Consider the following 69,729-nt stretch of genomic DNA (forward strand, 5'->3'; position numbering starts at 1 on the left):
AGCAGTTTGCTGAAGCCTGGATCATGGGCTGCAAGGCCTGGCATATTATTGTCTATACAACACTTATGCTAAACCCTTAGTGAAACGGTACTCTTTATTTATGATAATAATGTAGGAAACTTTGGGTGCATTGCATTTGCACAAGACCCTGCTTGCAAAAGTGGATCAAACTCCTGTAACTGAAGACAGAGGTTCAGGAAAGAGAAGGAACAGAATGCAGATAACAGGGCAGGAAAACAGATGGAGGCTGTGACAGTATTGCTCTTGTAACTTGCTCCCTAAATCAGAGACGGGCTCCCTCCCAAAGACACCCAGCCTGTATTAGCAGCAGATAGTGGATACATGTGGTTGTGGGCAGCACTGGCGTCACTTCTGGCCTACCAAAGCCTGCCCCTGCTGAGTCTAAAATATAGTCTGCCATTGCTGCCTCTTTCAACCGTTCTTTCAATGGTTTGTGTACTGCTGCATCGTCTGCCATTGCTGCGTCTTTCACCAGTATGAAATTCATCGGGCTTTTTGTTACGGCACAGGAATGGGAGTTGGGAGTTCAAATCCTGGCTCTGGCACACATTCCTTCTGTGACTGTAGACAGGTGGTGGGATCTCCCTATGCCTTGGGACCCCATCTGTAAAATGGGGATAATAATCTTTCCTTTCTCCTATGCTGTCTCACTTGGCTATTTAGATAGTAAGCTCTTCAGGGCAGGCACTGTCTCCTCCTATTAGTTTGTACAGCACCTAGCATAATGGGGCCTTTACCTTGGCTGAGGCCAGGAGAGGCTGCTGGAATGCAAATAATGAAGAGTAACTTTTAAGAAAATGGAAACAAAAATATTACCAAACAAACAGCCATTCTCCTCCCTGACCTGCAGACATGTGTTTCATGCTTAGCTTGGCTTCAGCCATCTCAGCATGTTCACAGAAACATCCTTTTCATGTCTGTTGTGTGAATAGGTAAGATTCCCTTGTGTGGTGAGATCTGAGAAGGAAAATCTTTGAATAGCCTTAATGGCCACTTTCAGCAAAGCCAAACTGGTTATATGATTAGTTGTGCTCAGCAGGGGTAAGGATGGGGGTGGGGAAGAGGAAACTCTTGCACAGGCAGTTCTCGTCTATATTTTTTCCTTGATCATTTGAAGAAAAAAAAACAATCTTGCAAATGTTTCCACCCTTCTGCCCCGAATTGGATTGCAGAGATAGGGAGTGTCCAATACCAACACCAAGAGCTGACGCCACCCCTGTGACTGGGTCCTTGTTGTATCCTAAAACCGACAGGGCCTCTTTCCAGATCCAAATCAGATATGGCGCAACGATTTTGTAAGACCAGCTAATCCTATAAGATCTCCACCACTCACGATGGCAGCAGTCTCGCTCTATCAGCTGCAAGGCTGGTTTGCAAGAGTTTAGAAGACCCCAAACCTAATCCGGATCTGACTCATCTCTATTTCCCCTCACCCGCAACCTAGCAATAGACAAGGCGTTCTTCACCAGTTCCTCTCTCTGCAAATGAAGGGAGAGGCAACCTCTGACAGCAGAGATCCCAGTTGCTCTTCTCCACTGGTGCTCTCGGGGAGGGAGGGTCACAGATCCCACTGCAGTGAGGGCCCTGTGTGGGAATCACACCTTCAGGTACAGTGCCCTTCTCTGGTGTGTGGAGGAACCTAGAAGCAGCAGGGGGTGGATCTGACGTACAAAGCAGTGTTCTATTTTTTTCTAGGCAGGTTTAATGATAGGATCTTCAGAGGCTGGGCCCAATCATGGCTGAAAGCATCAATGCTTCTCTTTGGAAGCTTAGAGATGCGATCTAATGAGCCCGGGGCATGTGAAAGAATAAATGAGAGACAGTGAAAGGTCGGAACATGAAACACCATCCCAGGAAGTAAACTTTGCACAATATTTCTTTTCATGATCATTTCTTTTTCTGCTGTGAAAGGGGAACAGAAAGTCCCAGCCCTGGCTGGGGAACAGCCACTTGCTGAGTTTTCTTTGAGATTTTATGTTTAACATGCTGTGTGTGTTTGGAATGATTCCATAAAACTCAGAGCCCCAGCATTCTAATTCACAGTCATTCATATAATGTGATGACTGGTCCCATGCCAACGTCAAGCTGAAAATTCCTTTCAATGAGAAACATTGTACGCAAAAATCCTCCTCTCAGATCTGCACAGCGGCTATGAATGCTGATTTCCTGCTCTCCCTGCATGTGCAGAACTCCCAGTGGCATCAATGAGAGATCTGCATGGGCAGGAGGGAATAGCCCAGGTAAAAGCTGGCATGTGGCTGAGAAAGCTGTTTAGCAAAAGACAGCCTAGATAAGCAGATGTGAGTTTCTCCTGAGAGCCCATTCCGTTTGATTAAAGAATAGGGCCCTAAAATGTTGGTATAAAACTTATTTTCTGGCATTGTGCTAGGGGAATCACTTGAAGTGCAGGCAAACCTGCATATTTACATGGAAAATGTGCTTGTTTTTTCCATCCTCAAAATCCCACTCATTGCCATCCTGTATGTCGTCACCAGACCCCTAGCTCTTGCCAACAGACACCATGGGGGATCATAAAGGCTGCGATAATGTAGACCTTGTTGAAGGAGAAAATGGACAATGTTGATCCAAGGTTCTCTAGCAATGGTCCATGAACCAACCATCACAGACCCCCAGAACCCTCCCTGCAGTCCTGAATGAAGTGTTGTTGAGAACCTAGCAGTGTGAGCATGTGTGCGGAGCTGCCAGGTTAGGAAGGGCAGATGGTCCATAAGCTCCATGTATTACAAAGAATGCCACAGAATTAAGATTTTTGTTGTGGGTTTTTTGTTGTGGGTTTTTTGTTTGTTTGTTTGTTTGTTTGTTTGTTTGTTTGTTTGTTTTGGAGAGTTAGTCAGCGTGGCCTAGTGGCTAAGGCGGTGGACTGGGGTGCAGGATATTGCGAACCTTGGCTCTACCACAGATTGGCTGTTTGACCTTGGGGAGGTCATTCATTTCCTCATTTCCCCCTATCTATAAAACAGAAATAGTGATACTGACCTGCTTTGTAAAGTGCTGTGAGATCTATGCGTGAAAAACACTTCATCAAGACCTATGAGGGAAGACTGAAAAAATTGGGTTTGTTTAGTCTGGAGAAGAGAAGACCGAATGGGGACATGAGAACAGTTTTAAAGTACATAAAAGTTTGTTACAAGGAGGAGGGAGAAAAAATGTTCTCGTTAACCTCTGAGGATTGGACAAGAAGCAATGGGCTTAAACTGCAGCAAGGGAGGTTTAGGTTGGACATTAGGAAAAACTTCCAAAGGGCACATCTACACTGGCAAAGTTACAGCGCCGGCAGTTACAGCGCCGCTCAGCGAGAGCTGAAGGAAAACTGCTGTTGAGTGTTCACACTGTCAGCTGCCTGCGCAATAGCGTGTTCAACTTGCAGCGGTATTCGGAGCAGTGCACTCTGGGAAGCTATCCCACAGAGCACCTCTTTCTCTTCTGCCACTAAGAGTTGTGGGAAAGAGGAGGGGGTCGTGGGGCATCCTATCCCAATGACCCATGATGCATTGCTTCACATTCCAGAAATCCCTGTGCTTCCATCCGCATTTGGCACCATCTTTCAATGGCTTGTGTACTGCGTGCCCTGCCCTGCCTCTTTCGAGCTGCAGGAATGGATCCCAAACTGTTGACCAGTATGCTGCTCGCTCTGACTAACACATCACAAGTGGCAGTGGAGTTATTCCTTATACTACAAAGGCAAGAGGAGTGCGACATTGATCTCGCCACGCGTAGTAGCTGCGACATGAGATTGCTTCTGGGCTTAGGAAACAAGCACTGAGTGGTGGGATCACATCGTGATGCACCTCTGGGATGACGAGCAGCGGCTACAGAAATTTCAGATGAGGAAATCCACATTCATGGGACTATGTGATGTGCTTGCCCCAGCCCTGTGGTGCAAGGACACAAGAATGAAAGTTGCTCTGCTGTTGGAGAAGCGTGTGGTGATCGCACTGTGGAAGCTGGCTACTCCAGACTGCTACCAATCAGTCGCTAATCAGTTCGGAGTAGGAAAGTCTACAGTTGGACTCATGTTGACGGAAGTGTGCAGGGCCATTAATCGCATCCTGCTCCGAAAGACCGTGACTCTGGGCAACGTGTGTGACATTGTGGATGGCTTTGCACAAATGGGCTTCCCTAACTGCGGAGGGGTGATAGATGGCATGCACCTAGCCACCAAGTACATTAATTGCAAGGGGTATTTCTCAATGGTTCTCCAGGTGCTAGGGATCACTGTGGGCGTTTCACAGACATTAACTCAGGCTGGTCTGTAATGGTGCATGACACACTCATCTTTCGGAACACTGGCCTGTTCAAGAAGCTACAAGCAGGGACTTTCTTCCCAGACCAGAAGATCACTGTAGGGAAAGTCGAAATGCCCATTGTGATCCTGGGAGACCCTGCCTACCCCTTAATGCCGTGGCTTGTGAAGCCATACATAGGGCAACTTGACAGCAGCAAGGAGCGGTTCAACAACAGGCTGAGCAAGTGCAGAATGTCCGTTGCGTGTGCTTTTGGCCATTTAAAGGCCCTCTGGTGCTGCCTCTGTGGGAAGCTGGACCTGGACAATGACATTATTCCTATTCTTATAGCCATGTGCTATACGCTCCATAATATTTGTGAAGGGAAGGGTGAAAGCTTCACTCAGGGCTGGACCACAGAGACTCAGTACCTGGAGGCTGCATTTGAACAGCCAGAGACCAGGTCTATTAGAGGGGCACAGCACAGGGCCATAAGGATCAGGGATGCCTTGAGGCAGCAATTTGAAACTGAAATCCACTAATATTTGTTGCTATGCTCGGGATTGCAGTGCTTGTAATGCTAGGAGGTGATTGGTGTACATGATGCAATAAGGGGGGTTAACATAATTGTATGTTGCTTTATAGTGCTCTGTTTGCTTTCAATTAGTAGAATAAAGATTGCTTTCAAACAATCACAATTATTTTATTAAAAGACAGCAACCGGAGGAGAGAGTCAAACTAAAAAAAACCCAACAGCAGGGAGGGGGATAGAGGAAGGGAAGGTCCCAGGAGGAGGAGGGGTCCTGGGATGGCTAAAGATTTGTGTATGTCCAGGGATCATATCCAACCTTCTCCTTTGGAGTACAATGCAACAGGTGCTGTACTTCAGCAGGGCCAAACTGCAGAGGAATGAGTGTTGAGTGCAGTGGGTAGTGGGAGTCCACAGTGCTGGACAGTGAGGGGGAGGAGCGGAATGCTGCAGATATAGACTGGAGCCAGGAGGTTGATCAGAGTGTGTTGGCAGTGTCTGGGAGGCATATGGGAAAAAGTTTTGCGAGAGCGGCTGCAAGGGAGGGCGAGCGTGGCGCTGCTTGGTTTGAAGAGCTAGTATCGCCTGGAGTGTGTCTGCTTGGTGCTCCATAATCTTTAAGAGCCATTCCGTGGATTCATTCTGGCATGCCACGTTCTCCTTTCAGTCCCTCTTCTCACTGTCCCGCCACTCCTTCAATTCCTGTTTCTCGGCAGCTGAGTGCATCATAACATCACGCAGAAAGTCCTCCTTAGTTCTTCTTGGCCGCTTTCTAATTCTGCGCAGCCATTCAGCCGCCGATAACAAAGAGGGAGGCTGGGCTCCCAAGGTCGTCTCTGTGAAGTTTAAATGCAACATTTTACAGAAGCAGTATTGTTTGCAACACAGACAACGCTATTTCAGTGATTTAAAACACAGTCAGTACTCACACACCCGTCACTAGCTTGCTGACCCATGGCAAGCACACATGAGCCACAAGACCCCCAAAATAGTGAGCAGCCACAAGGGCAGGGTAAATCACTCTTCCCGGACCCTGCTGGCACACTGGGCATGTGGCTCTTGGGGAGAGCCGGCACTGTAGGGGAGGCCTGGTAATCATTCCTGTCCCCACCCTTTCCACAGGATGTGATCATTATGGAAGATATCCCATTGCTGAGGATGAGCAGGGAATCAAAGGAGGGTCTTCTCCAAGCCTGCAGCTTCTGCCCTGGCATAGGAATGCGGCTCGCCTGTGTGCAGCAATGGTTGTGTCCCCCACCCCACCCCCCTGGGATGGCACAGTGGCATGGGAAAGTTACCGTTAATGGGACAAGAAACAAAGCAGATCTGCCAAAGAACCTGCAGCAGTGGATTGCCCAGTATCTCCACGAGAGTTTCCTGGAGATCTCTGAGGAAGATTCCCATGAAGTGAGGGAGTCAATCAACAGCGTGTTCCACTGCTCAGACTAGGCATGTGGTGGGAGACAAGCCTGCTTTCTGCAACCTCTCCTGTTTGCACTTTGCCAACATCTGACAGCTGTGACTAGCTATCCTCCTCCAGGGAAGAAAAGAGCTCCTGGGGGCGTGCATCTGTGGCCTCTGAGTCATCCTCTGCCTCTGGGTCCCCCTCCCCCTCTACATCCTTGTCCAAGATTTCCTCCTCCTGGCTTGGTCCACTCTCGACTGGCACGCGAGCCACTGATATAGCCACAGTGGTCTTCGCAGTGGAAGTGGGGTCACCACCGACTATCGCGTCCAGCTCTTTGTAGAACCGGCAGCTCGTGGGCACAGCACCAGAGCGGTGGTTTGCCTCCCGCACCTTGTGGTAGGCATTCCACAGCTCCTTCACTTTGACCCTGCGCTGCCATGTGTCCTGGTCATGGCCCCTTTCTATCATGCATCTAGAAATCTGTCTGTAGGTATCATAATTCCGACAGCTGGAGTGCAAAGCTTCCTCTCTCCCCAAAAGCCGATGAGGTCCAGCAGCTCGGCATTGCTCCAAGAGGGGAATCTCCTGCTGCATGGAGCGGGCATGGCCACCTGGAAAGATGCACTGAGACCACTGCATGCATCACCGAGCAAACAGGAAGGGGACTTTCAAATTTTCAAAGGAATGTACGGGGTGGGGCTGACGGTTGGTCACCTGAGGGCAGGGCAGTAGAGTTCGAACCGATGGCCAGAGAGGTGAGAACAGGCATTGTGGGACACCTCCCAGAGGCCAATCACAGAGCTGTAATCACCACGGTGTCTACACTGGCACCGCAGCACTGTAGCCCCGGCACAGAAAACTCTACGCCTCTCGTCAGGGTGGGTTTTTAAAGCGCTACAACTGTGCAGTTTCTGCGCCCTAAGTGGCTTGGCCGTGTGTACACCTCAGGAGTTACAGCGCAGAAAGCTGCTTTACTGCGCAGAAACGTCCTAACTGTCAGAGCGGTTAAGCACTGGAATTAATTGCCCAGGGAGGTTGTAGAATCCCCATCATTGAAGATTTTTAAGAGCAGGTTAAACAAACACCTGTCAAGGATGGTCTAGGTAATACTTAGTCCTGCCATGAGTGCAGGGGACTGGACTAGATGACCTCTCGAGGTCCCTTCCAGTCCTATGATTCATAAGAGTTAGGAATTCATACTGTTATCATCAGTGTTCACGTAGCCTGGAGCAACAAAGTAGAAGAATCTGAGCTGAGCTTCAACACCCATGAAGAGACTGAGAGAACAAATTGCTAATCCGTAGGAGGGTAACAAAATTCTCCAGTAATGGTCCAAAAGCTGGAGAGATTGAAAATCATAATGGCAGAAAATAAATATCTACATCTCATGACTGTTGGTGGGAGGGGAAGAGCTGGCTCTGTTGCATTTAATTTACAAACTGATATCCTGGCAATTTGATCTAGAGAGCTGAGACAGAGCAGGCAGGAGAAAGGTGTCACAGAACAGTCTATCAGTCTGGTACAATCTGAAGCAGAACGACAGCAGTTTTCTTTGGCATGATCAATGGACAGCAAGGACTGCACACAGCTCTTCAGAAACAGGACATGTCCTACAAGGAAACTGAGGTTTTAGTTCTCCCGATTTGATGCACTAGCACACGGCTGCAATTGTTGGATTGCAAACGCTGCGGGGGATGATTAAAAAATACCATCTGCTTTCCCTGAGTTTTTTAGCATGAAGATATTTCAGTTCCTGCCAATGGCTGTCAAATCCACCTCATACAAAGCCTACATTTTGAGCTAAAACTACTTCCCAGTGTTCTGTTAAGGGAGTGTGGTCTAATAGTTATAGCTTAAAAACAGCATGGCATCCCCACCCTCTGGATCTGCAATGAGCTCTCCTCTGCCAGCCAGGAGAGTGGAGGCCAAGATCTATTAAAAAAACCATTAAAATACTAACAATACGTAGCCCTGATTATATCTAGTGCTTTAAAGATCTAAATGTTAGTTAGAATTCATTAAAAAGCCACATCCGCCCACTTCCAACAGAGGGTAGGCGAGAAGTTTGGATTCCCTTGTTTCTAAGATTAGCTTCTTCAAAAGTGTCTCTCTCTGGGTCGTGACAGCATAGCTATTCTTCACTGGAGCAAAAATCCAGCGCCCCACGCACTTCTGTCCTGGAAGAGTTACTGGGTCCCTCTCCAGTCCAGCTGTGGGAGTTTCCCCACAACTAATTATCCCTTTTGTGCTGAACAGAGTCAAGAAGGTCCCACTGGAGAGGCCACATATGGATTAAGGGGACACTGCCAATTTAACATCAGGGGCCAGATCCCTGCATTAAGGCAGCCTTACACTGCTTCCCACAAGTCAGCACAACGAGCACATTCCACGATCAAACCCCTCTCTAATGGAATGTGATGGTCTGAGGACACTGAGGCCAGGGGACTTAACTCCAAAGCTAAGCCATCACTTGCACTCTGGTCTCATTTCTGCTTTCATATATGTTTGAGGCCACCTCTGCTTTTACAATTCCTTTACCTTATGAACATATTAATTAGCCTCTTACAGTTTGTATGCCAACTTCCACCTTCTCTGTATGTATATATATATATATCTTCTTACTATATGTTCCATTCTATGCATCCGATGAAGTGAGCTGTAGCCCACGAAAACTCATGCTCTAATAAATTTGTTAGTCTCTAAGGTGCCACAAGTACTCCTGTTCTTTTTGCGGACACAGACTAACACGGCTGCTACTCTAAACATATCAGGGAGGGTCCTCAGTGCGTAGACTATGGGGAAATGGGCCATTCTGGGATCTGAATGTGGAGGAGGCTTGGAATCAACTTTAAGTCAAAGTTGTAGAAGCTCTCTGAAGCCTGCATCCCAAGCAAGGGGAGGAAATTCATAGGGAAGGGTTGCAGACCAAACTGGATGAACAAGCATCTCAGAGAGGTGATTAAGAGAAAGCAGAAAGCCTACAAGGAATGGAAGTTGGGAAGGATCAGCAAGGAAAGCTACCTTTTGGGGGTCAGGAAGTGTAGGAATAAAGTGAAAACTGCCAAAAGCCAAGCAGAGTTGGACCTGCAAAGGGAATTAAAACCAATAGTAAAAGGTTCTACAGCCATATAAATAAGAAGAAAACAAGGAAAGAAGAAGTGGGACCACTAAGCACTGAGGATGGGGTGGACATTAAAGATAATTAGGCATGGCCCAACACCTAAACAAATACTTTGCCTCAGTTTTTAATGAAGCTAATGAAGATCTGAGGGGTAGTGGCACGGTAGCTAATGGCAACAAGGATATGGGAGTAGAAATTACCACATATGAAATGGAAGTCAAACTCCAACAGTTTAATGGGACTAAATCGGGGGGCCTGGATAATCTCCATCCTAGAATATTAAAGGAACCAGCACATGAAATTGCAAGCCCAACAGCAAGGATTTTTAATGCATCTGTAAACTGGTGGATTGTACCTTATGACTGGAGAATTGCTAAGATAATTCCTATTTTTACGAAAAGGGGGAAAAGGTGATCCAGGAAACTACAAGCCTGTTAGTTTGACCTCAATTGTATGCCAGGTCTTGGAACAAATTTTGAAACAGAAAGTAGTTAAGGATATAGAGATGAATGGTAATTGGAATAAACTACAACAGGGTTTTACAAAAGGTAGATTGTGCAAGACCAATCTGATCTCCTTCTTTAAGAAGATAACTGATTTCTTAGACAAAAGAAATGCAGTAGTTCTAATCTACCTGGACTTCAGTAAGGCATTTGATACAGTTCTACATGGGAAATTATTAGTTAAATTGGAGAAGGTGGGGATTAATATAAGAATTGAAAGAATTGGTTAAAGGGACAACTACTATGGGCCATACTGAAAGTTGAACTGTCAGGCTGGAGGGAGGTTACTAGTGGAGTTCCTCAGGGATAGGTTTTGGGACCAGTCTTATTTAACATTTTTATTACTGACGTTGGCACAAAAAGTGAGTGTGTGCTAATAAAATTTGCGGATGACACAAAGTTGGGACGTATTGCCAATATGGAGGAGGACCAGAATATCATGCGAGAAGATCTGGATGACCTTGTAAACTGGAGTAATAGAAATGGGATGAAATGTAATAGTGCAAAAGCTAGGACTTATCAGTTGGAAGTGACAGAGAAGGAGAAAGACCTGGGTGTATTTGTTGATCACAGGATGACTATAAGCCGTCTGTAGTGGGTTGGACTCCCACTCGGGCCCAGAGGGATTTAAAACAGCCCTGAGAGAGGGCTGTTGTAGAAGGAAGGCAGTGGGGCTGATTGGGGAAGAAGCCTCAGATGGGGACCACGCCCCAATCAGGGTCCAGCTGGCTCTATAAAGGCTGTGAGCCAAAAGCCCAGGGAGATTCTCCCTCCACCTCTAGAGGGAGAAGGGCCTGGCTGTAAGGTGCTGAGCAGGACCTAGTTTGGAGCAGGGCCGGGGAAAGGCCAAGGGAGCCGGGGAGCTCTAGCCTAGGAAAGTCCCAGGCTGCGGGCCTGGTAAGGTCTATTAGGTATGGCGGGTTTCAGGGGCAGCCACAGGTAGGCAGAGGCAGCAGGTCCAAACCCAACCTTGCCGGTGATGAGTGACTCATACTGCAGTCTGCCCCAGGGCACGGGGGCTAGCTGGTGACTGGCAGGAGCCTATGACTGAGGTGAGGTAGGGTGTTCCCCTGGGAGGGGGAGACCCAGAAGTGGGGGTACTGACAGGAGGCAGCACCCAGTGAAAGGGGCACCGGGGTCCTGGGAGGGACATGGGAGCCAGCAGCAAGGCAAGACACTGGCCTGAAGAGGGCGCTCTGGAGGCTGGAACGCTAATTCCCAAGGATAACCAGCAGGAGGCACCACTGGTGAGTCTGCGCCCCGTGACACTGTCAGTGTGATGCAGCTGTGAAAAAGGCGAATGCACTCTTAGGATGTATCAGGAGAGGTATTTCCAGTAGAGACAGGGAAGGGTTAATACTATTATACAATGCACTGGTACAACCTCATCTGGAATACTGCATGCAATTCTTGTATCCCATGTTTAAGAAAGATGAATGCAAATTAGAACAGGTGCAGAGAAGGGCTACGAGGATGATCTGAGGAATGGAAAATCTACCTTATGAAAGGAGAATCAAAGAGCTTGGCTTGTTTAGCCTAATCAAAAGAAGGTTGAGGGGAGATATGATTGCTCTCTATAAATACATCGGAGGGATAAGTACAAGGGAGTGAGAGGATTATTTAAGTTAAGCACCAGTGTGGACTGTAATACAGCAAGGCCTGGGAGAGTGGTCCTATTGGGTGCTGAGAAGTGGGTGGGCATAAGCCAGCCTGGGGAGGAGCTACTGAGCCTGGAACTCAACTAGAACCGTGGGACAATGAAGAAGAAAAAACAGGACAGGTGTGGGGGTCAAAGGGCCAAAACTAGGGAACTGGAAGGGGACACTGAGCAGAGAACCCCGCACAGTGCCCACTGCTCCACAAAAGCATACAAGGAGCCAGCGGACGCCGCCCAGAGGAATTCTGCCTGGATGCACGAACAGACGAAAGAATGAAAACAGGTCCCACAGTCACAGGCCCCCCCCCTCAAGCCAACCTCCTCTCCCTCGTGTTATAAATGGCCATTTTGGTCATGGCTAGGAGGAGGTTGACAAGGTGGTCCCACAACTTCGTGGGGCCATGAATGGGGTGTGTATATATAAAAAGGTGAGGGGAAAAGTGCAGCCAGAACCTCAACAAGAGGTTCTGGAGGAGCCAGAAGAGCGGCTGCAACCTGGGACACTGCAAACAGACTTGCGCTAGGATCTCTCTCATACTGCAAAAAGGGCAGGCATCGGGAAGAGGGTTGAACAGAGCCAGGTACACGCCCATGCTCACGGCTCCATGGAGGAGCCGCCAACTAATCATAGAATATAAGGGTTGGAAGGGACCTCAGGAGCTAATCTAGTCCAACCCCCTGCTCAAAGCAGGACTAATCCCCAACTAAATCATCCCAGCCAGGGCTTTGTCAAGCCTGACCTTAAAAACTTCTAAGGAAGGAGATTCCACCACCTCCCTAGGTAACGCATTCCTGTGCTTCACCACCCTCCTAGTGAAAGTTTTTCTTAATATCGAACCTAAACCTCCCCCACTGGAACTTGAGACCATTACTCCTCTTCTGTCATCTGCTACCACTGAGAACAGTCTAGATCCATCCTCTTTGGAACCCCCTTTCAGGTAGTTGAAAGCAGCTATCAAATCCCCCCTCATTCTTCTTTTCTGCAGACTAAATAATCCCAGTTCCCTCAGCCTCTACTCATAAATCATGTGCTCCACCCCCCTAATCACTTTTGTTGCGCTCCCGCTGGATGCTTTTGAATTTTTCCACATCCTTCTTGTAGTGTGGGGTCCAAAACTGGACACAGTACTCTAGGTGAGGCCTCATCAATGCCAAATAGAGGGGAAAGATCATGCCTCTCGATCAGCTGGCAATGCTCCTACTTATACAGCCCAAAATGTCATTGGCCTTCTTGGCAACAAGGGCACACTGTTGAATCATATCCAGCTTCTCGTCCATTGTAACCCTAGGTCCTTTTCTGCAGAACTGCTGCCTAGCTGCTCAGTCCCTATTCTGTAGTAGTGCATGGGGTTCTTCTGTCCTAAGTGCAGAACTCTGCACTTTTCCTTGTTGAACCTCATCAGATTTCTTTTGGCCCAATCCTCTAATTTGTCTAGGTCCCTCTGTATCCTATCCCTACCTTCTGGTGTATTACCTGGTGGGCAGTGGAACCAAGGTGGAATGCAGGCTGGCGCACCAGGGTCCCTCACCCTCTGTAGCTGGTAAAAGGTCCCGCCGCTTGGTATCAAGGTGGGACACGAGGGTGGGGAAATGAAAAGTGTGGAGCATGAGCATGTAGAGATGGTCCCATGGAACAGTTCAGAAATGAACTGGCTGCAAATAGTGCAGCCGACACAGGGTACAAAGGGGCTGGGGTCTTGAGGGCTCACGGGGCAGGGGCCCAATGAAGAGATCCGGAGGGCCTGGGATGAGGCGCCTCTTTTGGAGGAGATGGAGAAAGGGCTCAATGGCCACAGTATACAGCTGGCCTGACAGTGGGCAGCCTTGACACACTCCTCACCCGAAACTGACAGGTTCGGTCAGGGTCCAGTTGAGCCTGACCAAATACCCCGCGGAAGCATACAGCACCTGGAGACAACTCACAGAGAGAGATGGGTAAAAGAATGAAAGACAGCCCCACAGTCACAGGGACCCCACTCTGCCAACCTCCTCTCCCTGGCCATGGCTAGGAGGAGGTCGATGAGGTGGACCCGCGACTTTCTGGTGCCTTGAGTCAGGTGTGCATAAATAAATGCGGGGAAAAGTGCAGCCAGAACCTCAATAAGAGGAGGAGCTGGAAGAGCTGGAGGAGCTGGAAGAGGGGCTGCAGCCCGGGGCACTGAAGGTACGCATGTGCCAGGGTCTCCCTCACGCTACAAAAGCGACAAGTTTCAGGGACAGAGGTGAACTGCACCAAGTACACGCCCGTGATCATGGCTCCACGAAGGAGCCGCCAGCTGATATCCCCGGTGGGCCATGGGACCAAGATGGAATATAAACTGGCCCACCAGGGTTCCCCACCCTCCACTGCTGGTAAAAGGTCCCGTCATTTGGTATCTGGGCAGGACATGAGGGTGGGATAATGAAGCGTGTGCAAATGAGCGCGTATAGATGGTCTCTTGGTGCGGTTCAGAAATGAACCAGCTGCATAGCACGCAGAGGCTTGGGGTACAAGGAGTGGGAGGCCAGGAAGGCTCACAGGGCAGGGGGCCGATGGAAGGCGTGCGCCAATACACTCCACGCCGAGCCACCTACACCATAAAGGAGTCTCTGCAGGGCCTGGAGGCAGAAGACATGGACCTGTGTGTGCATGCACATCAGGCCTTGTCCTCCCTCCTCCAGGGGAAGATCGAGAACCCCCGCAGAGACCCAGTACAGTCCTGGCCAAAAAACCTCCAGAACCAACCTCTGGAGATTGGCCAGGGACACCGGAGGCGGGGACAGGGTGTTGAACCAGTGCCAGAGCATGGACAGGACCAGTTGGTTAAGCACCAACGCTCTCCCCTGGAGGGAGAGGCACCAAAGCAGTCCTGTCCAGTCCTGCAACCGCCCAGTCACCCCGCCCTTTAAATCGTGCCCAGTTCTCTGGCTGAAATGGATGTGTGGCAGAAAGGTAAACACCAAGATAGAGCAGCGGACCCACGCTCCACCAGATGGCCTGAAATGCGGGTGGGAGGGAGCTTGCCCACCACCTGTCCCTGACCACCAGGCCAGAGCTCTTGACTCAGTTGACCCGGGCGGAGGAGGCCGCTGAATAAACAGCTTGGCAAGCCTCCACCCACACCAGATCATCTGAGTCCTGGACCATGAGGAGCACATCGTCAGCATACGCTGCCAGGACCAGCCGCACCTCCAGCTCACACAGCACCAACCCTGTCAACCTCTTACGAAGGAGAAGGAGGAAGGGCTCAATGACCAGAGTATACAGCTGATCCGACAGAAGACATCCTTGACGCACTCCTCACCCGAAGCTGACAGGTGCGGTCAGGGTCCAGTTAAGCCTGACCAAACACTCTGTGGAGGTGTACAGCACCTGGAGAAACCCCACAAACCGGGACCCAAAGCCGAATGCCTGCAGAGTGCCCAGGAGATACCCGTGGTCCATCCGGTTGAATGCCTTCTCCTGATCCAATGATAGGAGGGCGAACGACAGACCATCCCTACACCCAAACTCCACGAGATCCCGGACCAGATAAAGATTATCAAAGATGGTACGGGCCGGGACAGTGTAGGTCTGGTCAGGATGGACCACATCCACCAGCACAAACTGCAGCTGCAGCAAGATGGCCTTTGCCATGGCCTTATAGTCCATGCTGAGGAGTGGGAAGGGATGCCAATTCCAGCGATCGCAGAGGCTCGCCTGCATGACAGAGGGAGGACCCCACCCTCCAGAGACTCGGCCCAGACAGTGACAAGGTCCGGGCCAAGGACGTCCCAAAACACGTGGTAGAACTCCAGTCAGCCCGTCCGTACCTGGAGATTTATTGGTGGGCATGAGATGGCGAGCTTCCAAGAACTTGGCCAGAGTGAGAGGCAGCTCCAGCTGGTCCCGGTCGCCTGTGCTGACCGTCGGGAGTTCGTCCCAAAGCACTCCGCAGGCATCGGTGTCAGTTGGATCTGGGGAGAAAAGGCCAGTGTGGAAGGCCCAGGCCCTCTCACGCATCTCCACCGGATCCGTGAGGGGGCGCCGTCCTCCACCAAGAGGCAGAGGATGTACTTTTTTGCCCCTTTTCCTCCCACAGCAGACCAAATGGTGGTCTGAGAACATGGCTGGCCAAACGCTGGAGGAGTGGGCCTGTGAAAGATGACAGCGAGAAAAATAAATGCGATCCAACTGGGAGTGGCTCGATCATTGTTTCTCCACCCAGACAAAAGTAAACGGAGAGACATCGTCCAGGTGGTCGCGCCAGACATCCACCAGGGAGTGATGAGCTACAATCTCCCTGAAGACATCTGCGGCGGCCAGGCTCAGCTCAATCCTCATGCGGTCCCACTCCTCCAGGGTGCAGTTGAAATCTCCGCCCAGGACCAGGCACTCACGAGGATCCAAAGAACCAAAGAAGGCTGACACCTGCTGGAAGAAACGCACTCGCTCCGGGCTGGATATCAGGGCATAGACATAGATGTTCTGGGCCCTTCCACCCAAGCCCAGAGGTGCAGCAGGTGACCTGGCACGACCTCGGTGATCCCCAGCACCTCAGGCTGTAAGTGCATGGAGACCCACCTTACAGCCCTGGGTGTTCAAAGTGGCAAAGATGGACAGCAGCATAAGGAGGGCTGGGGATGATCCTTGTGGGCAGGGGTGCTAACCCCAAAAGCCATCAAGGCGTCATAGAAGCAGCGGGTCTGTTGGTAAGCCTCAGCGTCCCGCTTCCTGGTCCCTTTGCCCTCTTCCAAAATGGCCCTCACAGTCTGGAGAGCAAGATGGAGATCGCCCCAGAGCTGAAGAGCGAGATGCACTCTGTTCGTGGAGCCATGAGTGTCCTCCAAGAAACAGTGCAGCTTGTTCCTCTGCACGGTGGGGACTGGCATCACAGACCCCGGAGTGTCTCCCAATTGGGCCCCCCTACCATCCCCGTGGCCTATCGAGACAGGCAAGCAGGGATCAGATCCCCGCTGCGGCGCCATCCAACTCAGCACTCGGCACTAGGGACAGTGGCGGAGGGAGAACTGCAGCTCCCGATGGGCCAGGAGAGGAAAAAACAAAAACCGCCTCCCGGGGGCCCTCATAAAAGGAAAATGAGGCAACCCTGGGGGCGGCAGCAACAGGAGAAGGGAAGGAGAAAAGGTTAAGGACAGTAGCAGGGGCTGGAACGGGGTCAGGGACAGGAACAGACTTAGGGCAGGGGACAGGAACAAAATCGAGGACCCGAGTGGGAAAGCCACCAGGACACAACGCCTCTCGATATGGCACGGTGGTTGAAAGGGCAGCAAGGAACTGGGATGCCCCCACAGCGCTAGAGTCAGGTGCCTCGCTAAATGAACCACCCATGATTACAGCACTGGTGGGAGAAGAGGGGGGCACAGGCTACCACCCCATCTTAGATGGAAGGGCACCTGTGGGCTCAGAGCCCAGCCGCTTGGTGTCAGCCGTTGCCACACTGGGCACAGCGGTGTCAGCCAGATTACCAACCGCGGCCGGGCAGATGGTCAGGTCCCAGGGCATTACAAAGGCCAAAACAGGGGCAACCACCTGAGGCAGGGGAGAAAGGATAGGTGGGGCTGACAGATTGCAATTGCCCTGACAGAGGCCCTCTAACAGGGGGGCATCCGCCCCCCTCGGTGGTAAGGGTCAAAAATAGAGGCAAAGTCCCCACTCGCTCCTACAGGGTCCCCCTTGACAGCAGCCAGGGCAGTAGACACTTTGGCGCCTACAGGGGGCACAGAAGGCAAAGAGGCAGCAGGGGCACTCCCCAAGACCCCCTCAGGGAGGGACTCCATCAGAGAGGCGGTACTACCTGCCGCCGTGGCTGCAGCAACCTCGGCTGACTCCAAACTATGAACATCAGCAGGGGACTCAATGGAAATCCCAGCACCAGCAACCCCCTTCATAGTTTTACACGGGGTCCCTTCCCCCTCAGTAACAAGAGGGGGGGTGCTAGGCCCACGCTCCCCACTTACAGCGCCTCCCTCATACAAGCTCCCAGCTCCCCGAAGAAGGGGGCTAGCTGGCCAGGTCAGAGGCAGGGGACGAGGGCGATGACGGGAGGGCAGGGGAAGACAAGGGTGGGACAGCAGGGAAAGGAACAGACTCCCCCTGAGGCTTGGGGGTCAAAGGGCCAAAACTAGGTGGGAGAGTGGTCGAGAGGAGATATATAAGCCCTAGGCTAATTAAGGTGTGGTTCCCTGAGTGACAATCACCAGTGATCTGAGATTCTGAAGTCTCCATCCTCAGAGGAATATGTGGCTCCCCTAGAGGAAAAATTGCCTTTCTAACCTCAACCCATGACTCTAGAGTCATGTGCTTTCCGAGAGGCTGTGCATGGGGCACAGGAAGGAGGAAGTGACCTTGCTGGATGTACAGTATTTACGGGATGTGCTTGCTGAGAAGGGTGGGGAGTTGAATCCAAGATTGCCAACTGTGCCTTCCTCTCACCACAGTCAGGATATGGGCCAGATCCTCCGCTGGTGTAAACTGGTTTCACTCCATTGATGTCAATGGAGCTTCTGCAGTTTATGTATTCCTCTGACTCTGTTTTTAGTTAGGGTTACCATATTTTAGGTTCCCAAAAAGAGGACACTGCTGGAGGGGGGAGCTGGAGTGGGGTACAGTTGGGGATGCTGCAAGGAGTACCTGGGGGCTGCTGGAGGAGTGTGCATACTGGGAGGAATATATGAGGGATGCTGGAGGGGATATCTGAAGCGGGGGTACTCACTGAAGGTGAGGTGGGCAGTGTCGCTCCCTGTCACAGTGGCAGGGTGACTGGTGCAAACCCAGTACACAACAACAGCCATCAGTCAGTGCCTCTGTGCGAGACTCCGCACCTCAAGGCTGGGAGCCGCGGCTTGGGTGGGCAGCATCCAGTAGCTGTGGCTGTAAGGGACTGGACCAATCAGCTGCGGATGCGGAAATGGACCAATTGAAGCTTTTTCTGAGCTGCAACAACTGCTCTGCAAAAATTCTGGACATTGCCTGGTATTTGAAAAATCCGTCTGGACCGAGGGCAGAGGATCAAAAAAGAGGCTGTGTCTGGGAAAACCTGGATGTATGGTAACCCTATTTTTAGTTAACTCATGCACCCTTCTCTGAGTCCCAAGGGACAGGCTCTTCTTCTAACTCTGATACAAACTTGCCTGTTATTTAATATATACTGTGTAATGGTATCAAAGAATTCCCTCCTAGTCCACCTCATCTAATTTCAGCAATGGGCTTTTCTAAGCCAGAGCCTCTTCCTTGCCAAGCACAAGAATCAGCATAAGTATCATTTGTCCTCTGTGTGAGGAAATTGAACAGGATGAATAGTTGGGCAAGCCCATGGGGTAGCAGTGGGCTTCTCTCTGCCACCCTGTCAAGGTTTCTGCCCCAGTCTGAACTCTAGGGTACTGATGTGGGGACCCACATGAAAGACCCCCTAAGCTTATTTTTACCAGCTCAGGTTAAAAACTTCCCCAAGGTACAAACTTTGCCTTGTTCTTGAACTGTATGCTGCCACCACCAAGCGTGTTAAACAAAACAGGGAAAGAGCCCACTTGGAGAAATCTTCCCCCAAAATATCCCCCCAAGCCCTACACCCCCTTTCCTGGGGAAGGCTTGATAAAAATCCTCACCAATTTGTACAGGTGAACACAGACCCAAACCCTTGGATCTTAAGAACAATGAAAAATCAATCAGGTTCTTAAAAGAAGAATTTTAATTAAAGAAAAGGTAAAAGAATCACCTCTGTAAAATCAGGATGGTAAATACCTTACAGGGTAATCAGATTCAAAACACAGAGAATCCCTCTAGGCAAAACCTTAAGTTACAAAAAAGACACAAACAGGAATATACGTTCCATCCAGCACAGCTTATTTTACCAGCCATTAAACAAAAGGAAATCTAACGCATTTCTAGCTAGATTACTTACTAACTAACTGAATTCTGAGACTGCATTCCTGATCTGTTCCCAGCAAAAGCGTCACACAGACAGACTAACCCTTTGTTCCCCCCCTCCCAATTTTAAAGAATCTTGTCTCCTCATTGGTCATTTTGGTCAGGTGCAGCGAGGTTATTTTAGCTTCTTAACCCTTTACAGGTGAAAGGATTTTGTCTCTGGCCAGGTGGGATTTTATAGCACTGTATACTAGAAAGGTGGTTACCCTTCCCTTTATTTTTATGACACACCCCCACGTGCCTGGGCAGGTCTTCTGGCACTGACTATAGAAACACCACCATGGACTGTCTCTTCTTCCCCACCCACCATTCCACAGTCCTTCAAAGCTCTCTGGGACCTAAAATCATTCTATCCAATAAGACCAGAGGGATATGGAGGAGGGGAAAAATCTTTCAAAAATTCTTCAGTGTAATACGGGTTTGCTACAAATACAGATACTCAGACAGGCAGGTAATACACCCCACTACCTAAGAAAAATCATAGCTCTTTTGGCTATGATCATAGGTAGGGCCCTACCAAATTCACAGTCCATTTTGGTCAATTTCACAATCATAGGATTTTTAAAATAATAAATGTCATGATTTCAGCTATTTAAATCTGAAAATTCATACTGTTGTAATTGTAGGGGGTCCTGACCCAAAAAGAAATTGGGGGGGGGGCGGGTGGAGGACGCAAGGTTATTGTAGGCAGGGGTTGTGGTACTGCTACCCTTATTTCCGTGCTGCTGCTGGAGGTGCTGCCTTCAGAGCTGGGTGGCTGGAGAGCGGCGGCTGCTGGCCGGGAGCCCAGCTCTGAAGGCAGAGCGGCCGCCCGCAGCAGTGCAGAAGTAAGGATGGCCTGGTATGGTTCTGCCACCCTGACTTCATAAGACTGGTTTAATAGCTGATGCATCCACTTTACCCAGCTGGGTAGGCAAAATGAACCCCATTTTACAGATGGAGAAACTTGCCTAAGGACATACAGCAAGTCAGTGGCAGCATACACCCTAGGACTCCTGACTCTCAGCCCCCTGCTGAGTGCACTAGCCCATAGTCTGCCTCACTCTATGATCCTATTTACTAGAAGAAAAAAGTAAGTGTTTGTCACGCCTGCCCGTTTTGTGGAAAGAGCCACTAGACATGAGCTCTCAATTATGATAAATATGCATATTTCTTTGGCTCCTGCAGGGTCATTTAAAAATAAAACTCCACAAAGGGCCTGGGTGCACCTGGAGCCTGTGTCTGCCAGAAATCCCATCTGTACCCAGCCTGTCCCATTGCCCTCTCCTCTCCCTGCGGTTGATTCCTTGCCTTAATGAAGGAACTGATAACCTTTAAATGCCCTTTAACAATCACACTTGCTGGGGAGCAGCCTGTGACAGGGATCGTGTACAAAATCCTGGACTATCACACACACAGTTGCCTCTGTGAATCAAAACAAGAGCCCTGTTGGGCCGAGTAAGGATGTTTTCCGTCCTGATCTTAGCAGTAAGTGCCTGTCTTCTTCCCAATCATTTATTTTGAACACATGCACTAATTGCTGGTGGTCACTGGGCAGGGCTCTACACTTTTCTTCTCATTGTGATATTGCGAGCTGGTCCCTAAATGGGGTTGGCTTGCTCACTGGCCACACCATTCACAAAATCAGGAATACATGAATTTTATTTTACTCTGCCAGGAGCAGCAGCATCACATTTCATCCAGCCTCCTTCATGGACCCTTTTCTTCCTACTTCTGCATGTCTGGCTGATGGAGAGCACAGATTTCTGCTTCCGTTTTTCCCCAGCAACCACTGTAAATCCATCACTATCAGATGGATGGCTTTTCATATTCAGTGACAGAGCTGTTAAACTGCTGTCATCTGAGGATCACTGTGCTGTTGCTAGTGAGACGGGTGTGTCTGTGGCTGCATTTGCTCTCCATTCCACATTTAATATGGCAATACACACACACACATCTGTGTTAATGCAATTAAATGCACAAAGCCAGAAAATTAAAGTTATAGTCCCCAGAGCAAACGTAGTTCATCCCCCCCCTTACCTCGTGCATATTCAGCACAAATGCTGTTAAATATATGCCTCAAGCTGCAATTTAGCTGAGTTACAGTTGCTGTGGGAACTATAATTTTGGATTCTGTCTTCCAGCTGTTTAAATGCTCACCCTTGATGTTGCACCATCATCTTGAATTCCATTGTCTTTTTTTTGTTAAGAGGAAGAAAATAGTTTTACACGGGGTCCCTTCCCCCTCGCTAACAAGTGTAATTGTGTAACTGCTGAACTGGAATTAATTTGCAAACTAGATACCATTAACTTGGGTTTGAACAGAGACTGGGAGTGGCTGGGTCATTACAGGTTTCAGAGTAGCAGCCATGTTAGTCTGTATTCGCAAAAAGAAAAGGAGTACTTGTGGCACCTTAGAGACTAACAAATTTATATGAGCATAAGCTTTCGTGAGCTACAGCTCACTTCATCAGATGCAAGTGAGTTGTAGCTCACGAAAGCTTATGCTCAAATAAATTTGTTAGTCTCTAAGATGCCACAAGTACTCCTTTTCTTTTTGGGTCATTACACAAATTGAATCTATTTCCCCAGGTTAAGTATCCTCACACCTTCTTGTCAACTGTCTGAAATGGGCCATCTTCATTATCACTACAAAAGTTTTTTTTCTCCCCTGCTGTTAATAGCTCATCTTAATTAGCCTCTTAGAGTTGGTATGGCAACTTCCACTTTTTCATGTTCTCTGGATGTGTATATATATATTCTTACTATATGTTCCATTCTGTGCATCTGATGAAGTGGGCTGTAGCCCACAAAAGCTTATGCTCAAATAAATTTGTTAGTCTCTAAGGTGCCACAAGTCCTCCTGTTCTTTTTTCTATCAGTTCTAACCCAGAGACTTACATTCCACCCTAGTTATATCATACACACACATTTCCAGTGTGCACACATCACAGAGTGTGTACACATAACAGAGGGCTTTGTTAGTACTCGGGTCACTAAAGTTCCTTTATACAGGGAAAAATGCCAGCCGCAGGATTAACCAATTTCTGGCCTTGGTCCTACAAATCCTGACCGCCATGGGTGGTGGATAATTCAAAGAAGCAACACATAAGGACTTGTAGGACTTGGCCTGCTGCTACATATCAACTTTGAAACAAAGGGCCCTGTCATGTACCTGCTGACGTAAATGGCCAAGTTCCCATTGATTTCAGTGGATGCAGGAATAAGCAAGGAAACCTTGCTTACTTTGGGGTGGCTCATGGAGCTCCATAATACCACCACATTCCTTCTTCAAGTAGAGCTGCAGCCAACAGAGATCAAGGGTACATCTACATTGCAATAAAAGATCTGCAGCACCAAGCCTCAGAGCCTGGGACAGCTGGCTTGTGCTCACGGGGCTCAGGCTGGGGTGCGAAAATGTGCAGTATAGATGATCAGACTGGGGCTGGAGCCCAGGCTCTGACACCCCGTGTGGTGGGAAGGTCTCAGAGTAAGAGCTCAGGCTCCCGCCTGAGCCTGAACCTCTACACTGCGATTTTATAGCCCTGCAGCCCGAACCCAAGTCAGCTGACCCAAGCCAGCTGCATCTGTGCCATGGGTCTTTTATTGCAGTGTAGACATACTCTTAGGGTGGGATTTTCCAAGGCACTCAGCCTAACCCAGCTCCTGTAGTGTTGACCTAACCCTTTCTTTTGAAAACCCAACCCTACAGGGTCAAAGCATACAATGCTCCGTCTGGATCGGCATGTCCAGGCCAGGAATGCTGCATGCTGATGGGACCTTTCATCTCCCAGGGCTGAGGCTGAGACAGGAAGATGGTTTCAATCTGCTCTATTACATGCAAATGACATGCATGCTTGTCCTTCCTGGCAAGCTGCCAGTGTGGCCTCTGGGTTGCTCAGCATTTGGGTTTCGGCACAGGTAAAGACACTAAAGTAAACCATATTGGAAGTGGAATGGGGCTAATCCTACCCATGCCCTCCAGCCCTGGCAATGCAGGGCCCTGACCAGCATGGATCAATGTGGCTCTGTTTTGCCAGGGACAGGGAGTGAGGCCAGTGGTCTGTAGCCCCTGCGTGATGTGCTCCATGGCTCTCCCTGCACCTCAGCAGTGGGCTTCACCAGCCATTCTCCTCCATGGAGGTGAAAGCCCAGGAGCTAGAGGGCTCTTAGTAGCCTGTGGAGAAGATTCCATCCACAGAGCCCTGCTGAGTCCTGTAGGACACAGTCCATTTCCTCAGGCCATGGCTGGACCCAGGATTTGGCCCAAGGGACAAACAAAGTTGGGGAATGTTTGTATCTTCCTGGAGAGAGGGAAGACAAAGGAAACTAGTGTATAATCCAGCCTGGGAAGGTCAGATCCTCAGCTGGTGAAAATCAGTGCAGTTCTCTGTAAGTCAGTGGAGTTAAACTGATTTACACCTGCTGAGGAACTGGCCCTGTAACTAAAGTTGATGGCTCTAATTCTGACCTCAGTATATATCTATTGACTTCAGTGGAGTCACTCCTGATTTACATCTTTCTAAATGAGATTAGAGTTAGACCTATGGCCAGGGTATAAAAAGGACAGAATTTGGCCCTATGAATCTGGGTTCTCTTTAATCACTGAAAGGGAGGACGTGATACCTTAAGAGCCCTCCTATACTATGATTCCAGCTAAAGATTATATTTTTTCTGTTTAGCTCCAAGCAATTTATACAACTGGATCCAGCTATAAATAATATTCCTGACTTCCCTGGAGATAGTATGAGCTTTGCAAAGTGAAGTGCTAGCCTTTTTTTTGCTTTCGGTGATTAATATGTTAGCTTACTCACAATTAACCTCTTTTGTATAGTGTTGAGGACAATGAAAACATTTCTTAGCTGTTTCCTTATTTCTCCAGGCTTTGGGAAAATCCCTTAATAGCATGAATATTAACAGTCTCATGTGCTCAGTGCAACGAAAGAGGTCAGGGATCAAGAAGTTAGGTGCTGGGGCTCAAGCAATTTTTTTTACATTGATAACTGATGCAGCAAGCCAAGAGGTGCTGGGGCTCTGAACTACTAAACCTAGAGGAGTCGGGGCTCATCCCCTGCACAAATTAAGCACTGCGTGTACTGCTTCACCCTGACAGTTGGAACAGCTGGCTGCAGTAAGCTGCTGCAATCATCTCCATACTCTTGAGACACAAGCAAAGAGGAATCAGAGATTAAGCTTTTGGGGGATTACGAAAGTTTTATTGTGCAAAGGTTTCTGTGCCCTTTCCCGTTAATCACCATTCATATATAGTCACCTCTTCACTTCGCCTCCTCGTCTGAGACAAGAGCCTTTGGTCACTGCCATTTTGTGCTTTTCAGTGGCCTCTGTGAAATGAACTTAATTACATCACTCCCATTCCCATTGGATACATGTCCACATCACAGAAAAGAAAATCTTATTACAAGCATGCTACCAAGGAGAGTATGGAGGAACCAGGAGAGTATGGAGTGGAGCCTGGGCTATCTTTTCACCCCCTTAACATGGTCCCTCTAGGGGAGAAGCTTGCACTGCTGCTGCCCATACCGTACCTGTTCTGTAGCTAGAAAGAGGCCTTCAGTCTCCAGGACTGGCAATATGGCACTGTGACACTCTGTACCTCAAAGTAGCACCCTGGAACCCCTGTATTTCCCACTATGATATTATTATTATTTTATGTGTTGTACAATGCATGCCTTGTGAGGTATTATTTTAAAAGTCTTGATCTGTTGAACAGTAATATCCTGTTGGATTGTATGTGCTGTCGTCATATGTGGAGTTAGGGTGACCAGATGTCCCCATTTTATAGGAACAGTCCCGATTTTTGGGTCTTTTTCTTATATAGGCTCCTATTACCCCCCACCCCCATCCTGATTTTTCACATTTGCTGTCTGGTCCCACTATGTGGAGTTATGAGGTATTGCTTTGTGGGTGTTACTGACATATGCTGTGAGGTTGGGAGACGCCCACAGCCAGCCTTTTAGTGGCAACAAAGGGCCAACCAGACATGTGCTGATGGCCCATTAAAAGGGAATCCACACTCCCAACTGTCTGTCCAATGGAGGCTGCCTGAGCTCCATGTCATAGCAAGGAGCAAGCTGGAAGAAAGTATAAAAGAGGGGAAATGACATCATCAGTTGGCCTCTCTCCTCCCTTCCCATTACTCCGCCATCTTAACACCTGGAAGATCGTCTGTACAAAGACTTGGATCTGGGGAGATTGGTCCCAGGCTGCAAAGGAAGTCCAGTCTTTGCACTGAGGAACTGTAACCTGCTTGTGCCTTCTGTCAGAGTGAGACACTGCTTAATTCAAATCCTGCTTAGCTTGTAGAACTTAGACTGTGTATTTACTTTTTGTTTTCTTAAGGTAACTAACTCTGACCTTTATGCCTATCACTTAAAATCTATCTTTCTCTAATCAATAAACCTGATTTATATTTTACCTAAAACAGTGTGTTTTGGTTGAAGTGCTTGGGAAATCTCAGCTCAGTTTACAAAGGCTAACGTGTGTCTACTCTACACTGAAGGAGTGACAAACTAATGAACTTGCACTGCCCTGGGGAGCCTGGAGCAGTGTAAGATGGTACAATTCTGCGGTGTAGTGCTGGAGCTGGGGGGAATTGGCTGGAGCCTCCCTATGGATGGTTCATGAGTAGCTAGGAGATAGTTCATGGAACACAGTTGGGTGTGTCCCTGCCTGTGGATGTCTCTGTAAGTGCAGTACACACCAGAAGTTTGTAGCTTGACATCAGCATTACCATGTGAGAGGCAGCCCAGGTTGGTGGGACAGAGGGCTCAGCAGTCCCACAGTCAAGGCTGCACCCCAGGGACCCCATAACAGGCACCATCCCCATTTTTTCATTCTTTGGCCCCTGTAATCACTTAAGTCCTAGGCTATGTGGGTCCTCTCTCATCTGAGCAGACAGGCCTTCTCTTGCTTCAGGAATTAAATAGGCTAGCACCTTTCCCCACTATTACACTGGGTCAGAACTTTGAAAGAGGAAAAAGTTACTCACTCTCCCTGCGCTCACACATGCACACACATGAACACTTTGCTGTCAGAGAGACAGGATCTCTCCTTTACTCACATCCAGACCAGTTTTCAGAAAGAACAGTGGCTCATACCCAGAGAAACTTGTTTAACTTGTGACCTGTACACTAACATTGGCAGAGAAATATTTGTGGCATGTGTGAAATTGGAGCTTCATGTCTAGGGCCTTCACCCATTCATTCTGCTACTGACCTGCTGTGTGATCAAAGGCAAGTCACACCAGCTCTCTGCCTGTTTCCACCTCATCCTGTGTCTGTTTTGCCTATTTAGCTAGTAAGCTGTTCAGGGCAAGCACTGTCTCTCACCCAGAAATCTCAGCTGGAGCCTCCAGGAGCTACCATAATAATAAAAATCATTAATAAATAAGTCTTTTCTAACAGTAACACTATGATTATGGTCTTATGTGGCTACCAGGTTCATTGGCACCCATTGCAAGCTGGCCATCTCTCCTATGCCTCCATAGTCCTGTGCCCCACCATCTTAAACTGGGCTTAATGTGATGCCTGCACTGATAGTCAATCAGCTCACAGATAGCCAGACAGGGGACCTCTTTCATCAGTCCAAACTCCATGCTGACATGGCCTATGCCCTCCTGCCACGCGCCACACCCACTGTAGCCTGGAAATCAGCCATAAATGAGTAGCGCTTCAAGTACTTTCACATTGGCCCCTGGAGCAGGAGTGCTTACCATATGCAATGCAGCCTGCACACCATGTTGTGTGTGGATGATAGGGTGCAGTTAGCATTACTCTCCTTCACTGCATGTTTGTGTGTCTCTTCCCTCACCTCCGTGACAATTGTGCCCCATTTGGTAGAAGAGGAATGGAAGTAAATGATATCCTGTGTGGGTAACAGTTGAACCAGTCTTCAGATTGAGACCTGCCATGGTAGAGGACAACCTAGCTGTGGATACTGGTGAGAGGAGGGTCCATACCACCAGAGCAAAATAGCCCATGGTATCACTATCCTCCTTCCTGGTCTCCATTCTGCAAGAGAACTCACTTCTGGATCCTTACTATTTATTGTATTACAACAGCACCTAGAGGGCCCTCCAAAAAACTGATATCAGGGCCCCCTTGTGCTAAGCATGATACAGCATAGAGTGAGAAGCAGCCCTTGTCCCAAAGAGATTACAATCTAAATAGACAAAACAGACAAAAGGTGGGATGGGAAAGAGACTTGCCCAAGGTCACCCAGAAGATCAGTGGCACAGCAAATAGAACTGAGTCCTAATCCAGTGTGCTTTCTATTAGACCATACTGTCTCCAGCTGCTGTCTATTCTGCACACACCTGGTGCTGGGTTCTTCCCACATGTATGAACACAGTCAAAGCCCAGAACGACATAGCCAAATCTGTAATATAAGAAATCTTCTGTGCTTTTCACTTCACGCACATGCCCCAGAGCTTCCTTCCTCATTCTTTCCAGTCTCATTCCCTCTCCCACTTGGGTTGCTTACAGAATCTTTGCAAAGATCAGCCAGGGAATGTATTACGCAGTCACTACAAGTTCCAAGAGTGGCCTATGTTACTAGGAATATTAAATGCAGGATAGTGACTGGAGCTGAAAATAAAGAGAATTGCTCAGGCTCAGTGCAGGCCTTATAACAGAGTGTCTTATTATTGTGCTAGCAACCACGACTGCTGTAGCTAAATTTGCATAAGCATTTTCATTCTAGTCCCCTCTTTTATTGGAAAAAGAAAAGGAGTACTTGTGGCACCTTAGAGACTAACCAATTTATTTGAGCATAAGCATCCTATGAAGTGAGCTGTAGCTCACGAAAGCTTATGCTCAAATAAATTGGTTAGTCTCTAAGGTGCCACAAGTACTCCTTTTCTTTTTGCGAATACAGACTAACATGGCTGCTACTCTGAAACCTGTCTTTTATTGGACTAGATTTTCAGAAACTTTTGCCTCTAAGGCTGAAGTTAGCCAGACTTGGTCTCTGCTTGAGGATGAAGCTTTTGGGAAAGTGGTTAAACTATAATTTGTATTTATTTATTTATTACAGTATTGCCTAGAGGCACCTCAGGGTCCCATTGGACTGGGCACTGTTCATACACATAGCGAGAGACAGAGAGCGCACGATCTGAAAGGACAAGACAGATAAAGGGTGAAAGAAGAAAATATTACTATTAAAGCTGGGCAGGAAAAGGTTTTCCTGTCACATGAAAATTTTCAAGATTTCAAAGGGTTTTTTTCTGTCCCAAACTGGGACAAAAATTACAAATCTCAAAAATATTACTGAGCCAAAAATCCAAAAACATTTGATTCAGGGCAATCAAAACATTTATTTTTATTTTTACTATAAGTGGCTTTAAATGTCCAAATGAAATGTTCAAATGGAACAAATTAAATGTTCAAATGGAAAACCAGAATTTTTTCATTCTTAAAATGTCAAAATAAATCATTTTGACAATTGGGGTGGGGGGGGAATCAAAAATTGTCCATCAAAAAATGTGTCTGACCCAACCTTTTCCCACAAAATATTTGTTTCAAGAAATCTGCATTTTCTGATGAAAAAATATTTAGTCTGTACATTCCTGACTGGCTGTAACTATTATCCCCATTTTACAGCAGGGGAACTGAAACCCAGAGATATGAAGTGACTAGCACAAAATCACAGAGAGAGTGTATGGTAGAGTCGGGAACTCAGCCTAACTCTCCGAAGTCCCTGTGAAAAAAACAGAGTAGTTTTCCCATTATAAAAGTGTCAACTGTGACATGTAAAAACAGCTCATGCATCAGGTCAGCTGGGGTGGAAAGCTGAAATTTGGCAGGAAAATAACCCCAGTGAGAAGTGCCTTGAGTGCTGGTTTGGATTTGATATTGACTGTGGAGCCTTTGAAAATCACACTGTAGCATTAGTATAATATATGAACACTTTGTAGTATGATTTCGTGTGACTAACTAAGGCCTCAAGGTAACAAGGCACTTGAGCACATGCTTAATTTTAAGCACTTCCCACTGGACTTAAGCACATACTGGCATGCTTTGCTGAATCTGGGCCTTAGCTGAAAAATGTTGTAAATATGTAGGGAACACGGCAGGACTCCACAGGAGTCCTTGTCTCAAGGAATGTGCATCACCAATGGTGAACAATGAATAAAACAAGGACAACTGTGCAGTCGAGAACCTGTTCCAGCATCAATCCACACCCATGCCACACTGCAATGGTAACAGGTGCCTTCATTAATGGTGTGGCTGGAATTTGTTCTTGCCTCACAATCCAAGAATTGAAATGGCAGAATCACCGCTTATATTACTGCCTCCCAAATCGCCTCTTCCCCTTCAGCTTAATCCCTGGAAAAATGAGTTCAGAATGGACACATCCCATTTGCTTTGATTACAGTTTGATTACAGTTAGGAAGTGGTTTTCTGGAGTTTACACAAGGGCAAATCTGACCATGGTGAACCCCTAACCTCTCCACCTGCAAGCTCTGTTTTGGGAGGGCTCTAAATGAGCCCCTGGTCCCCATTCCCTTCTACTCCCCTGTCTGTCTCCCTGCAGTTTTCTCTCACCACCGCTGCAGTTCTGAGGAGACTCTACATCCCATGTACTCCATGAAGCTTTGCTCTGTGTTACCTCTTTCTGGGGCAGCTAGAGCATGGCAATGCCTTGATGGGACAGAACCATGCTGATGTCCATGCTGTTAGAACTTGCAATAATAATTTGGCAGTTTGTCTGGAAAGCAGTGGAGGAGCAGCCAATGGATTAGCCACTACTCATATCCATAGGGCTAAGACACCAGGCAGGAACCCCAATCCCTCATAATCTCTTTGACCTCCTAAATACAGGCCATGGGCCAAATACAGCCTTTTGGAGCCCAAACAGCCAAACCTTCTGTTTCCTTCTCCTCACAGCACAAACACACTCTGGCATCTCTATCCTCGCCAAACCCACCCCTGATCCCATCTACCTGTCCAGATACCACCCTATCTCCCTCTCCCGCTTCACCTCAGAACCCACTGCATGCACCCACTGCCCTCCTCACTCCATTAAAATTGCTTTTTCCAAGGTTTCTGGAGACCTGCTTATAGCCAAATCTCAGCCTCTACACCGTACGCCTAGACTCCTCAGCTGCTTTTGACACTATCCACAAACTCTCCTCAAAATCTTGCCTTCCCTCAGCTTTCGTGATGCTGCCCTTTTGGTTCTCCTCCTACCTCTGTGGCTGTTCCCTCTGAATCTTTTAGTGGGTCCACTCTGTGACGTTGCACCCCATAAGGCTTTACGGAAATATGCGTATTAATGTACATATGACATAACTGGAATATGTTTGATGCTACATATGCCATGTAACATATCTCTGTAAAGGTTATGATCTACTGATACCTTCATCCTATTTGTATGCATGTATTATTTTTGTATTCAAAGTTATGAATATTGGCTGTGTACTTGCTTGATTTTTAAGTAGCCTTAGTAAAGCATTTGGTCAGCTTCTTGAGAAAGGAATGTGCAAATTAAGTGCCCAATCAAGAAACACTTAACGAACAAAAAGAAAAGGAGTACTTGTGGCACCTTAGAGACTAACAAATTTATATGAGCATAAGCTTTTGTGAGCTTTCGTGTGCATCCGATGAAGTGAGCTGTAGCTCACGAAAGCTTATGCTCAAATAAATTGGTTAGTCTCTAAGGTGCCACAAGTACTCCTTTTCTTTTTGCGAATACAGACTAACACGGCTGTTACTCTGAACCCTGTCAAACTTAACGAACAACGGATCTTGGAAGGCTCCAATCCCCATAAGAAGTCTTCCTGGAGACATTCAAGATAGCATGTGAGCAATGGCTGCTGCCTGTAAAAACTGAGTCATGCATGGACATATGACTTGCTCATGTGACTCCAAAACTCCATCTTGGAGCTGGACTTTGCATAGGAGAGAGGAAGGGGTCTCCACCCACAAGAAAAAGTCTATTTAAGCCCATGGGAGACCCCTCCATTTTGTCTTCAGCTGGCCCAAGAGATAGCAGCTCCACCCCAAAGGATATCTGAAAGAAACTGGAACAAAGGATAGTAGCCACAGGGAGTGTGAGTGATTGCTGTACCCAGACTAGAAGGAGACTAGTCTGTAAAAGGAAGCTTACTGGAACAACTCTGAGGGTGAGGTTTTATCTGTATTGTGTTCTCTTACTATATTAGGCATAGACTTGCATGTTCATTTTATTTTGCTTGGTAATTCACTTTGTTCTGTCTGCTATTACTTGGAACCACTTAAATCCTACTTTCTGTATTTAATAAAATCACTTTTTACTTATTAATTAACCCAGAGTATGTATTAATACTGGGGGGGGGGGAAGCAACTGTGCTTATCTTTCTATCAGTGTTATAGATGGTGAACAATTTATGAGTTTACCCTGTGTAAGCTTTATACAGGGTAAAATGGATTTATTTGGGGTTTGGACCCCACTGGGAGTTGGGCATCTGAGTGTTAAAGACAGGAACACTTCTTAAGCTGCTTTCAATTAAGCTTGCAGATTGTGGGACGTGGTTCAGACCTGGGTCTGTGTTTGTGGCCGGCAAGTGTGTCTGGCACGGCCAGGCAGGGCTCTGGTGTCCCAAGCTGGCAGGGAAAGCAGGGACAGAAGTAGTCTTGGCACATCAGTTGGCAGCCCCAAGGGGGTTTCTGTGATCCAACCCATCACACACTCCTCTCCCATGCTCTGTGTAGCCCACAGGGCTTCATCCCTGGCGGCCTGCTCTTCTTGCTATACATCCTCTCTTTGGAGATCTCATCCACTCACACAGCTTTATATGCTGTTTTTATGCTGATGACTTGGAAATCCACCTTTCCACTCATGACCTATCTTCCGCCATCCAACTCCATATCTTAGCCTGTTTCTCTGATACCTCCTGGATGCCTCATCAGCAATTTAAACTTATCATGGTCAGACCTGAACTCTTTATCTGTTCTCCTGAAGCCTCTCTCCCTGCATGCTTACTTCACCATTGACAACACTTCCTGGTCACTCAGGCTCTTAACCTAGGGAATCATGTCTGACAAGGCCTCCCTCTCCCTTGGCCCACACTTCCAGTCTATGTCCAAAGCTTTCCGCAGCATCCTACACAAATTTTAAAAATGTAGCCTCTTCTTTCTGTCCACACCACAAAAACTCTAGTCCATATCCTCAGCGTCTCCCATCTTGACTATTGCAACCTCATCCTCTCTGGCCTCCCTTACACACACACTGTCCCATCCCCCATCCATTCAAAATGCAACTGCTAAGGTCATCTTCACAGTCTTTTGCTCCAATGTGACCCCATCTTTGACACTTTCCATTGGTTTCCCATCTGCATCAAACTGAAGACCCTTCACAATTCTGTTGGTCCCTACTCATCCCTTCTTGGTTCTTGTTGCATTGACTACATGCCCTTTGTGCCATTAAGAATGCCAGCCTTGTACACACATTTGCCTGCTTATCCCTTAACTGACTCTGTGCTTTCTTCCAAAATGCTCCTTATATATGAAACACATTTCCTGAATGAATTTGTAAGGCCTCTCCCCTCCCCTCCTTCAGAACTACCCTCTCCATGATGCCTACATGAGATCAGCCAATGAAGGATGTTCAAGTAATGCAACAGTCTGGAAGAGCCAATTTTATTGATATATTTTCAACTTTCAGATGATTGGGAAATATGGAGTTGTGCACATACCCAATCTTTGTGATTGTATCTTCCTATCTCCACCACCCGCATCCCTGCCCTCCTTTTGTTTGCCACGCTCACTTATTGTGCCTCATTTCTAATTAGACTATAAGATTCATAGATTTTAAGTCCAGGAGGACTGCTTTGATCATCTAGCCTGACCTCCTGCAGAACACAGGCTACAGAACCTCACCCAGCAATTCCTGAATCAAGACCACAACCACTGTTTGAGCTGGGGCATATGTTTTAGAAAGATACCCAGTCTTGATTTAAAGACCCCATGTGATGGAAAATCCACCACTTCCCTAGATAAATTACTCTACAGGTTAAATATCCTTAAGCTCTGCTTGTCTACATATGTGTTTGCTGCCTCATACAATGGAGTCCGGATCCCAATTGAGACCTTTGGGAACAATAATAACAATTAATAATAAACTACAGATCCAAGCATGCAATGCTCCACCTAGATCTGGGAGAAAGGATGATTAAATTAAGATGCAGCACTGCATGCTGGAACCCATAGGCTCTGTGGCTGTATGTACATAATTGAAGCTGGCTGCAACATCTTCCATATTGAAAAGGAGTACTTGTGGCACCTTAGAGACTTAACAAATTTATTTGAGTATAGGCTTTCGTGAGCTACAGCTCACTTGCATCCAACGAAGTGAGCCGTAGCTCACGAAAGCTTATGCTCAAATAAATTTGTTAGTCGCCAAGGTGCCACAAGTCCTCCTTTTCTTTTTGCGAATACAGACTAACACAGCTGCTACTCTGAAACCTATTTCCATATTAAGTGTGGTTCTCTGGCAGAGCACCATGTAGCCCTTGGTTATGTGTCCTTATATAGTCTCTTTCCCCTTACTGTATATTTTTCAACCATTTTGTTGCATGGAGTGTTAGTGGAGAAATAGAATACTATGATGGGGCCTGATCCAAGTTCCATTGTTTTGATTGATTTAAATGGATTTTAGATCAGGCCCAGAAGGAACTGGTTAGCGAGAGTGCATATCACAGCCTGCTTCTCATCAGAATCAGAGCTGCTCAGCTGTGTGCTATAGGCCCCACACTGTTAATAGCTATGAGTGATTCCTCATGAAGCCTGGATTTTTGGAGCAGGAGGATCTAAGCTCTGTCCCCACCTTCACTGTGAGGTTCAAAAAGGTGGGCAGCAGCAGCACGACAACTGGTAGACAAGAGAATTTCTTTTAATGCTGTTATTTAAGGGTTGGACTGGAGATATGATGGACTGTGCAATGTTAATAAATGAAATGAATGATGATAAACAGCTACAAGCTGACCAGAATTAGAGTAATTTTAAAACTTTATTCATGCATTTTGATTCAATGAAATAAAATAATATTTCAGGCTCTACTGTATTGCTGTATAATTTTGTAGGGATTCAGGATTGTTGTTAAATCATGCATCAATTACTCTGCAAGCTGGCTGAGAGGGTGTGTGTTAATTACATTGTAGGGGTGTATGGGAGAGGTAGTACCTTTGAGTGATTTGAACTACTTCAGGGGTTCTTCTCCTCTGTGGTCCAGTCCTCCCTGTACACCCAGCTCTCACCTGTGGCTCCAAGTAGCTGTAAGTATGCAACAGTGGCCACAGCCCGTTAAACTGATTTGGCAGGCAGGCTACACCATGTGAGGGTAACCGAAAGTGTGGAAACAGATGGTGATTTCGGGATTGCCTTCCCAAACATACAAAGACTATTCTGGTAGCCGAGGCAAAATATATTGGTCCAACGACTTGTAAAGCCATATTGTGGAGGGCAAAAGGCATGATAGGGCACTAGAGAAGTCATGGCTATCCACAGCAGCTAAAGAAGCCTCCAGCTGTAACAGCCTTTGTGTCACTGGCCAAGCTTCAGCAGCCAGGAGAATGGGACTGTCCCAGTGCAATGACTTTCCCATTTTAATCAACTTCACGCACACGTCATTCATGCACATTTGTCTTCAAAAGTCCTGTGGGAATGCGGAAGTGGCAAAGCAACAGGTGAAGATGATTACTAGCAGCCGTAGCCACAAGCCTGCACACAGGCGGCCTGGGACACTGGTCTCCCATCCCTGACCCAAGGGCAGCAAGGAAGCTCGGCAACACCCCAGGTGACAGAGCAGACCTTTTTAGGATTGCACTGCTCTCCCTTTTTAAGGGAAGGGGCTAGAAAAGGTGCCTCAAATATTGCCTGCCCAAATTAAATCTGGCTAGCTTACCGTGCTGGCGGATCATCCTCAATGTGGTCGAAAACTAAAAAGGTACTAAGGATTGCTGCTTGGAACATCAGGACTATGACAGACAAAGATGATACTTCTCAATTTGAAAGAAGAACTGCTCTCCTTTCAAAAGAGCTAGCCCAATATGGGTTATACTGCATTTTAGTGATGTGATAATAAAATGTTTAAAACCCACCAGACTCCGTCTTGGCTAAAACCTGAACGGAAAAGACTGAGACACAAATATGTAGGACACTGCAAGATAGGTGTCAGGACAGAAGTAAAGGGAATCAAAGATGGCTACACAGTAGCAGTGCTGCCACAGCAGTGGAGAATACAGACTGAAAACAGTGGTAGCACTGGGAAAATCATGGCACAGATCCAGAACTAGGAATACACCCACCAAGAGACAGCTGAGAGCACCTCAGAAGCCCTGTGGGGGTAAGGGTATCTTTTGTGCAGAAATGCCAGACTTCAGAGTAGCAGCCATGTTAGTCTGTATTCGCAAAAAGAAAAGGAGTACTTGTGGCACCTTAGAGACTAACCAATTTATTTGAGCATGAGCTTTCGTGAGCTACAGCTCACTTCATCGGATACATCGATCACGAAAGCTTATGCTCAAAGAAATTGGTTAGTCTCTAAGGTGCCACAAGTATTCCTTTTCTAAATGCCAGATGAGTATTATTATCCCTATTTCATGGACAGGGAAACTGAAGCTAAGGCTATGTTTACACTATGGAACTTACAGCAGCGCAGCTGACCGCCGCAGCTGCATCGCTGTAAGGTCTCCCTTGTAGCTGCTCTATGCTGGAGGGGTGGGAGGGAAGCTCTCCCGCTGGCATAATTAAACCACCCCCAACAAGCAGTGGTAGCTATGTCCGAAGGAGACACTCTCCCACTAACATTGCTGTCCACACCTGCACTTTTGTCAGTGAAACTTTTCTTGGTTGGGGTGTTTTTTTCACACCCCTAGCTGACAAAAGTTTTACTAACAAAAGTGCTAGTGTAGACATAGCTTAAGTGACATAGCCAGAGTTGCATACAAAGTTAGTGGCAGAGTTAAGAATACAACCCAGAATACCTGATTCCCAGTCAGGAGTGAAGAGAAGTGTTTCTTGGGGAGAAGAAACTCCCATTTCCTTCCCACATCAACAGTGGCACCCATCAGCCCGATCTCCTCCCTACTCCACTAGCAGGATGGGAATAGGGGACAACATTATAGTGATGAGGGCAGTATAAGCACCTGAATATAATAGAACAAAGCTCTCCAACCAGTTCCTTCCTTGGACCACTCTTGCTTGGAGTCCCACAAAAGAGTCAGTCCCTGGTTCTGAAGGATCTATGTACAGTTTTATTTGCCCAGCCAGATCCCTGTCCAGATGGACTTTCCCTTGTGGCCACTTTCTGTCAACTGTGACTTAGTTACTCAACTTAATTCATAGGGGTTTCGGGAGCGTGCAGGTACCATCCAGCCTCAGTAGTAAGGATGGAGGAAATGGGGGTGGGGTGTTATCTAGTCTTACTAGTAGGGGTGGAAAGAGCAGAGGCTCCTGAGGAGAGAGTATGGGGACATCCCAGTTTAAGCAAAAGAAATAAAGTCAGCAAAGCCTTGTAATGCACACCCACCCCCATTCATCCTTTGTCTGCATGCTCCTTATGGGCACTGTAATCTCATCAGGCTTCCCTCTGGACCCACTGGGTGGCTGGGCAATGAAATGGCAGATGAAATTCAATGTTGATAAATGCAAAGTAATGCATATTGTAAAACATAACCCCAACTATACATATAAAATGATGGGGTCTAAATTAGGTGTTACCACTCAAGAAAGAGATCTGGGAGTCCTTGTGGATAGTTCTCTGAAAATATCCACTCAGTGTGGAACAGCAGTCAGAAAAGTGAATCATTAGGAAAGGGATAGATAATAAGACAGAAAATATCATATTGATATTTTATATATATCAAAATATCTCTATATAAATCCATGGTACACATATCTCAAAAAAGATATATTAGAATTGGAAAAGGTCCAGAAAAGGGCAATAAAAATGATTAGGGGTATGGAACAGCTTCCATATGAGGACAGATTAATAAAACTGGCATGGGTGGCATGTGAACTGCCAGCTGGGGGGAGGCTAACCCCCAGCCCTGCCCCTTCTGCCTGAGGTTATGCCCCTTCCGCCCCCCGGCAGCCACCGGCCTAGTCCCACAGCTAGCCCCCCAGCCCCAAAAGAGTGCCAGGAGGGCAGGCAGCACGTGGCCCCAGCCTGGAGCACAGGAGGGCAGGCAGCGCGCAGCCCCAGACTCCCCAGCATCAAGAAGGCAGGCAGTTCACGGCCCCAGCCTCCCCTACACCAGGAAGGTATGCAGCCCAACCCCCACAGTCCTGGAACGCAGGAGGGAGGATGGCACATGGCCCCAGCCTTCCCAGCCCTGGAGCACAGGTGGTTCATGGCCCCAGCCCTGGAGCACCAGGAAGGTGGGTGGTACACGGCCCCAACCTCTCCAGCCCTTGCTGGAGCAATGGGATCTGGAGCTGGAGGACCAGAGCCACACACGGGGAGCAATCGTGACAGGGGGTGGGGCCACCCCTGGCTGTTTGATGAGACAGAGCCTCCCCCAGCCTATGCGACCCACAGCCCATGAAGACTGGGACATTTCAGCTTGGAAAAGAGATAACTAAGGGGGGTTATGACAGAGGTCTATAAAATCATGACTGATATGGAGAAAGTAAATAAGGATGTGTTATTTACTCCTTCTCATAACAGAAGAGCTAGGGGTCACCAAATTAAATTAATAGGCAGCAATTTTAAAACAAACAAAAGGAAGTATTTTTTCACACAGTGCAGCGTCAACCTGTGGAACTCTTTGCCAGAGGATGTTGTGAAGGCCAAGACTATAACAGGATTCAAAAAAGAACAAGATAAATTACTGGACGATAGGTCCATCAAGGGCTATTAGCCAGGATGGGCAGTCCCCATCTTGCTTCCCAGAAGCTGGGAATGGGTGACAAGTGATGGATCACTTGATGATTACCTGTTCTGTTCATTCCCTCTGGGGCACCTGGCATTGGCCACTATCTGTAGACAGGACACTAAGCTAGATGGACCACTGGTCTGACCCTGTCTGGCTGGTCTTATGACTATAAGGTGCCCAGCAGACTGTCACCTATACATGTAATAATAACAGCGTTTACTCCACTTTTCTACAAGCTCACCAGCCCAGCATCTCTAGTCCCCACCCCCAGGCCTCTGGAGCATCCTGCTGTCCAGGAGGGCTCTGGAGTCGGTGGGTGCACACCAACAGCAGGGCACCCACCCTGCTGTGGATGGCTGGGTCCCCAAGACCCGGGGATCCTGGGCGCTGGCCTAGGCAATTGCCCCGTGCGACGCACTTCCTCGGTCTACGAAGATCATTACCCTCCCCCCGCTCTCTGAACCCCAAGAAAAACGCCCCCGCTCCGCGGGCCACTCATGCAGGCCTTATCTCCTCACAGCTCCGAGAGGGGCGGTGCCTGCTGTGCTGGACGCGCCCCATATGCTAATGTGCGCTGAATCACGCTCAGCTGTGGCCGATGCGCCGGGAGGAAACGAAGTATAGGGAGTGGACTAAACCATCTGCACACGGAAGAAGGGCAGGATGATATTCAGATCCCCCCTCACGCCGCTTGGAGACGGACAGCTGGGACCCTGTTTGGTTTGTAACGGGGGATGATGTGCTTGACGGTGTTGTAGGCTGGGGAATGGCGTTTGCATGTTCATGAGTGAGGCGTGAAACCCACCTGGCTGTGAGTGGTCCGACCCCCGAGCGGCGGGGGAAGGAGGGAACTCCGGCGGGCGGGTCATGTGACCTGTCGGCGACCGCCATTTTGTCCTGCGGAGGTTGGGTATTTAGAGCGCAGCGTCCGCAGACAGCGCATATCAGTAAGGACCCAGCCGAGCGCCCGCGCTACCACTGCTGCCCCCCCGTAGATCGGCTTGCGCCCCGACCCCGTCCTAGCGCGGTCTCCACCGTTTTGTCGCTGAGCACTGCCTCAGGAGGAGCCGGAGCCTCGAGGCAGAAGGAGACCGTCCGCTCCCCGCAGCGCGCAAGTACCGACCGCGGCCCAGCACCGCCCAGCCATGTCCGAGGGCAGCGCTCCCGAGTACGCCTCCTTCTTCGCAGTGATGGGCGCCTCCGCCGCCATGGTCTTCAGTGGTGAGACACCCGGCTCCTTCCCGAGCCCTCGGCGGTCTGGGGGCGATGGTTGCTTTCCCTCGCCGGGGGGCGTGATGCCCGCGGTGCCTGCGCCCTTACCTGGGGGGAGTGGGGGGCTCTTTCCGGCCCTCGGGCGGGGGCGCAGGCTCTGTTAACCCCGCGATGGGCTGTGGGGGAGGCTCGCGTTCCCGGGACCTGGGGAGTGATAGCTGCTGGACGGGGGGGTGCTGGCAGAGGGATTGCTGTTTGGCAGTGCTTTGGGGCTGGAGGGGGGACTCGCCCCAGGCTGGGGCTCCTTGGCCGCGCTCTGCGACCGCCGAGGGGCAGCGCCGCCCGCCGGGCAGCTGACACTTGGGATGTCTGGGGAGGCAGGAGCGGCTCCACCGCAAGGCACCAGGACGCCGCTCCCCGGCTATGGGGGTGGCCCGTACACTGGGCTTTCGGGATGTTACTGCGGGGGCGGACCCTGCCGAGCCTGCAGTTCCCGTGGCTTGCTGCGGCTCCCCCCTTGTCGAAGCTCTTCGCTTTCTCCGCCTCCTGCCGCCATCCTGCCCAGCTGCTCCATCCGGGCTACTGTGGGCTCTCGGAAGGTTCCGGAGGGAGGGGCCTCCAGGGCGAGACGCTGAGGGTCTGAGGCTGACGTCACTGGGGAGACTCTCAGCTGGTGGAGGAGCCCCCGGCTGATCACGTGACTGCAGGGAGGGTGTGGGGGTTGGTAAGGAAGAACTGTGCTTAGCAAAGAGCCTAATGCGGATGGCCTGAGCCAGCTAGGGCACTTGGTGCAGGTGCTCTCCCAAGAGGGCTTTTCCTAGCAAATGTGTTGTAAGGACAATGCTGCTATGAATGGGGAAGGGGGCTGTTTCCATATGGCTGAATAGGTGTCCACCTTTCTGACTAATGGAAGCCTTGCAAAGAGGGGGCATGTAAGTGACTGATCTACAATAGCTTGCCATTTCAATTCACAAGACCAGGGCAAATATTTACTACTTACTGTAAATCTGACTAATGAGCTAACCCACTGGATACCAAGAAAAGAGGACCATTTTGAGTGAGTTTCTGACTTAGTGAGTGATCCCAGAGCTGTTAGTGGGTACAGGGTCAGTTGTAGATGCCCATATGACTACTAGTAATTGTTGTCTCAGGCTTATGAAGCTATGGTTAGCTTTAACAAGTAACTAAATTCCATCCAACCTAAAGATCACTTTTGGATATGGATTAACTTTGGCTGTTAGTACTTGACAGACTAAACTTTGACAAATTCTGAATGTCAGTGTAAATATAAACCTTGGTTAACCAACAAGTTCTTCTGGGGTATGTGGTCTTTAGTCCTAATGAATTAGATTTGTTAATCATGGCATTAAGTAAATCTGTCACACTGACTTTCTAGGAACTTTCTTCATTTTGTAGAATAAAAAGCCAGATGGAACCTTCTTTCACTTCATATATGGGAAAATCTAAAGGAAGCCACTCTGGTCACCTGCAGCCACTGAACTCAAAGCAGTGAATCCTTCACATGCTTGTACAATCACCCAGTCACATTGTACTCTATACACAGAGGATTACATTGGCGCAATACTGACTTGTGTTTGAAAAGTCCAGATTTAGTTCTGTTAAGTACAACTGTAAATATGGCAAAGGCCACTGACCAAATAGTATGTAAACCATCACATTACCTACTTCAACTTTAACTAGCCATTTTTTTTTTACTCCAGTGTCTGACGCTTACAATATACACAAGTCATCCTTGCTTAGTTCAAAATATATGTAGATATTCCTTAAGTAGGCAGCTGAATTAACCTCTTTTAAAATGAAGATCATTACACAAGCAGAAACTAGTAAGCCTCTCTATACTCCCATTTGTAGATGGGAGATAACCTAATCCTTCCAAGCATAATTTTTTTTGTTAAATGTTAATAAACGTAGAATATCTGGGTTGGAAGGGACCTCAGGAGGCCATCTAGTCCAACCCCTTGCTCAAAGCAAGACCAATCCCCAATTTTTGCCCCAGATCCCTATATGGCCCCCCTCAAGGATTGAACTCTCAACCCTGGGTTTAGCAGGCCAATGCTCAAACCACTGAGCTATCCCTCCCCCCCCAACATCAATTTCACTGGGTACACAAATGCCTAAGTTTCAATCAATGGAATTTTGTCCAAAATGAGATGCTGCTTGACAACTTACCACTTCAATTTAAGGATATTGACTGTGTATATTTTGACACATGATGACAATTTGTTAATGGTTCCAAAGCTTTAACTTTTCAATTTCATGTGCTGCCATTTAATTCTGATGCCCCAACTTTGTACAACTGAATTTAAATTCAGATCAATAAAAAATGCTTAAGTATCTGATACAGCTCTTCTGCAATGTACACTGAGCAACTCATTCCTTATTTGGTCACCAACACTACAACATGATCTGGATGCTAAACACCTAGGTCTCTGCTGTACCAGTAGGCTTGTGGAAGATTAGCCTTGCTGGATGGGAGAACTTTTGGTATGAAGTAGTCCAAAATGTGTCAGACCTACACTTGCAAGCAGTAGACAGAAAAATCCTTATTAATTCATTGGTGGTCTCCTTTTTGAGTGCTCATGGGTATAATTACCTCCCCTGAATTAAGGAGAAGACTTCCTTTAGTTTCCCCTGTTGGCTACTTTCATGGGCTTCTGCACATAGATGTTATCCTCTGCAGTAGAGTGTTATGATGCAGATCAGTGGTCATCAACTAGTCGATCACACTCTCCAGCGACTCAGTGGAGCTGCCGCTAAGACCGGCTCCTTGCCTGCCCTGGCCCCATGCCACTCCTGAAGTGGCCAGCATGGCCCTGGGGAAGTGATGGGGGCAGGGGTCTCCCTCTGCCCCTCTCTGCGATCACCGACCCCGCAGCTCCCATTGGCCAGGAACGGGGCATTGTGCCCAATGGGAGCTGTGGGGTTGGTGCTTGCAGAGAGGGGCAGTGTGCGGAGCCATATGCTGCCCCACCTTCCCAGGGCTACATTGGCCTCTTCTGGGAGCGGCGTGGGGCCAGGGTAGGCAGGCAGCCTGCCTTAGCAGCAGCCACACTACACCACCGACCAGGAGCTGCAGGAGCTAAGTGCTGCCCTCCCAGAGCCAGCACCCTAAACCAGCTCCTTGCCCCCTCCTGCACCCAAACTCCCTCCCAGAGCTTGCACCCCTCGTCTCTGCCCCGTGCTCACTCCAGAGCCCTTGACACACTGCAAACCCCTCAGATCCAGCCCAGAGCCCTCAGCCCAGTGTGGGTGAGGGAAAGCGAGTGATGGAGTGAGTGGGGTGGGGAAAGGGTGGGGTAGATCCTGGGTTACCCTTAAATTCAAAAGGTGATCTTGGGTGTAAAAAGGTTGGAGACCACTGATGTAGATGGTTGGCATTGCTCTTCAGTCATTCCTGAGACAGTGTTGGAGCACAGACTTAAGTTGCCTGCTGCAGGGCAGGGTAGGCCAGTGGGTCATCTCCAAATCTTTAACACTGTTGTCTGGCTCAGCAGTGACAGTCATGTCAAGCCAGTGTACTGCAATCTTGGGTATAGAGAAAGAAGTCTGCACACAGACTCCTGCATAATGTAGCTCTAGATGGCTGTCTAACCCTCATCTGCCAGAGGATGGCTTATAAGGCTGGAGGAGGAAAATGATGGGCATGTGATCTTTCCTTGGGAAAGAAGCTGAAGTGGGGTGAAGAGGATTTCACAGAATTTGAATAAACAGAAGGTGGTGGTCTTAACAGCTTGGTAGCCAAACCCAGTCAAGCTTTCTGCTCCATTTCAAAACCCAATGACACATCTCTTTAAACCATTGACACCCATTTTGGAAGAGTAGGTGGTTCTGTTGAGTTGGAAGGAATTGAGCCCCTAAAACTACTCAAAACTGCTCCTATGCTGCTGAAGTGCTTCAGTGGTGGAAGGCTTTGTTCTGTGTCTCTAGTAAATCCACCCCCTCAAGCGGTGGTACAGTAGAACCTCAGTTACAAACTGACCTGTCAAGCACACACCTCATTTGGAACCTGACAAATGCAATCGGACAGCAGCATGCTCCCCCTGTGTGTGGGGGGGAGGGGGGACAAGCATGCAGCTGCTTGCATGCATGTGCAGCCCCTGACCCTGTTCCCTGGCTGAAGCACTGGAGGGGGGCAAGCCCCAGACCCCCGCTCCCCAGTGGGAGCTCGAGGGCTAGAATAAAACAGCTGGTGGGGCCGGATTCGGCCCCTAGGCCATAGTTTGCCCACCCCTGCTCTAATTGCTTCTCTTTTAAGTTTCCGTTCACTAGATATGCCTCAACACCCTTCAAGTAACTTGTTAATACCCAATGTTAGTATTCTGAAGGTTAGATACCTACTGCAGGAAGATGATATTGTGGCATTGAGCTGTTCACTTTTACATAATCACTGGGTCTTGAAACCTGTTCCTGATGTGTGAGCATATACAGCTGAAGTGAGGGAGAGTACTAGGCACTGTCTGGCTGTGAACTAGTCCTGTCAACAGATTAAAGGGATTACTTGCTTTGAAAACTAGTAATATTTTTATTACATCTGACCAAGCTTTTATATGAATGAGTCCTAAAGCTAACGAATTAATACTACTGTTAAAAGTTTACCAATCTCTTAAGGGAACGATCCTAAACTAGGCTCTGGAAACCTGCAATCATTTATGCAGACTTATAATAGATTTGTCACTAATTCAAAGTGACTTTTCTAGTTCCATATTTGCTTCTGAACTGCTGGTTTATCAACTGAGTCTTGCTGACATTGCTGTCAATTCAGGGTAAACTAAATGAGGCAATATCTTATTCATATGTGATCTGTTACTGAATATGCAGACTTAAATGTAGCATTAAAATCTGCAATGTCATGTAGCACTTTTAACTGGTATGTAGCACTACAGTATGTTCCAATGCTTCTTGCCTAAGTGTTAATTGTTTCAAAATAAACTGATTTTAGAGGCGAGAAGCTACCGACTCTCTCTGGGGAGGGAGGCAGTGGCTTTAAGACTGCATAAAGAACATCTGAGCTCAGTGTCAATTAATGCAGTAGACTTGATATGTTACACAACTCTTTAAGTCATACATTTCTAACTCAAATAAGTCTTGTGTACTGTTTCTTCTGAGGCTTGTATTTCAGAGACTTCTGTCTTTTAGCAAACCTGTTCAAGGCTTGTTCTGTCCTGGCGGGCTTGATGTGGAAACAGTATTGCATACAGTCTTTTTGTTTTGGGTTTGAACACTGACTTTTGATTATAGTAAATAGCTAGCAGAGCTTGTTTTGGTCAGCTATAACTGTGGTGGCCACTAGCAGCATCTGACAGGCTACTGTGACCTTCATGTATTTGAATATCTTCAGACTGCTTACTCTGTGATCAGACCTAAATCATTTCTTGTGGTTTAAATGGAGGGGGGAAGCTATTTCCAGTGGGTAAAATGTGTGCGTGGCTAAATGTCAGATGCTGTTGAGTAGTCAAATTTTATATAATCCTTTCCGTGTTCTAACTCCTACAGCACATCCTTACATCAGAAAAGGAAATAGAGGCATGGTGTCAAGACCAAGTGGTCTGCTTCTGCATTTTCATCAGTGGAGACTTCACAATGGAGGGTTGCTGTGTTAAGGGTTATTAGGAGTCTCAAACACTTTCAACCCTGATAATCATTTAAAGCCATAATCCTATATGAAGTTTCACTTAATCTCTTGAATTTGTCCTAGAAACAGGATCATGCTTTTGCTAGGCTGCGAGCAGATGGAAGATTTCTGATGGAGGAAATACTACTTTAGTATCTCAGAAATAGCAGATGGCTAGTCTTGTGCACATTAGTTCGTTTTTATCATTGCTGCAAAACTTATATCAAACAAGGGCCCATTTACAGAATTTCTCTGCCTAATAGGTTTTCACTACTGTCAATTCACAGCACCTATGGACTGCCTTGGAATTTTTTCATCACACTTAATAGGTAAATTTCAATGAATCTGCCTGGCTAGGTTTTTTATTTTTCCTCGCTCACATTAGAACTTACCTTTAGTTAGTATTGCCACCAACATAGAATCCTAGAAATGTAGGGCTGAAAGAGACCTCAAGAGGTCATTTAGTTCAGTCCCCTGCACTGAAGTATGACCAGGTAAAGCTAGAGCATCCCCAACAGTTTGCGTAACCATCTGGTTAAAAACCTCCAATGATAAGGATTCCACAACTATCCTTGTAATTAGAAAGTTTTTTTCCTAATATTTAACCAAAATCTCCCTTGTTGCAGACTAAGCTAATTACTACTTCTACCTTCAGTGGACACAGGGAACAATTTATCACTATCCTCTTTGACATCAATTAACATATTGGAAGACTTATCTGATCATTACTCCCCCCCCCCCCCCCAGTTTTCTTGAGACAAAACATAGCTAGTTTTTAAGCTTCCTTTACAGATTAGGTTTCAGAGTAACAGCCATGTTAGTCTGTATTCGCAAAAAGAAAAGGAGTACTTGTGGCACCTTAGAGACTAACCAATTTATTTGAGCATGAGCTTTCGTGAGCTACAGCTCACTTCATCTGATGAAGTGAGCTGTAGCTCACGAAAGCTCATGCTCAAATAAATTGGTTAGTCTCTAAGGTGCCACAAGTACTCCTTTTCTTTTTACAGATTAGGGTTTTTTCTAAATCTTCTCTAATTTTTGTAGTTCTTCTCTGGGATGTCTCCAGTTTGCTGTGCTTCAAGAAAAATGTGGACACCCGGAACTGGACGCACTATTCTAGCTGAGGCCTTTGTAGTGCTCAGTAGAACAGGACAGTTACTTTCCATGTCTTAATATGCCACTCGGGTAAATAAATCCTAGAATGATATAGCCTCTTACACAAGTGCATCACAAGTTGAATGAGTCCACCATAAAACCCAGATCTGGTTCTGCAGTATTTCATGCTACGCAGTTATCCCCCATTTTGTATTTGTGCATTTATTTATTTTTTCTAAGTGTAGTACTTTGCCACTTGCTTTTATTGAATTTCATCTTGTTGATTTCAGTCTGATTCTCTGACTTGTCAAGGTCACTTGGAATTCTAATTTTATTCCCCAAAGTGATGATAACCTCTCCAAGCTCAGTGTCCTCGTCAGATTTTTAGACACATGCTCTCCACTCCATTATCCAAGTCATTAATGACTATTGAATATACTGGATCCAAGACAGACCTCTGCAGGACTGCACTTGGTATACCCCCTCCCCGCCCACCGCCCTGTTATATATCAATAGTTTGCTATCATTTGAGTATGGTTTTGCAACTTCCCTATGGTAACCTCATCTTTCTAGACTATACTTCCCTAGTTACATTGAGACTGTCATGAGGGACTGTGAAAGCTTTAATAAAATCAGTATCGCATCTACAGCTTCCCTATTCACTGCCTTCTAGTACCCTGTCAAAGGAAATCAGGGTGGCTTGGCATGATTGTTCTTGACTTGATCATGTTGCTTAATACTTTTAGTTGCTTACAAACCTTCTTGTTTATAAGGTAAATAGCCTTACTATAGAATAGGGCCGCCTAGCTTATATTTAGCATATCTAAGAATGGTGCAGCTCTCTGAGAGTAAAGAACTATTGGGCACCTGCCTGGTATCTCCTGAAATACTTCTCTACAGAAGCTTGTAAAATCCTCCAGGAGCACATCCTTTGTTGGCAGAACTGTCATTAGGATAACTCAGCTATACATACTCAGTTGCTGGAAAGAGTTCCATGTGCATAGCATAGTACAAACCCTTATTACCAAACATTACTTAAGCAATCTAAATGCAGACCCAAGATGACTTGTCTGCTGCTCTAAATCTCTAGAACTGGCAAAGTATGCTTCAAAATCTTAGGGCCCTTTGTCTAATTCAGTGCCAGGGAATGTGACTAGAATGTGTAATCAAAAATATTAAACCTACTTGATCCCTGGCAATTAGCCATATTCCTGACATCCTGCAAGATCACAACTAGTCTTGCTTTAACACTTACTGAAGTCGGTCAGTTAGAGAACAACTTGGCATTGTGGCTTACCACACTAGCTTATGTCCTGGCTTTGGAACAAAACTGCTGCTGTCTTGTTCATTATCCACTCCATTTAGTGGAGAGGATAATGGCAACAGCCAGAGCAAGGCAAGGATATGCCCAAGCACTTTTCTGTAGGACTATATCTGGCGCATGCTTGCTTAAATCACAGATGGGGAGAAGTATCTACAGGATAGCTGCATAGTAAAGACCCCAGTAACTTAATCCTAAGAACAAACATCTTAGAAATAGCAGATGAAATACTGGATAGAGGAGTGTATGAGGGTGGAGTGGGTGGTAAGTGAGGACCTCTCCCACGCTATTGCTCACACATCATGCTTGACCTGATAGTCTTTGACTGCCTTTAAACAAACTGAGTGCTTACTGTGACTTCAGTGACAAACTTGCAGCCTTACTTCTAACTCATGTCACAGATTACATGACTCTGACTTCTGCACTGGCCACTGCTGGGGCAGTCTTAGGTCCCCTCGTGTTCCACCTTCCCCCCTCCCCCACTAGCAGCAGAGTTTGTATGTGGGAGGGGTCAGGGGACTGGGTTACAGGATGGGATGAGGCAGGCTCTGGGTGGCACTTACCTGGGAGACTCCCTGGAGGCAGCAACAATGACATCCCCCTCACTCAGCTGCTGGGTGGAGGCATGGCCAGGCAGCTCTGCACACTGCCTTTGTCCAGGGCACTGCCCCACAGCTCCCATTGGCCAAGAACTGCAGCCAATGGGAGCTGCAGGGGCAGTACCTGCGGGCAGAGGTAGTCTATTGCACAGAGCTGCCTGGCCACACCTCTGCCTAGGAGCTGAGTGAGGGGGATATCACCACTTCTGGGGAGCCCCTCGGGTAAGCACCGCCAGAGACTGCCTCTCCCCCCTCCCACACCCAAACTCTGCTGCTGCGGGGGGGGGGGGGGGTGCAGCACAGGGCTAGGTAGGGAGCCTGCCAACCCCACCAACCCCCCCCCCAACACCAGCAGGGGCCCTGGGCTGTGCACTGCCACCCGTGCACCCCAGCACCAGCAGGGATCCCAGGCCATGCACTGCTGCCAGCACCTGCAGGGTCCCCAGGCAGCCCCCAAGTCACAATGTTTTTAGTAAAAGTTACAGACTGATATGGGGCCATGAATTTGTTTACTGCCCGTGACCTGTCCATGACTTTTACTAAAAATACCTGTGACTAAAATGTAGCCTTAGTTAGAAATAACATGGCTGCTTCTTCCTCAGTACTTCAAGGGAGAACTAGTATGTTGGACTCATGCTACATTTGAGAAACTTTTTTTTAAGTAAATGCAGTGATCTGATTTCCCTTGTCTTCACTTGTAAGACTTACCTACTTACAGGCAGACTACATACTGTCCTAAGCATTCAGGCATTTGGCTGCCAAATCCTTTCCTAGACCCACTTATGATGTAAAACAACCCAAATCTGAAGTGGGATCCTTTCCCTCTAAGTCTCAATATGTAAACTGTAATCCAAGTTTGCCTCAGTTGAGTTCCATACGTAGCTTTCATTCCAGAGTCCTGATGAAAACTCTTCATCGAAGAACATAAGCATGTGCTTGCCTTCAACAAGCTATTTTGGAGGAAATCTTAATTAGCACTGCTCTTGCAAACACTCAAGATTTCTTTAGAATGTGTAAAGAAATGAGGATTTCTTCTAATCTGATTAAATGAGGCACTTGAGACTTGACTAGTGGTGAGCAGAAGTAAACTGTGTAGTATCGTAATTAGATATTAATGTAGCAAAGTCTGATCACATATTTATACACTGCAAGTTGAGTTGCTATCCATAATCTGTCCAGGAGAGAAGTCAGTCAGCCTGACTGAAGAGAGAAACTGCAGCTCTGAGAATGATGGCATTGCTACTATAGCTCTGCAGCGTTTGTAGCCTATTTACCCATTAACCTGGACTTCAGCTCTTAAATAAGATCATCTAATATAAAACTTCTCAATGGCTGCCTGCCATGAAATTGCTCTTCAGTTCACTTCAAACTTGGAGCATTTTGGGGTCAGAGTCCTGAAATCTTGAAAGTTAAGTCTCTTTAGATATCTTTACCTAAAACTCTCAAAATGGTTGCTTAATTGAACAAGTGAGTAGAATGTGTTTGGGATGGCTGGTCTGGCTGTGTAATTGGAATTTGTGGTGACTGGCTCCTAATCTTAAATCTGAGCATCCTTGCTGAACTTCAGGGTGTTCAGTCTCTTATGCTTCCAGGTGGTCTGTACTGACTACTTCTCGCACTACAAAATTGAACCTCTTCCACAGATCAGTAGAGGCTACCTGTATAAATTCACTGAAGTCTTCAGCAGAACAGGTGAAAAGACTCAAGTCTCAGGTTAGATTCAAACTTCATGTGGCATTAACACAGGATGCAACTAACATTATAGTGACCTAACTTGCCTGGTTAGTGAAGAATCAAATGTCTTCTGATCTTTTAACAGTACTGCAAAGTTCTGCAATTCAAACTTAAACTAGTTAAGGTTGTTTGTACAACCTTAATGCAGAGGTAATCATTCCACTTCATACTGCTTATGCTTTCAGTATGGTCTTGCTGTGAATACTTGCTCAAGTCAGAGTGGCCATCTGCAGTCTATGGTCCTCAGCCGACTACCTAGCTGAGTATCTCATCCACCCAAAAGTATACAGCACTTGTAATAGCCACAGTGAGATCCCTTAATCACTTGAAATCGTTTTTAAATATTGGATTAATCTTGTCTGTGAAACTAAGCCAGGACTTTCCTGGCTATAAATATGGATTCAGACTTAAGGTTTCTTGCAAAGAAACCTTTACTATCAGCCCTTGTTACACATCAAGGGCTTAAACAGACTGAAAAAGACCTAAGTGCAACTTTCCCTGGTGTTGAAGATAGAGGGATGTTTGTGTGATCTTAAGTGGTAATGGATCAGAAGTTTTTGAGAAGCTTTCTTTTCTTAACTAGTCACAGAAGTTGTAAAGTCGGACTAAAAATACCTTCCTCCTCCTCCTCCACCCCCCCCCAATTGCTGGAATCATTCCAAGTTGTTGTCCCCCACTCCTTCAGTGCTATCATCTCCATCAATCTGCAGACCTCTGCAAACACTGCTGCATCAATTAAGTCTCACTGCAAAGATTGGAAGGCTATTAAATGAAAGCCAAAATTTTGAGATTTGCATGACTTCATGGCCATGCCTAGGGCCCTAGATTTTGAGTATCTCTAATCTTTACCCTAACATCTTTCTACTTCTCCGTATTCCTCTGACCAGTGTCCACATTGTGGATAATGCAGTGTGGCTTTGTTACTTACCTTGTTCTGCTTTAGAACCCTGGTTTTGCCCAACCCTTCCCTGAAGTTTTAGCCCTGTAAAAAGTCTGCAGCAACTGATGAGTTAGCTATGAGAACTGAACTAAGCAGTTGACAAAGTTGTTTAGCAAAACTAGCTTCCAGAAGAAAAACATTGCTAAACTGATCAAATATGGAAATGTTTTAAATAGATCCTCAGACTTGTAGGACCAGAAAGGCATATTTGGCTGTCCACTGTGAATTCTTCCTCCCTCCCAGAAGCTACAGTACTGCTTTCCTGTAGAAGATGCAAAAAGTCTCTCCAGGCCAGACTGATTAAACACTGCTCTCCTTCTCTCCCCCCCCCCCCAATGTTATCTTCTACTTAACACTGTTAGAAAGATTTTTCTGTCTTTATAACTTTTTTATATAGTTCTTGCTTCCCCTATTTTATGCACTTACCATACAGCAATAGGAGGAACTCCTTTTCGGTTTCAGGAAGAGTTCATACTTTAATCTCCTGGGAAGACTGGAGGAGGAAGGTGTAGAAAAAGGAACTAGAAAACTGACCATTCCTCTAAACCTAATCCTAGTCATGTGCCTGTAAGACAAGGTACAGTTTACAGTAGTTACTTTCACTTCTAGGTTCAACACTCTGGGGTTGCAAACAGCTGCAGGAAACAGTTATCTGATTATTTTAAAATACAGACTTTCTCTCTAATGGCTCTTACCTCCAGACCAAGCAGTGAAATACCTAGTGTAGGTAGACGTTATTCCATCTCAAATGGGTAGGAGGGGAAAAACTTCAATATTGCATCTCGCCATAGGCACAGACACCATGGGTGCTCTGGGGCTGGAGCACCCACTGGCAGGCCTCACAGATCAGCACCTCCCCCTCTGGCTCCACGCCTGCCTGCCTGCCATGATCAGCTGTTTTGTGGCATGCAGGAGGCTTGGGGGGGTGGAGCAGGGACGTGGAGGGGGCGGGAAGAGTGGGGCCTTGGGGGAAGGGTTGAAGTGTGGGTAGAGCCAGGGGTCACACACCCTCCAGCGCATTGGAAAGTCAGTGCCTGTGCATCTCACCTCTAAAATATCTTTGCTACCAGTTGACTCTTGGTAGGTCTAGGGCCCCAGATTTCATTAATCTGTCCCAGTGAAGGCCTGGTGGTCAGTCTGCCTGCAAAAAGCACTTTTAAGCAGTTGTAAATCAATGATCTAATCACCCTGAAACAGCTGCTGTACACTGAGTGATATTTGGGCAACTTGTGTCCTCCAGCATTAAAGCATAGGCTTGCAAGTGGCAGGTACAGTTTTACTTCTGTAGTGTATTACCACTGGCAGTATTTTGTGGTGGGTCTGGTTTACATACTAAATCTGGTCACTTGTGTTCTGTATTCTGGATTAGTTTTGACCCACTCCAGAATCGTTCAAAGACATGACTGGTTAGACAAACTTTGACCCTGGCTTGCAGTCCAAGCACTTGTTGGCCTCCCCAAAGAAATTAATTGTCCTAGTTGTTTCTGAATCAGTTGAGCTGATGCGGAGTGACTTGGAAGCTGTCCAGGATGTTTCTCTTGCATACAGATTCTTTCAGCATACAGAAAGGTGGACCACTCTGTGACATGATACTCAAATTGTAAAAAAGTGAGACAAAGTAAACTTAGATCACAAATCAGCTAAGAGCTGCCAAACTTCTCCTTTCCAGAATAAGCTGTACTTTTGCCTTCCTGCTGGAATTGGTGCACTGCATTGCAGAAAACATAATTGGACTTTTACAAGATCAGCACATTCTTAAGCCACACAATGTCTGAGAAACTCAGTGGAAAGTCTAGCTTGCCAGTCAAATGAGCATATCTGCACAACCTTTGTATTCCTTTTCTGCCATCCCATATAAAGGGGTGTTAGGACCCGGTGGAATTCCCCCAAGAGTTCTGAAGGAACTCAAATATGAAACTGCAGAATTACTAACTGGGGTATGTAACCTATCACTTAAACCAGCTTCTATTCCAGATGACTGGAGGCTGGCTAATATATTGCTGTGTGTTTGTGTTTGAAAAGGCTGCAGAGGCAAGCCTGACAATTAGACTAGTAAGTCTAACTCTAGTACTAGGGAGACTGGTTGAAACTCTAGTAAGAAACAGCATTATCAGACATATATGAACACAACATGTTGGAGAGTCAACATGACTTGTGAAAGGAAATCATGCCTCAATCTATTGGAATTCTTTGAGGGTCTCAGCAAGCTTTGATCCAGTTGTAGTACTTAGATTGTCATAAATCCTTTGACAAGATCCGCATCAAACATTCTTAAGCAAAGTAAGCTGTCATGGAATAAGAAGGAAGGGCTCATAGCTCAGTAACTGGTTAAGAGACAAGAAACAAAGGGTAGGAATAAATGCTCCATTTTCACAATGGAGAGCAAAAGAGGGTTGTCCAAGGAGCTGTACTGGGACCTGTACTTTTCAACGTATTCATAGATCTGGATAAGATTAAACAGTGATCGTAAGGGGGTAAACAAAGCTTGCAGGTGATACGTCTGCTCAATGTGTTAGCTTTGACAGCTACTACAATCCTAGGAACCACTAGGAAAGGGATAGATAAGACAATCATTATGCTACTATATAAATCCACAGTATACCCACACTGAATAGGGCAACCAGAATGGCATGCTTGAATCTCAAGATATATTAGAATCGCAAAAGGTGCAGAGAAGAGCAACAAATGATTAGGGGTATAGAAGTCTTTTGTACAAGGAGGGATTAAAAAGACTAGAACTGTTCCCCTTAGAAAATTGATTAAGGGGGGAATGATATCTATAATCTCAAATGGTGTGTGGGAAAACAAATCAGGGAAACATTTACCCTTTCACATGATAGAAAAATCAGGTCACCCATTGAGGTTAATAAACAGGAGGCTTAAAACAAATGTAAGGAAGTACTTCAACCAATGCAGTCAACTTGTGGAGCTCATTGCCAGGGGATGTTGTGAAGGCAAAAAATGTAACTAGGTTTTTTTATAATCCTAAGTCTATGGAGGATGTGTCAGTGGCTATTAGCCAAGATGCTCAGGGACACAATCCTACGCTCTACATGTCTCAACCTCTGGTGTCCAGAAGCTAAGACTAGGGGATGGATCACTTGATAACTGCCTTGTTCTGTTCACTCTCTCTGAAGCGCCTGGCACTGGCCACTGTCCAGATACTGGGGCTAGCTGGGCTATTGATCTGACCCAATATCATTGTTCTTATGTTCTCAGTCTCAGCAGAAAGTTGTGCCCCATCTCCTGAGGCTTGCCAAAATCAGAATCCAGTTTTGAATACACTAAACTAAATATTTGTAGCTTACTACATCCTACCAGTGTAGAATGTTCCTACTACCAACTAAGGGCTGACTAAATCTAAACCCTTTATCTCCACCTAATAACTACAGGAGCAAGAAACTGACTAGTTCATGTCTGTATAACTAAAACATGCTTTCCAAAAGCACAACTTCAAACAATAGCATGCTTAAATAATCACATGAGAGGATTCTTTAGTGCTTCTGTGATTACAAGATTATGGCATGTGGGAAACTGATCTTGTTAGCAGGTTGAAACTACAGAAACCTTTGACTCCCTATCAGTGCTTCTCTTCCTTCTGTTTTCCTGCAAAATAGCTAGGCCAAAGTATTTTCATTGCAGGCAGAATGTATCCTAAAATCATAACACAGCATGGTTCTAGAAATGCCTTCATTTTTAAGGCTCTCAGATTGTATCCTAAGCCAACTAGAAATCTAGTGGTGTAACTATGGTTTGAAGTCTGAAGCAAAAACCTATTACAACTATGCCTCGGTGGGGGAAGGTCAGAATTTACATGTCTGAGGTCTGTGATAAGTGAAATGGTTACAATATTGCTGACTTCTTAACATTTGTATTTTATGCAAGAAGTGGAAGCTGTCTGGGTCTGTCAGGGACCAACAATCATAGATTCAAAGGCCAGTTAGACTTATAGGATAGGGGTGGGCAAACTTCTTGGCTCAAGGGCCAAATTGGGGTGAAACTGTATGGAGGGCCAGGTAGGGAAGGCTGTGCCTCCCCAAACAGCCTGGTCCCCACTCGCTATCCCTTGACTGGGACCCCACCCCATCCAATCCCCCTTACCATGCCACTCAGAGCAGCATGTCTGGGAGCCACGCCAGAGCCAGACGTGCTGCCCTGCATGAGCGCACAGCCCTGCTGCCCAGAGTGCTCCCTGCGCAGTGGTGTGGCTGCAGGGGAGGGGCTCAGGGGCTGAGCAGGACAGTCCTGTGGGCCAGATGTGGCCCACAGGCCATAGTTTGCCCACTTCTGCTATAGGATCATAATGGTCCCAAGCTTTATAATGCAGGCCATAGAACTTCCCCAAAATTCCTAGAGCATTTTTTTTTAGGACAGTATATAAATCTTGGACTCAATGCTCAGCAAGACTCAAAGTTCATCTTATAGCCTGCCCAGAACAGCTATCTAGAGGTAGCACTTCTAGGAGTATAGATGCTTGCTAAACAGGAACATCAAATGCAGTGATGGGGAATTTGGAAGCAAAAGCTGAACAAGTTCATAATATCTAGTTGCTTGGTGTTTTCCTAACCAGCCTTCAGCTTGGTATCCAGCCCTTATGGACTATAGTATCTTCCTGAGTTTGCTGGTAGAAGGCACAAACTTAGACCGTTGGGCCAATTCCTTTTGGATGTTACATAATTAAACTTGGCATTGTTTAAAGTTATAGGTTATGCCTTACAGACTGTAAAAGTTGGTATGAACCAAATTACTGTAGACTACATGGACTCTTCCAAACTAGTTCTTTAACAAGACCACTCCTTTGTCAACATGTATACCTCAATTTACCATGATAAATTCAGCCCAAGGCTTCGGTTGACCTTTCTGTAACTTGTAAGAAATTATATTATAAAAAATAAAGTAGAACTTGCTTCTAATGACAAAGATGTAACAAGTCATTGGTCTTCTGGAAGTATTGAACCACTCTCTAAAGCATAGCTGTTGCCTAAACCGGCCTCTACACTGAAGCCTGAAGAATTTCACTAAAGTACCAGCTCTCTAAAAGTAGAAAAGTGCTCTGAAGTCTTTTGTGATCTCAGTACTACAGAGCTTCTGAATAATGTCCTGAGAAGCTCCTAGGTTAGTTTGTCAGAGTCAACAAAAGAAGCCATTGAAAGGTGGCTGGCATGTGGGGAGGCCTAACCCAGAATCATGGACTTACCAAGGCACTAAGTGAATACCAGGATGATGTCCCACATTTGCATCTTATTACCCTGTGAGTTATCTTTTTGAATAACTATTCGCACTTAACAGAACAGCAGTAAAAGAACCAATAGCTGTCAGCACCTGACAAGGAAGAGATGTAAGGCAACCTGAATCAGGGAATTTAAATAGTGAACAGTTACTAGACAGCAACTGGTTCTTCTGATTTGTAAACAGCATGGGATTCCTACAAGCCTCTGTACAAATAACCTCCTCTTGCAGACATTTGCTCTATAACAATTCCGTACTTCAAGAGGAAACCATAAAAATCCTTACTTCTAAGCAGAACTGTGCTTCAGTTGGCCCAGCCTGTGTAAACACTTGTAGTGGCGTTCTCTGAACACGTCTATGGGGCAATGCAGATAATACCCTGACCTGCAGTAGGCTTCCCCTTAGCGGAGAGCCAGATCATCATACTTGGGCAAGTTTTAAAATGGAGTGCAATAGTCTAATGTGAATTAGCTAAGTTAACTTTCCTGCAGCTAGATTCAGTGCGAGTTGGATTCTTCAGTTGTATGCACTGTGGAAACACCTGAAGGCTATTCCTCTGTAAAGGAGAAATATGAATTGGCAGTCCAAAATCCTGAAGAGGAAGGGTGTCTACAAAGTTTTCAAGCTGTAAAGCTACACCAGATACTTATTTTGTATGCCTCTGGCATTAAACTTAAATGCCTTCCTAGACACACTTAAGTAATTATAATAGATGTGTACCACCCTGTAACTGCTTCCTAATGCCCTTCTACTGAAACCTCATCCAAACCTGTTTAACCATCAGGTTTCAATGACCATACTGTGCTATGGTTACAGTGACCATACTGCTGCTTGGTAATTCAACATCGGCTCAATTGTAGTTGCTGGGAGACTTACTTCACTGTCATTGCTTGGGGTGAAAGCTGGTAGCCTGACTAAATGCATTGTGGAGGAGACATTCAGATTCAAACCTGGGCATGGTGATGTCCTAATTCTAGAGGTGCTAGATTAAACCGTAAATCAAAGGGAACAGAACACTGATGCCCATGTTTGTGCCAGTGCCCTGTAACTAGACCATCTTAAATGTAGGAAATAGCAGTTTCCAGATAACATAGCACATTCTTGGGACATCAGGCTAACTAGCCTCCTAGCCTAGCTACAGTGTGTGATGGGCCGAACAGGCTCAACTTGGAAGAAGTTTAATCTTAATGTTACCTTGGGCAAGTCATTCCTACTTCAGCATTCCCCCACCAAATGAGAGATGAGGGAAATATTTGCTGAAGCTGGTGCCAGTTTACCTACCTACTAGCAAAGCCCTATGCTAACTTAATAGGGTACAATAGCCTAGAAAACTATGCTCTCGTAAGTGTATATGGTATTGTAGGGATACCATTAACATTGTTTTCCTCTTTTCCAGCCTTGGGAGCTGCTTATGGAACAGCAAAGAGTGGCACAGGTATTGCAGCCATGTCTGTCATGAGGCCTGAACTGATCATGAAGTCAATCATCCCTGTTGTCATGGCTGGTATTATAGCTATCTATGGCCTGGTAGTGGCAGTCCTTATTGCCAACTCCCTTGCACCTGGCATCACACTATTCAAGTAAGTTTTTGCTATACCTGTCAATAGCAGTGTTTGGGAGCGTTAACCTGAAACTCTTGACCCTTGTCAAATGACTAGATATCACTTAAACACTACTGCAGAGAAGCCTCTTATTATGGAGTACTTGGAATCGGTGGTGATAAGGGCAGTAAAGTACTTCGAGCATTTTATAGGTATAGAATAGCTTGTAATCCTGTAACAATCTGGTCCAAAGTTCCGATCCACTTTCCACTGTCCTATAGGAACTCAGTACATCATGCAAAATGGAGAGCTTCAGTACATGGTTGTCTAACCTTGCCATTCTGTTTCCCTTCATATATTACTGTAAACTGGCATTTAAAGTTGTCCCACTATGGCCCATAAGCAGTTCAAGAAAGGGGTCATCAGCCAGTGAGAAGAACTTTACAAACAGTCCCTGTTTATGGTACAGCTCCTGATTAAACAAAGACTATTTAAAATCCATACCCCTTACAAGGTGTGCTAACTTAATTAGGCTGGTCAAATACACAATTTGTGAGCTTTGGTATGCACCAGAGTTACCAGGGAGGTGTTTGTGAATAATTCAACTTACTGCTTATTTCAGAGCATGCCAGCATGTTGGTAAATGAATCCTTTAGCTATGCTAATGTCTCAACAGTTGCCTTTTTGCACCTGGAGCAGTCTGAAATCCAATCCCTTCCATGCTTCCTGAGACGAGCTGAAACTACCCTAATAAGGCAGTAACACCTGTAACTTTCTAAAGTCTGTCCTATTAAGGACCACTAAAATCTGCCTTAATCCTAACTGGGTAACAGAAGCAGAAGGATCTTCAGATACTGAAATTAAGGCAGTCCTTATTGCCAACTCCCTTTCAAGTGGCAACTCTTCTGCCCTAACAGATTTAGAATTTTTTTCCAAAACTAAGAGTGCTTAAACAATCTCTATGCAAGTTAATGAGGGACTGGCACTCCTCAACTGTCCAGTGTGATACTGTTAAACCCCTTGATTCTAGAAATAGGACTACATCACAATGCAGGAGTTACTGTGCAATGCTGTCCATCAGCAGTAGAAAGTGAAATTATGCTCTACCTTTATTCTTGGGAGGAAGCTGGCACTCCAGGTGTCCTGACAAATGGAATTAAAACAATTTGGAGCAAAAGTTGTAGCTGTGCAGCATAGTATGGCAAACACTTCTATTGGAATAGAACTTAATACCAGAATGACTCCTTACTGTACACATTAATGATTAACTGCCTAGAAAACCTATGCAAAGCTATAGTTGCCAGAGTCTTGAATGTTTAATGAACCGTTTGATTCTTACATAGCTTCATGTGCTGCCAGTGTTTGGAATTGCTTCCTACTAAATTACTAATGCTCTTTCAGAAGCATGCTTCCAGATAGTATATGGGCTTGATGTCCTGTCAGGTGTCTGCATTTGCTGATCCTGAGAACATGAGATTCCCAACTCTGTTCAACATCAGTCTTCTTCCAAGACTACACCACATGTGTAGTGGGAGATAAAGCTAGGTGTACAGTTGGGAAGTTCCCTGCTGAGATTGTGAGGGAATATCTGTCCCTTTAGGAGGATGTGGTTCCCCCTTCAAAAGTGGTGATGGAAGTGCTGTTTCTACAGAAAAATGGCAGTTACCTTTTTGACCCAGCCCTTGAACTTGAGATCTATCATTCACCACTAATTGTCTCATCCTTGATCTGCAGGAGCTTCCTTCAACTGGGTGCTGGCTTGAGTGTGGGCCTCAGTGGTCTGGCTGCTGGCTTTGCCATTGGCATTGTGGGTGATGCAGGCGTACGGGGGACAGCACAGCAGCCCAGGTTATTCGTGGGAATGATCCTGATCTTGATCTTCGCTGAAGTCTTGGGTCTCTATGGCCTCATTGTTGCCCTGATCCTTTCCACAAAGTAAACACCACAGAGTATGATGTAAAGAATTAAACAAACAAAATCACATTTAAAACAAAAGCTCCAGAATGAAAATGGTCTCAACAATGTGTACAGTTGTCTTAATTTGGTAGTGGATCTCTTGTAAATGCGCAATGTATGTTAGTGACTTGTCTGTCCTGTGTGTAATTCAATATTAAACTGGATGGGCTGTCCCAAGCCTGCTTCAGGGCTTGGCATGACCTATGTTCAAGTTTCCACCCATTTGCCATTAGAGTATGTATAAATAGGAACTAGAAATGTAATTTTTTTTCTCTTCACTGGATGTTTATTTATAAAAGACTTGACATGTTCATGCATTATGGAGCAAGAATTTTCAATTTCCCATGCTATATATATTAATCATATATAGGTAGATTATTACACTGTGGGGTTAATTGTAAGTGCAGAGAATTTCTTGGATGTAACTTGATGCTAAAGATTGCTGTCGTGTCCTGGTATTGGAGTGTGAGAATTGTTTGTTTTTACTTATACAGCAAATGTCCAACACTCCCATGTTTCCAGTAGTAAAATTTATGCTCCAGCATCAGTCGTGCACCCAGTGTTGGGTTTTGCAGTTATACAATGTTTCCAAATAAAACTTCCTCCACTACCCTACTGTAGCAGATCTTGTGGTTTATTTTAAATCATGTGAAACAGTGGCTAATAAGTGGTATCGCACTCCACCTCCTAGACACCCCCCAACCCACACATACATACTCTGTCTGAATCATGGGAGCAGGCAGGATTCCAATACAGTTGAGCATATAGTAATGGACGAGTTCATACTGCAGTGCATCAAATACAGCCTGTACATGAAAGAAGCAGTATGTCCCCTTACCAAGGATAATGAGCTCTTACCTAAGCCAGAGACCTACTTTACACTGGCTGGGCACTCTGAAAGCACTGGGCTAGAGCAATGCTTCATGCACTCAGTCCTTCCAGCCTGCTGCATATTAAGTCAGAGTTAACAGGATGTTAAGTGTGCTGAAGACCCAGTTATCACAGTGCTACTGTTAGCTTCATTGGTACTTGGTGCAACTGCAATGGAAAGGGTGCAGGACTAGCAATACTTAACAATTGATGCATCATCCCTCTACTTTCCCAGTGTGCAAGCTACTTAAATGTAGCTTCTTTGCTGTAAACCTGAACATAAAAATGGATAATAAAACACAGTACATGCCAAGAGAACAAAATTGTCTGTGGTTGAGTGCTCTCAAAACACATTTAAAGAGGGAGACAATATCCCTTAAACAGACTATCCATGGTTCACTCCCTGCTATGTAGAAATATCACCAGGTAGCTTACTGATCAGGCTAATGCTGCATGTACACTTCAGAGTTTTTAATACTGCTTCTGTGGGGGTGGCAGGAATGGCTTGCCCATCTGTGCTGCTGATTGCCTGTTCTGTTCATTCCCTCTGGGGCACCAGGCATTGACCACTGTCTGAAGATTGTGTACTGGGCTACATGGACCTTTTGGTCTGAGCTAGTATGGCTACACTTATATTCTTATGCTGTGGAAGCATTTCTCAAAGAGCATAGACATGAGACCTCTTCAGACTGAGCCAAAGTCTTCAGCTACTTCCTTATTGTGACTTGCCCTAAGGACAAGCTCTTGTAATTTGTTTCTGCTGGTGAAGAATGTAGATCAGTGATGGTCAGACTGAGGCTTATGAGCTCTTATTGTGTCTCTTTGCAGCATATTAGTTAAATCAAGTGTGTTAATATAACCAGTTGTAAGTGATATAATACTTAATCAGTTATTTTGCTATGAGAATATATATAAAAAGCTAAATATGTCCCTGTCCTGCTTTTTTGAATGAGTCTATAGCACTACAGGTTTCAGAGTAACAGCCATGTTAGTCTGTATTCGCAAAAAGAAAAGGAGTACTTGTGGCACCTTAGAGACTAACCAGTTTATTTGAGCATAAGCTTTCGTGAGCTACAGCTCACTTCATCGGATGCATTCAGTGGAAAATACAGTGGGGAGATCCATATATATAAAGAACATGAAACAATGTGTGTTACCATACACACTGTAACCAGCGTGATCACTTAAGGTGAGCTATTACCAGCAGGAGAGCGGGCAGGGGGTTGGGGGGGGCACCTTTTGTAGTGATCAAGGTGGGCCATTTCCAGCAGTTGACAAGAACATCTGAGGAACAGTTGGGGGGGGGGGAATAGTTTTACTTTTGTGTAATGACCATCCACTCCCAGTCTCTATTCAAGCCTAAGTTAATTGTATCCAGTTTGCAAATTAATTCCAATTCATCACTCTCTCCTTGGAGTCTGTTTTTGAAGTTGTTTGTTTGGTTTTTGTTTGTTGAAGAATTGCAACTTTTAGGTCTGTAATCAAGTGACCAAAGAGATTGAAGTGTTCTCCAACTGGTTTTTGAATGTTATAATTCTTGACGTCTGATTTGTGTCCATCTTATTCTTTTACGTAGAGACTGTCCAGTTTGACTCATGTACATTGCAGAGGGGCATTGCTGGCACATTGGTAGACGTGCAGGTGAACAAGCCTCTAATAGTGTGGCTGATGTGATTAGGCCCTATGATGGTGTCCCCTGAATAGATATGTGGGCACAGTTTGGCAATGGGCTTTGTTGCAAGGATAGGTTCCTGGGTTAGTGGTTCTGTTAGTGTTGTGTGGTTGCTGGTGAGTATTTGCTTCAGGTTGGGGGGCTGTCTGTAGGCAAGGACTGGCCTGTCTCCCAAGATCTGTGAGTGATGGGTCATCCTTCAGGATAGGTTGTAGATCCTTGATGCGTTGGAGAGGTTTTATTTGGGGGGTGATGGCTAGTGGCATTCTGTTATTTTCTTTGTTGGGCCTGTCCTGTAGTAGGTGACTTCCGGGTACTGTTCTGGCTCTGTCAATCTGTTTCTTCACTTCAGCAGGTGGGTATTGTAGTTGTAAGAATGCTTGATATAGATCTTGTAGGTGTTTGTCTTTGTCTTCGAGGGGTTGGAGCAAATGCGGTTGTATCATAGAGCTTGGCTGTAGACAATGGATCGTGTGGTGTGGTCTGGATGAAAGCTGGAGGCATGTAGGTAGGAATAGCGGTCAGGTTTCCAGTATAGGGTGGTGGTTATGTCCATCGCTTATTAGCATCGTAGTGTCCAGGAAGTGGATCTCCACCATCAACCTCAGCCTGGACCAGTCCACACGAGATCCACTTCCTGGACACTACGATGCTAATAAGTGGTATTGCCTACATTTTTACCTTAGCTGTGAAGTGAATCTCTGAGCTAGCCTGGCAGAATCTCTGCCACTTGAGGGCTTGTCTGTAGTGGGTGTTGTGCACCCATGGTAGCTGTGCTGCATCAGTACAAACCAGATTAAGTTGTACTGGTTCAAACCCTGATTTTGTATGCATGCAGCTACTGTGTCAAACAATTCCCCACATGGACCATCCCTGAGGGTCTGTACGTTCTGAATCCAGTGTACATAATACTTTAAGGATGGCTGCAGCTTCCCAGCTGGCTTACTCAAGAAGCAGCAGCTATCTGAGGTATTTATCTGGACCCATCACTATAGTAGCTGAACACTGCACAGTCAATGTAGTTATCCTCACAACACACCTGTGAGGTAAGGCAAGGCAGTGCTGCTATCCACATTGTGGAGAAAGAATTGAGGCACAGAGGCGAAGACATTTGCACAAGGTCACATGGAAATCTGTGGTAGAGCAGGGAATTGAACCCCAGTTTCCCAAGTCCCAAGTTAGAGTCCTAACCACTGGCCCTGCCTTCTACAAAAATGTAGAAACTTTTACTGCATTTAAAATTTGACTCCTTGTACTGAAGGTGACTGGATTACAAGGAGTAATAGAATTGCCATCCTAACTAGAGGACTTTTAAAAACCAAGCTCTAATTCATCTAAAGAATAACAGCCTCATCACAAAGGCATGTTTGTTTGTTACAAACTGCTCCTGACTTGGAATCAAGTGTGTGTAGATTAAGTTACCAGTTATTTAAATCAGTTCTTTGCTAAAAGCTGACTTGTGTCTGGATTCATTGAACTGACCAGATATCCTATAACTACAGCTCTAGGGGTGACTCCCTTCCAGTTGCTTTCATTTCAGTGTCTTTGTTGATTTTAAGACATGGAATGGACAAGTCTTCCACTACAGGCACATGCTTTGTAGCTGTGCAGCTTTCTTGGGGTGAAGTGTGTGCTTTGGATACATCTACACTGCACACAGAAGAGTAATGTGCAGTGTGTGTAGGTATACTTGCACTAGCTGTAAGAGAGCTAGCTTGCTAAAAATGGCAATGAGGACACAGTGTCATGGGCTCAAGCGCTAGTGAGCAATGAGTGTTATGAATTCAGGGGGCCGGATGAAGTCCTTGCTGCCATATCCTCACTGTTACTTTCAGAAAGGTAGCGAGATAGTATCTAGCATAGGTGCATCTACACAAACTGCAAATTACACCTCTGGTTGCAGTGTACATTTAGGCCAGATCTATACTAGGACCACTTTGCCAGTGTAGCAATACTGATATTATACCAGCAAAGCACCCCTAGTGTGGATGCAGCACTGTTGCTAACATAGTCTGTTCCGGCCCCGTGCCCCTTGTAAGTTATATGGGCACAAGCACAGTTTGGCTAATATAACTGTCTACACTAGGGGCTTTTGCTGACACAGCTGTGTTGGTCAGAGATCAAATTTCACACCCTGACCAATGTAGTTGTGCTGGCAAAACTCTGTAGTGTAGACCTGGACATAGGTTGTAGGGGCAAAGAAAAATGTGGAAAATGCCACAATTCTACTAGGAGCACCAGATTGCATGAAGAAAAATTCTTTGACATTTCTGAAGCCTGAACAGACCGAGTGAGAACACAGAGACAGAGTCCTAATCTTCAAACTGCTGCTGGACCAATGGTCTTCAGAAAGTTGCACAGGACCTATATTATACATTTCCAGCAGCACAACTGCATCATCTCTTCTCACCCTTCTGCACAGAACATCAGATGAATTTTTTTAAAAAATTTTCTCATTTCAAGCTGCTTAAATTTTATCTTCCAAATATTAAAATCCTGCAGCCATCCTAGAGATTTATACAGCTCATATGGCAGAGTTAGAGGAGGGCCTAAAAGTAGTTAGGGGTATGCGTGCAAGATCCTTCACATTTATGCTCTTCAGGGAATACACACAGTCAGGATGGTATTTAGACAATTGGAAAGCATATTAGCAAATTGCACATGAAATAGCAATAGTAAATGCTGGAAGTAACTTTAATCTGTAATGGCTGCATATGAAACAAGCCCCAGAGCAAACTGAAGGCACTGGTCTAGAGAAGTCCTAAAACTTAACTGCTTCTGACTCAGTTGTACCTTCTTATAAGAGCTTGTAAAGGTTACAAGGACCAGGTATAATAAGTCTATAGTATGACTCCTGCGTAACTAAACATAGCTGTGATCCTCAGATGGGTTAGAAAGCCAGGCATCTCCCATGGTACGTAATTGATATTGAAGTATGCATGCATCAATACGACTAGAGAGCAGAGGATACCAGGTGAGGGTAATTTATTTTGTGTACCTACAAATTGTTAAATAGCAGTAGGAAAAACAAGTTCAGAGGTATGCCTCTGAATTTATATTTTGGCCAGGGCAGTTCCTCTAACTGCCTGGCTGTGGTGATTGTCACTGACCACTCCCAGGCAGGAATAAGCTTGTTCAAGTCCTTCATGTGTTGCATCAGCAGATGGCTCTAGTGATTTAGACCATTGAGAACTATAGGATCGTTCAGTCTCTCACTTTCCTTTACCCCCAACAGGCTCCAGCAATCTACCCCATCAGCATGCTGACCTACCTACCTGCCAGGGATAAGTCTTGTAGACTCAGGGTTTGGATGAGGTGTTGAGGAGTTTGAGTTTAGTTAGATTCATAGATTCCCAGGCTAGAAGAGACCATTGTGATCATCTAGGCTGACCTCCTGCATAACACAGGCCAGAGACTGCCCCAGAATAATTCCTAGAGCAGAGCTTTTAGCAAAGCATCCATCTTGATTGAACAATTGTCTGATAGAGACTCCACCCCGACCCTTGGAAAAGAATACACAGGCTCTGGAGTGCCCAATTTTAAAGGGGGATATAAATAGTTCCTTCTACCACAGCAGGTTACCTGCCTGTGAACCTATACTTCAGCTATTCTCTGAGTACAGCAGCATGAGTCACCCCTGCAGAGATAGGAGAGAGAGAGAGAATAGAACAGATGGATCTGGGGTGATAAACATCCATTAACAGTCAGCCCAGGCTCTGGCTAGGCCAGGTTGAGAGATGGTGGGTGTCAGATACTGCTTACATACACCATGTTCTTGTTTAGCTGACTATCCCTCCTCTCTCTAACTCTTTCCGGGTGTCTGACTTCTCTAGAGATCCAGGAGGAAAGGGCAAATGAAAATGAAATAAATTATTCATGGGTCTCACTGGAGACTAGCTTAATAGAAGTTTGGTCAGTGACTGACCAGGTCCTGTGCTTTTTCCAGGATCCCTTTGTTGGGCTAAAAAGGCTCTTAAAATGAGCTGCAAGGAAATAAAACTCCCATTCAGACAAATGGCCATTAATTTTATCATGTTACAGAGGTGTTCCTGTGGCTGATGCTTTATCACAGATGGGGAATGGGGGCAGGGGGACTTCTGTTTTCCAGTGCTGCTGGGTGTGATGGGTTCCCCCCAGAGTGCTGCCTGGAACTGGGGTACCACTGAGCCTCCTTGACCCACCAGCCTCTCACACTGAATTGCTGTGACAAGTTGCTAAATTCTCCAATCTTGCTCTTTCAATCAGTATACACACAGGGACACAACTTGCTGTTGTAAAGGCAGTCAGGCTTTCTGACCAGCCCCTACATGGGAAGGCTTATACAGCTAGGGCACTTACCAGCTTCTCAGGCACACACCCCCTCTAGAGGGTAAACCCAACATTATACCATCTTGTGCTTCACAGAGAACTACAGCGTAAGCTCATTACATTTGCCCTCTCCCTCAGTGTGGAGAGAGATATGCAACAGCTTCTGCCCCAAGTTATAATGTCCACAGACTGGTTTTAGAAAAAATGAAAACAAGTTTATTAAATACAAAAGAGATTTTAAGTAATTATAAGGGATAGCAAACAGATCAAAGCAGATTACCTAGCAAATAAACAAAATGAAAGAACTAAATAAATAAACTAAAGAAATTGGATATGAGTAGCAAATTCTTACCCTAAATGATGGTTTAAGCAGTTTTTGGTGATTCTTGGGGCTAGCTGCCCTTGCTTGCAGCTTAAAACCCCAGGTATTTGTTTCACAGGCTAAAATTTTGGGGTTTTTTGGCACAGAATTTTTAATTCTTTGGTGCAGAATGCCCTCAGGAGTAAAGAGCCTGGGTTGAAAGACTAAGAAATGCATAGGACTAACTGCTATCTAATTTACCTAATATAAATAATTGTGCATTGCAGGGTCCTGTAATCTTCCTTGATACATTTATCCCAAGTTTAGGAAATTTTCAGACAAGAAATCATTAAGATGAAAGTCAGAAAATTTACTTAAGGAAAAAATCATTAGAACATTCTAATTTGTAAAAATCAATGTCTGCACACAATATTTTAAAATTCTGCAAATTTTATTTGTGAAATAAATGTGGAGGCTCCATCATGGCATTGGAGAGCACAGGCCACTGGCTGCACAGAGATGGGAGATCACTGTGCAGCCCTGCTGGGACACAGACTCAGCGGTGAGGCTGCACACAACTGTGACACAATGAAAGAACCAGGCCTGCCCCAGAAACACCCCAGGGCTCTCCCCCTTCTTGCCAGGTGCACTAGGTGTGGGCAGGCAGGCTCAGCAAGGCAAGATCCAAGTGTGGAGGGGCTTAGTGTGGGGGGAGCCAGCTGTGGGTTGAGAGGGTTCTGTGTGGGGCAATCTGGGTGCAGACTGCTCAGTGGAGTATCCAGGTTTGGTGGGGATCTGGGTGCACAGGGCCTTGTTGGGGGGTTCTGGATGCAACGGTAATGGGACTTTGCAGGTGAAGGTGGTCCAGGTGAAGGTAGCTAGGGCTCACTGCGGGAGGTCTGGATGTGGGGGGGTGGGATAGAGCTTGGCAGGGGGGTCTGAGTGTGGTGGTCTCAGTAGGGTGGGGATCCAGGTGCAGCTGGTTGGGGCTCAGTGAGGTGGGAATCCGGGTGGCTCTTTGGGGTGGTCCAGGTGTAGGGGAAGTGAGACTCATCATGGGGGGTTCTGAATGCAGGGGGGTGAGGCTCGGTGGGAGGGTCTGGGGATGAGGGTGTCTGGATGCATGGGGGTTGGGTGGATGGGGGAGCAGCTCCCTGTACAGGGATCCCTCCCCCTGCAGCTGAGGAGTGATGGTTGCAGGAAACATGGAGGAAAGGGGGGAGTTTCTAGAGCTTCCTGCAGCTGGGAGAGAAACCTGGGGGTGGGTCCGACCCCGCCACCGATTCTGGATAGGGGAAGAGGAAATCCCGTCCTCCCCAGCCCAGCTGGGACTAGCAGCTGAGCCTGGCGCAGGGTAGAAGCCACCAGCTAGGTCTTCCGCAGTCCCGCTCCCTATCCTACAATGATTTACCTCTCTGCCAGCTGCCCCTGGCATCCGAAACATACTGCTGGGGAGGGTTGCATGACCATTCTTGTGGCTTCCCCATCAGAAAGTCATTTTTCTATAGGGAAGCAAAGAAATCTGCGGAGGACATAAATTCTGCACTTGTGCAGTGGCACAGAATTCCCCCAGGAGTAGTGCGTCTTTGGCTAAAGACATTAAGTCAGCTCAGTGGTTTGAGCATTGGCCTGCTAAACCCAGGGTTGTGAGTTCAATCCTTGAGGGGGCCACTTAGGGAACTGGGGCAAAAATTGGGGGATTGGTCCTGCTTTGAGCAGGGGGTTGGACTAGATGATCTCCTGAGGTCCCTTCCAACCCTGATATTCTATGATTCTATGAAGTCCTTAAAATTTTTGAATGAGTCTAGTTTCTAGGTCAAGCTGGTTTTGGTATTGATGTTCCAAATCCAAGATTGTCAGCTCTTTGGAGCAGGGACTGGCTTTTCTGTGTTTTCACAGCACCTATCACAACAGGTTTCTGGTCCATGACTGAGGTTCCTGGGCGGTATGATAATAGAAATAATAAATGACAAATAACATTAATAAAAGCATTAGAAAACCCTGAGAAAGCTTTATAATGCAACACCTTGCATCTAGTATGTACAGCTATTCTTATAGGTCCCAATCCTGGAGTCCAAAATGCCTTCTGCAAAATGCTGAGCATCTGCAACTCTCATTGACTTCGAAGGATCAGGCTCTTGGTTAAGAGTCGGCTAAGTCCAATCTTTTCTAGAGGTAACCAGGTGCATGTAGCTTAGGCTGAAATCCTCCCTCTCATTCTCGCTTGCCAAGCAGCTATGCTGACTGGTTCTTTGTCAGCATGTCAGGCTGCCATGTTTATGCCATTCCCTCCATAGGGGCTGCCAATTTGACTGTCAGCCTCTGTTCCTTTTGTGGAGACAAGGGGTGACCCCAAGTGGCTAAAAATTATAATTACTGCCTAAAAAAACCTCTTTTCCCCTTTGGGTCATGCATACTGAGATGAAACCCCATGAAAGCATGAGTCCCAGACTGATGTATTCCCTGGGTCATCCATGAAATCAGTTTCAGACGAGATATTAAGGATTAAGACTATTCTTTTAGATACCTGAGTGAGTGTACATGAGAGATCAGAAGCTGAGATCCCTTTGGCATGTTGGTTTGGAATTGTTGAGCAATCCAGAGCGTACAAATTGCAAACTGTTTAGAATTCAGGTCGCAGCTTTATCAGTACCTTTTGGAGATGAGCCCCCCCATGCTTTTGACCCATTCTCACGCTAGCATCCTTCTCTCTCATTGGCATCCTCTGATAAATTAATCTTGGGTCTTTCAGAAACTTCCAATAACAGTTGGCAGTTCTGATCCTCTCAAATAAAGTCAATGTGGCATTGAAAATAGAAAATTGACACTGATAAAAGTTAAGCAGAATCAAATATTCTAGAAACTGGGCAAAGGTAGGTTGAATCCTGTAGTCACAACTTAGTGGTTAGGCAGGATTCAAAGTCTTACATCTAAGCACAGACTGCTTTGCTCTTTCCAGCAGCTTGGAGGAAGTTTCAAGCTATTATGCATGCACCCTTCAGCAGGTTCAGTGACTCACCCTTTGGCTTGCATCCTCTTCTTAGAACTCATGTCATGCAGGTGTCAAAAAA

At 46.4% G+C, this 69,729-nt stretch overlaps 1 protein-coding gene across 1 annotated transcript; it reads left to right on the plus strand.

Moving 5' to 3' along the window:
- Window positions 1-39,014: 39,014 nt before the first annotated feature.
- On the plus strand, window positions 39,015-60,123 carry ATP6V0C (ATPase H+ transporting V0 subunit c). Its single transcript, XM_077827699.1, has 3 exons — window positions 39,015-39,469; window positions 57,407-57,590; window positions 59,286-60,123. The coding sequence occupies exons 1-3, from the start codon at window positions 39,394-39,396 to the stop codon at window positions 59,488-59,490; spliced, it is 465 nt and encodes a 154-aa protein (XP_077683825.1). The 5' UTR covers window positions 39,015-39,393; the 3' UTR covers window positions 59,491-60,123.
- Window positions 60,124-69,729: the final 9,606 nt, after the last annotated feature.

This window comes from Eretmochelys imbricata, chromosome 10, assembly GCF_965152235.1.
Source record: "Eretmochelys imbricata isolate rEreImb1 chromosome 10, rEreImb1.hap1, whole genome shotgun sequence".
NCBI lineage: Eukaryota > Metazoa > Chordata > Testudines > Cheloniidae > Eretmochelys > Eretmochelys imbricata.

Coding starts and splice junctions, on each gene's coding strand:
- ATP6V0C (XM_077827699.1), top strand. CDS start 39,394: ATGTCCGAGGGCAGCGCTCCCGAGTACGCCTCCTTCTTCGCAGTGATG. Junction 39,470..57,406: donor CGCCGCCATGGTCTTCAGTG/GTGAGACACCCG, acceptor CCTCTTTTCCAG/CCTTGGGAGCTGCTTATGGA. Junction 57,591..59,285: donor CCTGGCATCACACTATTCAA/GTAAGTTTTTGC, acceptor CTTGATCTGCAG/GAGCTTCCTTCAACTGGGTG.